General features: G+C 41.2%; 5 protein-coding genes across 12 annotated transcripts in view; 2 read left to right on the forward strand and 3 right to left on the reverse strand.

The window, feature by feature from the left end:
- The window catches only part of macir (macrophage immunometabolism regulator), a 5,926-nt gene extending 560 nt beyond the window's left edge, over positions 1–5,366 (forward strand). For both annotated transcript variants that reach the window (XM_085926962.1, XM_085926963.1), the window contains one exon: positions 1,151–5,366. In XM_085926962.1, coding sequence (XP_085783088.1) covers positions 1,161–1,802 — 642 coding nt within the window. In that variant the 5' untranslated portion in view covers positions 1,151–1,160 and the 3' untranslated portion in view covers positions 1,803–5,366. The remainder of the gene's footprint in view (positions 1–1,150) is intronic.
- An 8,232-nt stretch (positions 5,367–13,598) lies between these two features.
- On the reverse strand, positions 13,599–25,356 carry LOC147047804 (excitatory amino acid transporter 1-like). 2 transcript variants are annotated; one of them, XM_085926395.1, is made up of 10 exons: positions 25,337–25,356; positions 21,091–21,233; positions 20,872–21,009; positions 18,493–18,697; positions 18,381–18,423; positions 15,813–16,093; positions 15,500–15,733; positions 15,199–15,393; positions 14,989–15,123; positions 13,599–14,416 (listed from the first exon to the last, which is right to left on the reverse strand). In XM_085926395.1, the coding sequence occupies exons 2-10, from the start codon at positions 21,227–21,229 to the stop codon at positions 14,206–14,208; spliced, it is 1,581 nt and encodes a 526-aa protein (XP_085782521.1). In that variant the 5' UTR covers positions 21,230–21,233; positions 25,337–25,356; the 3' UTR covers positions 13,599–14,205. The 2 variants fall into 2 exon arrangements, with proteins under 2 accessions (XP_085782521.1, XP_085782520.1); XM_085926394.1 differs by lacking the exon at positions 25,337–25,356 and adding an exon at positions 23,050–23,113.
- A 1,687-nt stretch (positions 25,357–27,043) lies between these two features.
- nadk2 (NAD kinase 2, mitochondrial) lies at positions 27,044–37,898 on the forward strand. 6 transcript variants are annotated; one of them, XM_085926610.1, is made up of 14 exons: positions 27,044–27,307; positions 27,594–27,660; positions 27,743–27,828; positions 27,912–28,000; positions 28,458–28,546; positions 29,118–29,199; positions 29,373–29,456; positions 33,461–33,600; positions 33,689–33,782; positions 33,879–33,974; positions 34,363–34,418; positions 36,526–36,579; positions 36,646–36,769; positions 36,839–37,898. In XM_085926610.1, the coding sequence occupies exons 4-14, from the start codon at positions 27,918–27,920 to the stop codon at positions 36,975–36,977; spliced, it is 1,041 nt and encodes a 346-aa protein (XP_085782736.1). In that variant the 5' UTR covers positions 27,044–27,307; positions 27,594–27,660; positions 27,743–27,828; positions 27,912–27,917; the 3' UTR covers positions 36,978–37,898. The 6 variants fall into 6 exon arrangements, with proteins under 6 accessions (XP_085782736.1, XP_085782733.1, XP_085782732.1 ...); XM_085926609.1 differs by having other exon boundaries at positions 27,072–27,120; XM_085926607.1 differs by having other exon boundaries at positions 27,044–27,828.
- A 2,476-nt stretch (positions 37,899–40,374) lies between these two features.
- skp2 (S-phase kinase-associated protein 2, E3 ubiquitin protein ligase) lies at positions 40,375–53,749 on the reverse strand. The gene is made up of 10 exons (XM_085926939.1): positions 53,581–53,749; positions 52,770–53,020; positions 51,168–51,279; positions 49,390–49,533; positions 47,303–47,437; positions 43,216–43,314; positions 43,001–43,128; positions 42,309–42,360; positions 40,933–41,040; positions 40,375–40,859 (listed from the first exon to the last, which is right to left on the reverse strand). Exons 1-10 carry the CDS (start codon positions 53,592–53,594, stop codon positions 40,643–40,645), a joined length of 1,260 nt encoding a protein of 419 aa, XP_085783065.1. The 5' UTR covers positions 53,595–53,749; the 3' UTR covers positions 40,375–40,642.
- Positions 53,750–60,187: 6,438 nt separating this feature from the next.
- fpgs (folylpolyglutamate synthase) overlaps positions 60,188–71,795 on the reverse strand; it is a 24,193-nt gene continuing 12,585 nt past the window's right edge. The window contains exons 8-15 of the mRNA XM_085926461.1: positions 69,516–69,618; positions 68,201–68,278; positions 64,822–64,969; positions 64,181–64,264; positions 63,565–63,715; positions 63,098–63,173; positions 61,236–61,302; positions 60,188–61,068 (exon numbers count right to left, since the gene is read on the reverse strand). Coding sequence (XP_085782587.1) covers positions 60,692–61,068; positions 61,236–61,302; positions 63,098–63,173; positions 63,565–63,715; positions 64,181–64,264; positions 64,822–64,969; positions 68,201–68,278; positions 69,516–69,618 — 1,084 coding nt within the window. The 3' untranslated portion in view covers positions 60,188–60,691. The remainder of the gene's footprint in view (positions 61,069–61,235; positions 61,303–63,097; positions 63,174–63,564; positions 63,716–64,180; positions 64,265–64,821; positions 64,970–68,200; positions 68,279–69,515; positions 69,619–71,795) is intronic.

Here is a 71,795-nt window from a genome sequence, read left to right on the forward strand (position 1 = left end):
TACAAACCCATCACTGGGTAGCGGTTATTGATAATTCGCCAGGTTTGGTAGGATTTTTATATTCTGCGGCTTCACCGATTCGTTCACCAGGCCTTAAATTTGTCCGACAGTACGTATAACAATCAACGTGTTGTGTCGCCCTGCAATCGGATCTAATGGTGCTGTGTTATGGTGTAATTTACACAATGATTATTATTGAAATCTTGACATTTATCTATTTTGACGAGTTTACCCCTGTCCAATTGCCGACGTCGCCGCGCCATTGCATGCCTCTGCAGTTAGTAGCCCTTCTCTCACTCCCCCCTTCTGGTTTAGGCTGGTTTTCAACAATGTAACCGTGGCAGTGCAGCAATGCCAACAGCCCACCGGGTTCTGACTGCTTTTACATCAAGTTCTTGAACTTAACAGATCACTATTTTTGTTTATGGTCAATACAACTGCATTTCTTAGCGTTATATTTCAAGGCTAAACCAGAAGAAAAGAAGTGAGGGTGAGCTGGTTAATATATGTTTTACACACAACAATGCAGCCTAGTCTATATGCAATTTGGGGACATCTGTTGTCTAAACAGTTTGCAAGCACATATATTGAAGAACTCTCACAACACTAACCAAAAATGTCATCTGTGGATACACGTTAAAAAAGGGGCAGTTTGATTTTTCAATCTTCAGTCATTTATTTCAAAAACCTACAATCAATTTCAGTAATATGCAAAAACATGTTTATACACATTTTTATATATTATGTAATTGTAGGTCTAGTAAAATCTCATTATGTGACATGGGGGATTGAGTTTTATGTGCGCACGCACTTGCTGCTAATTCTTCTTCATTGGTGACCAGCAGTCGGCATTGAAATTGAGAACCAAAAATTTTAAACGTTATCAATTCTGGAGAAACGTATTGTTGGTGCCAGTTCCAATATTGTAATGATATTTATGTATGGTATCTAAATTCCAATATTAAACACCAATCCCTTACTCCACTACAACTACTACACTTTGACAAAGCTACAGGAATGTTCCATTTTTTCATTGACAAAGCTACAGGAATGTTCCATTTTTTTCATTGGCATTCTCATGTAAAATTACTTATAGTCTAGTTTCCTAAATGTCGCATTTTTTTTGTCTCTCTTTCATCCAACATTACAGGTCTCTAACGATGGAAGTGGATCTCAATGGAGTGTCGAGGGGTCATGTTTCCATTCTACCTTCAGCTGAAATCAAAGCTACGTTGAAAGCGGAAGCAGAAAGACCTCGTTGCGCCAGCACGCCATGCTCCCCCATCAGAGGTACTGTAGCAGGATACCAGATCCTCCACATGGACTCAAACTATCTAGTGGGCTTCACAACTGGTGAGGAGCTGCTCAAACTGGCCCACAAATGGTCAGAAAACTCCCCTGAGAAGAGTTTGTTATCAGAGGCTGTGACCAGTCCCATCCAGACGAGTGTCTCTAAATCTTTAGATATGGGAATCCACCGCTCGTCAAGGATCTTTAAGGCCAAAAATCGCTACTACCAGCCTTACGACATTCCTGCTGCTAATGGTCGGAGAAGGCGGCGCATGCCCAGCTCGAGTGACACCTTCCTCAGGTCCATGACTACAGCAGAACATGGCAGGGGTGTGCACGCACCGCTGCCCCTGTGTCGGCTTAAAGGGAAGAGGACCCAGTCCAAGTCTTTGGACTACCTTAACCTTGACAAAATCACTATCAAAGAGTCATCAGACACAGAGGTGTTACAGTACCAACTGCAGCACCTCACCCTGCGGGGAGAGCGCATGTTCACTAGAAATAAAACTTAAAGGCACAGAAGATGACATCATTTAGGTGTTTTTCACACTGGTAGTGGGATACGGGTGCTATTTCCAGCTCAGTTTTTTTGCGCTCAGATTAGAAGCAGTTCTTTAACAAGACGGCCTGATTATCGTGCTCTCTTATTAACTGGGATTACTGAAAAAGTAACGTTGAAGAGAACCCTTTTAGTACTCACACTGTATTGAAATAGTGGAGGTCAAAATGTGAATGATATCTTAGCAATAACTGGTTTACTTACTGTATTTATTACAGCTGATACATGCACATATCACATTGTATCAGCTTTAAATTACAATCATGCCAGTTTTACTGCCTAATGTGATCTCTAAAACTTGTTAAATGTGTGATTTGTTTTGATATGATTCCTGGGACTACTGTCAAATTAACATGACAAACCACATGTGTTCTCTTTGTTTTAGATACTTTGTCTATTTAATCGTGTCATTTAATAATTGTGTTTTAAATTGATTCCCCCGAAGATGTACGTTTAAAGTGTGCTACACTACACAGAATTCAACTAACCACTGCTTGAATGCTGTGTGTTTAAAAAAAAAAAAGCCTGTTCATCCTCAAACAGATAATAATCAAAATAAATGAATTTGTAATAAAACTAGATGGTATAAATCATTACTGACATAATTGAGCATTTAACACTTTACTGGTGATAAACCAGAGGTGGGCGCATCAGTAAATTTTGCCGGTGCCTCGTTATCATCAGTCCATCATTTCAAGCCAAGGAAATTTGTTATCATCAGTCACTATTTAGGGCTGTCAGACCTTTTTGTTTGCCAGCATCACATTGGCAACACCCAATACTTGTTACTTGTGACTATTTGGACGCATTAACAGCATAAGCAGTGTATACAGTAATGAACCACGCCTTGTAGTGTGTATCACTGTATATATATTGGCTGCAATCCATCCGTCCATCCATTTTCAACATCGCTCCTAAAAAATGAACAATTTAAATCAGTTTGCTGAATCCTCACTTGAGCCTCAGCTGAGCTTTAAACTCGTTGCACTTATCAAATATTGTGATAAACCCCCGTCGTTCTATACAGTAAAGACAGATGTGACAGTGAAATTTCATCGTTCGACTTGAACAAGCCATATTGGACCAATTTTACATGCTGGCATATTTATGTGGAAAACCACTTTAAACGCTTACATCTGTTTAGTACTTGACGCTTTGCTTGCATATATTGTATGTGCATTATTTGACACTGGCCCAGCACAGTATAAATTGTGTGTTTTTTTATGAGTGTGTTTGTTTGTTTAAAACTTACTTGTTTTCTGTCCCTAATGGCATCGCACTCAAAAACAGTCGCAAATCTTTTTGTTTCAGCACCAGATCACACACTTTGCTGCTTTATTTAGCTTTTGCAAGCCATGGGGAAACATACAGTCCTGGAGAAATGTTTTGTACACCTTTTGAGGCTTTGTTTTTCGGCACATTTTATTGTTTTGCTTTGAAGTGAAACAATTATTTTGCCCCACTACAGATCATCTCCAGTGTGGGATGTGATATGCAATATAATTCATAAAATATTTCTTTGATTAAAATAACTCATGAACATTAGATTAATTAACAAACCACAACACATTCAAAGGGTGTACAAACCAAACGGTACTGTGTACTGTATATAAACTCACCTCTTGCATCGCTCTCTTTCCACTCACCAATCACACATGTACTGTTCACCTGATGCTAACCAATGACTGTTACAGTACTGATTAAAGCTTATTGCAATCTAAGATGACAGGGAAGCTTGTAGTCTTGGGTTTTTCCTCGATAGTAATTATTGACCAAGAAGATTTTAAAGGATTCCTTTAACAGCCTGCTAATCAGCAGTTGACAGTTGTTAATACATAGGTGGTGTCGCTACTTCAAAAGAAGTGAAATAAAAATACTGACTGCATCAGGACTATCAACAGGCTTGTTTTGGCGGTTCACGCCCACAATGGTGCAAAACACCCATTTTAAACTACGCCAAGCTGTGTAAAATACCAAAACAAAGTCTCGCCCATGCTAGACACTCAAAATCAGAGCCCATGGTCAGAATACAAGAATTACAAATTCAGCAAATGAACTTCAAACTCTTTAAACTCAACAACAACCTCCTTTGAAACACAGTTTAAAAAAAAACCATTTGCTGTAAATATTATTGAGTATTTAAGAAAATTAACAAGAATAATGTCGAGACAGAGAACATGCTTGCATGTTGCATGAGAGGGATCCAAGTGGAATGGTGAGGCTACAGGGAGAAGCAATCCAAAAGGTAGAGGATTTTAAGTACTTTGGGTCAACGGAGAGTGTGGGAAAGACGTGAAGAAGCAGGGTGGAACGGGTGGAGAAAAGTGTCAGGCGTGATGTGTGATAAGAGTATCAGCAAAAATGAAGGAAAAAGTGTACAAGACCAGCGATGCTGTATGGTTTAGAGATAGTGGCACTGGGGATAAGACAGAAGGCAGAGATGGAGGTGGCAGAGATGAAGATGCTGACCCTGAGCCGAAAGGAAAAGAAGAAGAGAACATGCTTCATGCACATAAATCAGACCAGTTAACCACTCAGTAAGTACGCACGCACGCACACACGCGCGTCTTTTTGTACAGGTTATCAGGAAATCATACCTTACAGTATGCAATTCTTCTTCTTACCGTATTGGCACAAAAGCTAAACAATGTTAATACTAGTTAACGGTTTTGCAGGAAAAAAATAAAATCAAGTTGATGTAATCGACAATGCTCCTTTCCAACCTCTGAATGTCAAAAAACTGTTATATTGTATCAAGATGAATAGAACTTTATTGTCATCGTTAAAGCAACTATTGAAATCAGTTTGGTTGCTCCTCATAATTAGCAGCATTAAATATAGAAAATAAAAGGAATACATCAAAATCACAGTTATTCACAAGAAGGGTGTAAAGCATGTCGATTAAACAGTAATCTTTCAAATAATCTAGTCATCTTTGCTGTTAGTCATGTAGGCTACCTTTGGATATTGCACTTACTGATTATATTGCACTTGTGTAAGTGTTAAAGCTGACATCATGGTCATAAATCCTTCCTTTTTACATTTTACTCATTCAGATGTGGTCAATATAAAGTGGAAAAGCAAATCTTTTGTCTGAATTCCTCGTCATCACAGCATCACAGGCCCCTTGTATACCCCTGTTTTGAGGAGCGGCTCTCTTTAAATGCAAATTAGATTACCGTATTTTTCAGACTATAAATCGCATTTTTTTCATAGTGTGGGTGGGGGGTCGACTTATACTCAGGAGCGACTCATATGTAAATTTTTTCACAAATTTTCAAAATTCAAAAATGCACGATGTAGTGAAACCACAATAAACGAACCGCGATGTAGCAAGGGATTACTGTCATTTGAACTGCAAGTGACGTCATCGGCGCGGCGGTTGTTTACATAAAGGACAAAGGATTCGATCACGGGATGACGAAGGGTCCCACGTTTGAAGGATTTAATGATTTGGAGTGACACAAGGGTTGAAAAACGTATTTATGTTATAGTTATTTGATATATCTTATTTTGTGTACCAACTTGTATATGTTTTTATCGTTACAGTTCAGTAGTTGTTGGCTCGTTGAACTCTTGTTTTGTTAAATAAAGAGCCGTTTACCAAACCCACGTCTTTGCTTGTACTTTGTGAACGCTACAGTTATATACTAGATCTGTGGAATAACAAAGAGGCTGACGTCAAGGCGCACGCACGGCGTTGTTGACAAAGGACGAGGAATTTGATCGATGGATTTAATGATTTGGAGTGACACAGATGGTTTGATAATATTGTTGTAATATGATAGTTATTTGAAATATACTTTATATATCGTCATATGGGTCTGTGGAATACTTAGAAATGCAATTTACGAGTCCGACGTCAGCGGCGTGGCGCATATGCGGCGCATACGCGGCATTTTTACATAAAGGACGATTGATGGATTTAATGGAGTGACACACATGGTTTTATAAACGTGTTATTTATGTAATAGTTATTAGAATAATTCTGAATGTTACGTCAGGCCCGTTCTCAGCTCTTCGTTTGTGTTTGTCACGTTAGCGTACCTATCATTTAGCCTGTTGTTGCTCGTTCATATATACCGTAATATGGGTCTGTGGAATAATTAGAAATCCAATTTACGAGTCCAACGTCAGAGGCGCATATGCAGCGCATACGCGGCATTGTTTACATAAAGGATGATTGATGGGTTTAATGAATTGGAGTGACACAGATGGTTTTATAAACGTGTTATTTCTGTGATAGTTATCAGAATGACTGAATGTAACATCAGACCTGTTCTCAGCTCTTCGATTGTGTTTATGTCATATATATATATATATATATATATATATATATATATATATATGTATATATATATGACAAGAAGATGGATGACACAACACTTTTCACACCAGAATTATTATTAGTACCTTGTCAAATAGGACGAACACATTTTTTCCCTTAAGTGTAGTGCTGCAGTGAGCGATGCAATTTAACAGACCACAAAACAACAAGATTGCATTTTGGGGGTTTGTTTTTAAACTGGTATCCTAGGAAAGTTATACTGGTAAGTACTACAGAGTGACAAATGTAATGATGGTAACGGACTTCTAATGGCAAATATTGATAAAAATGTTTTGTTTGAATAATTGCAGTTCATTCACACTGGCCATGTTGACTGTGTGGTTGCAGACTGCTCCACTTCTTATTGTTACTATTCTCACACGTAAAGCAGCTTACTATGTCTAATCTTCAGTGATACCGCAGCCAGCATTGCTGGTGTGAAAAATATTAATTCAGCGCTCATTGTTTCATGCTTGCCAATATGAAATGATCTAGCCTCAAAAAAGTTATTTATGTGTCATGACTTTTGAAACATTTTAGGATGCTCATATGATGAATTTTTTTTATAATTGTTCAAATTTCAATATCTTGTTATTTATTTATATATTGATGCATACATCTAAAATAAACATGCTCAAATTATCACTATTATTAATACCTTTTCAGATTAATCTATGTGAAAACACAATCATGTTCATGATTTTAGACAATGATTAACAATGATTTGAAAACGTAAAGGACACATAATTTCAAGAGAAATGTTTACAAATAATGATGTGGATTAAACTGGGAGCGACCTACTGCCAGCATTTATCATGTTGGTGACACTATCTAAAGAATATTCAACACTTATTTTTTGGTATATAGTCATCCCTTGCTATATCACGGTTCAACTTTCATGACCTCGCTGCTTCACGGATTTTTTTCACAGTGCATTGTGTTATGGCTTCAGATGAAAAAGACACTACAGAGCGGAGTCAGGCCGCAGAGGCGCACTATATAGTACGTACTTTGTATTGATTATTAAAATTATTACTTTACTGTAGTTATCTGGAAGAAAGTGTTTACTTCTCTTTGTCAAACAAAAGCTTGGGCCTGAAAACAGGTTTTGTCCTTTGGTTTCAATGTTATGCCTGTATAATAATGGTAAAATAATAAAGGTTTCTACTTCACGGATTTCACCTGTCACGGGTTCTTTTCGGAACGTAACCCCAGCAAAAAACGATGGATTACTGTATGCCATTCAGTTTTGCCACATGAGTTTTCCTGAACCTTTACACCATGTACGGATTACTTGTTCAAAATAAAGTGGAGCCTCGGTTCTCGAACAATTCGGTATTCGAACAAAAAAGAGATTATTTTGCTTCGGATGTCGGACGAAATTCGGTTGTTGAACCTCGGGAGATGAGCCGAGAGGACCCCCATGCCAACTGACTCCGTTCGTTATTACATTCTCATTACTCTGAAGATTGCATCAACTCTAATCATGGCACCAAATGAAGCAAGTGGGAGCAGTAAAGCCATCCTAAAACACAAAGACGCTCCTAAAGCAATGCACAGTGAGCGCCCGCTTGGCGCGCTGCGGTAGCGCGATCGTACCAAATTAAGCTCCCTGGGCACTGAAGTCCACTGAAATTTTGGAAAGTCCATTTTGACTTTCAAAATATTTTCTAAATTTTAGCGGCCGCTCTGTCACAATAATGCGACCAGCGCGGTGTAGTTGCACGGTCGGCGACCCGCTACGGTTGCGCGTTCGGCGGTGCGTTGCAGTTGCTGCGATCGGACAAAAATGCGTAAATGAAAAAATGCTTTAAAAAGGCGGGGTTTTTTTTGTCTTGGGACGGATTAATTTTTTTTCATTATTTGTATTGGGAAATATTTTTTTTCGCTTGGAACGGACTAAAAAAAATCCATTATTTGTAATTTATTTTATTTAGCAAATGCAAAGTCCCTAAGCCATGCAGTTGCCTCCTGGTCTGCTGTATGGAGGGTAACTAACCCTCCTTTAAGTCTGTGGAGAGGACAAACTTCTCTGATGTGTTCCATCGTTTGCTCCTCTCCGCAAGCACACAGTGGGGTGGGGCTACCGCCCCATTTGTGAAGGCTGGCCAAGCAGGGGCCATGTCCAGTCCTGAAACTATTGAGTGTGGACCACTGTCTTCTTGAGAGGTTGGTGCCAAGGACCTGATGGTTGTGATCTGGCACCAAGTGTTTGTTTCGCACCTTCTTGGACTCCCATTCCATTTTCCAGTCCTGGAACGATTGAGTGTGGACCATTATTTGTAATGGGAAAACATGATTCCGAATTCGTACGATTCACTTCTCGAACAGCCTTCTGGAACAGATTGTGTTCGAAAACCGAGGCTCCACTGTATAAAAGCACCCCAACTGTCAATATTTCTCTTCCGTGCTGTGGGCATGTTGAAATTACAGTCTAATAGTCCCTGGTCGACATTTCAGAAAACGTGATTAACTCGGCGAGAAAAGACGATTTCTGCAATAAAAATTAAAACGCGTGTAAAAAATAAAAAAAAATAAAAAACGTTGCAGGTGGTCATTTCTTCATGTGGAATGATCAACTTGATACTCTCGAGCCTCCAACAGCACTTTTTATGATACCAAATGAACCAGAGTGACGGGAGAGCGACATTTCAGAAAACGCGCTTAACTCGGCGAGAAAATGCGATTTCGGCAATAAAAATTAAAACGCGTGTAAAACATAAAGAAAACGTTGAAGGTGGTCATTTCTTCATGTAGAATGATCAACTTGATACTCTCGAGCCCCCAACAGCACTTTTTATTAGGCCAAATTAACCAGAGTGACGGGAGAGGGACAATTCAGAAAACGTGCTTAACTCGTGTGTTGTTTTGGGTTCTTTTACAAATAGACCGCTGCTTTGAGTTCACAGGGAGCCAGCCTCTTTATTCACTGTGCATAGTCTGACCTCTAGCGGTAAAAGACACGAAGTACAACGCAATGGTTAACACAATGTAGGTTTGAAACTTGGGTTATAGTTTCAATGTCGGAGTTAAAACTAGGCTTGCAGTTTCCGAATGCCATACATGATGGGTGATGTCAAAATTTGCTTTAACAATTGAAGTGCAAAAAAAAAACTCATTGCACCTGGTATCCCTAGGCGGTTTCTCATCCAAGTACTGTCTAGGTCTGACCTTGCTTAGCTTGCGAGATTCGAACGTTCTCAGCGTAGTATGGCCGTAAGCCGTTGTATTTGTCATGATTTTGCATTTTATACTTACAATCGCCCCTGAAAACCCTTTCCAAGGGGGTTTCATGGAAACATTGCTATCATGAAATGTTATTGGCAGCTTTTTATGTGGTAGCACGAATTTGCCATCGCGACCTGCATTTTGCTGTATCAAAGTAAGTGTCATGAAAAGGGGAAAAACCCTACATAATGTAATGCGCAATGTGTTGTTTTGGGTTCTTTTACAAATAGACTGCTGCTTTGAGTTCACAGGCAGCCAGCCTCTTTATTCACTGTACATAGTCTGTTCTCTAGCGGTCAAAGACGTGAACTACAACGCTATGGATGACACCACTCAATATAGGTTTGAAACTCGGGTTATACCCGTTTCAATGTCGGAGTTAAAACTAGGCTTGCAGTTTCCGAAGCCATACGTGATGGGTGTTGTCAAAATTTGCTTTAACAATTGAAGTGCAAATAAAAAAATTAAAAAAAGTACAGCACCTGGTATTCGCAGGCGGCCTCCTATCCAAGTACATACGTAGTAGGTTTTAAATAACGTGTATGCATATATATGCCTAAATATTGTTATCCAATATATCGACTGCAGTTTCATTTTAGATTGCTGGTTTGAGATGTACTTTTATTATTATTATTATTAAACATTTATGTTATAACTTGTCTGGTGTGTTATTCCATGTTTTTATATTCGCCAATCAAAACATAAAAATCTGACATTTGGTTAACTGCTTTATATGACAATATGTATGTTTTACATTGTTATGAGTTGGTGACCCCCAAAATAAAAAGATGTCGGCATCACGGTTTTTTTCAACCTTTTATTCAAACACATTTGGTATATTAACACCATCAACTACAAGCCAACAAATACAAAATTAAAACATCAATGTCGGCATAACGTTGAACAATTCCTTTGAACAAATCTTTTGAGTGAAGTGATTCTAAAGATTCACTTCACCTAAAAGAACTGGAATTTACATCACTATTCTGAGGAGAAAGAGGATGACCAAGCTACCAGGTAACCAGCAATGACATTCTTGAAGCGATACTTGTGTTGGGAAGACGTGTGGCTGGGCTTGAGTTGCTAATTAATAGACTATATAAGAGAACAAAATAGGCAGAACGCCGCCTGATTGCCAACTTAAGTCAACTCAGAAGAAAATAGATGGACTAAAGAAGAGAGTGGTGGAGCTCAAGAATGAGAATACTAGTGTGCTCAGCGAAAATAAATAATTGAACATACTGTTTGAACAACAACAACATGAGGCCATGCCTTCGAGTGAGAGGTACTAAGGAAACGGGGGATGAAAATCTCCAGGAGACTGTGGTTCAAATACTGAACAAGAGTGTTCCAGAGCATGCAGTGAAAATGGACCTCGCAGTATATGTTGTTCGCTCCTGTCCTGACTACTCGCCTGCCTTTGACAACGCGCTGCGCTCTTCTGCTCAGCCAGACCGGCAGTCCAGGGTTCCACTTCCATTTTCCCCAATTCAATAAAGGTTCGTGGTGCATTTGTTCCTGACAATAATAATAATAATAATGATAATAATAATATTAATATTAATAATAATAATAATAATAATAATAATAATAATAATACATTTTATTTATAAGGCGCCTTTCAAGGCACTCAAGGTCGCCGTACAAACATGAAATAGCATACACAATTCAAAGAAAAAGAAAAACGTTAAAAAAATGACCGGAGAGCAGCGGCAGCAAGTCGCGCCAGCGTTCACTCACATCCGGTAGACAGGTCAATCGCTACAACAGTTGGACAAGTTCAACTTTAACATTCGTTGCAAAACAATTTGAATACATACAATCAGCGTTAATTATGAAACCTACAAATAAAGGTGCATGGGAATAACTTAAAATGACCACAATACTACAGTGTTAGCTGTTTACGGTTAGCATAGCCTAGTGGTTTTCGCTACAAGACGCATTTTCGTGCCGTTCGAATTATGTTCAATAAAACTAAATGCTGCTTCAACAGTTCCCTCGATGTACGAGTACGCCTTGTTCTAGTGGTCAATTATAGCGGGTACGGCATTGCTGGCACGAGGCCCGGCGATGCCGCGGGTCCGGCGACGCTGGGGTGGGGCCCGATGGCGGTCCCAAGTCTGATGTCGCTGAGACGAGCTCCGACGGCGGCCGCAGGTCCAGCACCGCTATGACTAGATCCGAGGGCGGCCACGGGTCCGGCGCCGCTGGGACGGGGTCTGGCGACGGCCGCGGGTCCGGTGACGCCAATTGCACCGTGTGTTTCCTTGACCAGTCGTAACCAAACATTAACTTTCTTCGTCGATCGTGTAATCTCCACTCTTCCTGTCTCGCTCGCTTGGTAAGAATACCAAGATGAAGACGAGCGAGCCAGCGCGTGACTGGTTGAGTTTGTCAAGTAGCAAGTTGTGACAATACCTCAATGACGCTCAAAATCAGGAAATGATGAGCAGTTTATCAAAGGTGAACTTAAAAGTCGTTATCCAAGTGATAAAGTCATATGCGGGGAAGACTGAAACATTACTCCGGACAAATGGCTTGATAGGTGGCCCGAGATAACTGGGAAATCCCAATATAATTCGATAATTAAGTTTATGATGAATAATAATCTTAGGGATATATATAGAGAGAAAAGAACTTGGGAATAAGAGAATTTTCGTGGTTTCAACCGAATGGAAGCTGTAGCAATTGATTACTGGTTGGGCACTGGCGATATAACGTCGCAAACCACAAAGGTTTCAATGTCTAAAGCACCTTTATCAGACATCCACGGCTATGGGGCTCACTCAGTGGGGGTCCTCAGATGCTCTGGTGCCCGTCGCCCGGTCAAAGTTTTAGGCGTCCGGATGTTCTTCCCAAAATTTGAGTGGACCTCCATGCGCAGCGGGCTAATTTTTTCATCATTTCGGTCCGATCGCACAACTGCAGCGTGCCGGACGTACTATTGTCACGGGGCCGCTGACAGAAAATATTCCAAAATTTGAGTTGACCTCCAGGCTGGAGAGGCTGATTTTTCATCATTTCTGTTCAACCGGGGAACCGCAGCGCACCGGACACATTATTGTGCACACTTCCAGACCTAGTGATAGAGGTTCGGGTGGCTTCCAGTGCCCCTGACGCTCACTAGCAATGCCCGAGTGCACCTCCACGCATTAGCTTTTTTCGGCTTCATCCGTCGGGCTACGTGCATTTTCAATGAGGGAATTAAGGGGAGGTTTTCAGCAGATGCAGCTGGGGGGGGGGGGCTGTGCACGGACAACAAGGTCAGACTCCAGAAGGTTTTATACTGTCCACAAGCAGAAATACAGAAGGGAAAAGGGAGGGGAAAAGAAGGAAAAACATGTCCTCTACACGCTAATCGTTACTTCATCCATTTATGAAGGAAAAAGCCTTCTTACCTTCTAAAGGTAGGGCCCCGGGCCTCCAGACCGCAGAAGAAGCTCTCCCCCTCGGAAGTCTTAAAACCGCTCAACTGGACATCGTGTCGGGGTCACCAATTGTGGTTTTCACCTGCTGAAGTACACTGTCTACTGACTGCCGTAAAGCAACCCAAGATCTTGCAAATAAAGAACCAACTATTACTCCACATCTTTGTTTTCTTTGCTTAACGACGGACATCTTGAACAAAACGCAACAGTAACCAAACACAATTGGCTGTGAAGCAATTTTTTTGTACCACGTTAAAAAAAGATGACTGACCAAAGACTCGAAATTCATCGATGATTCTTACTGAACTAGCTGGCCAGCAACTTTCTGGACAGATTAGCTATCCACGAGCAATTTTCATTTGTGACAGCAGGAAAACAAGACTGGAGAAGGAACAAAAAGAAGGACATGTCTTTTTTTAACCAAAGAACTTAATCATTTTATGCCTTGTGCCCTCCACTCCCAGACTCACCACACAGTAGTCCGGCAAGACAAAAACAACATACTAAGGAAAGGGATCAGACAACTCCAGTAGGAATAGTAAAATAGTCTTGGATCTTGAGAACATCACAATCGCTGACTTCCTGAAAGCAGTCGTTGCATTGATGGGGCGCTTTTGAGCTGAACTTGTCGCAAAATACACAAATCATCAGTGAGGTATCTGACCAGCTGAAAGGAATTGTACTGTCCTGCCAGAGAAGCCTTAAAAACACAGGGACCATGCCAGATAATGAATACGATGCAAACAACTTTATTTTCCTGATAAACTTTAATAGTTTAGTTTATTTTTGCCTCCCATATAATGTTTATTTGTGTCATGGTAACTTAAAGGAGTCCAATTGATAAAAAATGTCCACACATGCAATAGTAATACATAGTAGGCAATAGCGGCCTAATAAACAGGCTTTAGGAACGTTATGTCCAACAATATTTTTAACCAATAATAACAATTGGTGAAAATAAGATAATTATGATAATAGACATTAGACATTGTTCTAGCCCGCAGCATGCTTTTTTAAGTGTTTTTGGCTTTATTTTTAAAAAATACAACACTGCACTTCACTTCCATTTCCATTAACTAAATGCGCATAAAGCACTTGCACACATACACAATCCTTGGATGAAGATAATGTGATATTACATTAATGAGCATTCATTCATGAACTAAATATATGGTACAAAAAATCATAGACTTATGTAATTAAAGCAAACTGTCTTTGTTATTTTGGAATTAAGAGGAATGTATTAAGTTCATCTCTTGTTAAACAAGATAAAACCCAAATGTTAGTGTGAAATCAAAGAGGACAGCAACAGCTCAAAACAAAACAGCGTCAGTTGCATGTATTCAAAACCTGAAGCGCATACTTTGGAAGAACTACATGATTGATTCATTGTGACCACGTTTGTCATTTTCCAAATCACTATCCTGTGAGATGAGTTTGTAAGGTTTCTTCCTCTCTTTCTCTTCCAGCACAGAGTTTCCCATCTCCACATCTTTGCTACGAAGCTCATTCCGAGAGAGGAACTCTATGATGCCTGCTCCGATTGAATCCCCCAAAACATTGGTGGTGGTACGCAGACGGTCGCTATCACACAAAAAAAGAGGACGTCACTATAGATATCACAAATTTAGCTTGATTATATCATTTTAAAAATTGAAATAAAACAATGTGACTCTTTCATTTTGGTGGTGATACCGTGGTAATGTGGCTTATTCATTTTTACCCAGTTACCCAGTTTTAAATCTAATTTGCAAACAAACTGCCCCATGTCGTTTCATAACAACAATAATATTTTACACTATTTTGTTCTGCTATCCTCAATAAAAAGCACAGATTTTCATATTTGGATCATCCTAGTTGAGGAGGCAGGGATTTTTCCACATTGCCCTAGTTAACAGAGTAATTTCTGAGAAGGGTTTTCTAATTGGAATTATTAATTTAGAAAACCTAATTATGTTTCTATGTTAAAACTCACTCCAGAAAATATTCAACACAAAGGAAAAGATGTAGAGCAGGACTTCAGGGAGAATCAAAAAGTGTGTCACTAGGTGATGAGATGGGGATATTATTGGCCTATAAAATGACAAAGATGTGAATCCTGTCTTTGCTCTTCATTGTGTCACATGCTTATATTATTGAAGGCATGGGATACTCACAGGAACCAATCAACTGCAATGATCAAAGTGATGTCATCAGTAGGAAGTCCAACAGAAGTCAATACAATTACCATAGTGACCAGGCCTGCTTGTGGGATCCCGGCAGCTCCAATACTAGCTGCAGTTGCTGTAATACTTGATTAAAGGGCACACCTTTAATTTGTATATGTTTGTTCATATTTACTCGCGTCATTATTTGTTCATTCTTACCTAATGGTAATGATCTGACCAAAGTTCATCTCCATGTTGTTGACTTGGGCAATAAAAATGGCCGCCAGCGCCTCATAAAGTGCAGTGCCGTCCATATTAATGGTGGCACCCACAGGCAATACAAAGCGAGTAATTCGCTTGTCTATTTTGTTGTTCTCCTCCAGACATTTGAACGTGACAGGAAGGGTGGCTGAGCTGGGAGATAACAACACAAAAATAAGACACGTTTGCACCACAGTTTACCCGAAAATTAGAGATCGTTACAATAAATCTGATGCTAACTGTTAGATTCAGGCCGCACCTGGAAGAGGTGCCCAATGCAGTGATCAAAGCTTGCAAAAGCCCAGCAATAAAAATGAAAGGGTTCTGCCGAGTGATGACAAAATACAGGGTGGGAAGTATAAGAATGGCATGGATCATTAGACCAATGATCACTGTGATCGTATACATGCCCAACTGGCCACCCATTTGTGTAAGGTCATCCATTTCCACTATTTTTCCCGCAATGAGGAACAGGATACCAATAGGAGCATACCTGACAGAAGGAGGAGGTAAGGTTAAGACAAATGTGAGTGAAATGCAAATTTAACAGGAAGTCAAAAGGTAAGTCCTACCACATGATGATAGCAACTAGCTTCATGATTGCTTCGTTGAGGCTGTCAAAGAAATCCCTCAGGAGTTGGCCTTGCTCCTTCATATTACCAATGATCAGCCCGAAGCACATGGAGAAGACCACCAAACCTAGTGCGTTGACTCCGTTCACCTGACCAGGCACTGGTATCACTTCCTCTTGGGTGATCTTCATAACTTCCTGGGTTCCATTGGTTGTATTAAAGAGGGTGTCGTTCACAGTCATGGTCACATGAATGACTCGTTTTCCATATTTGGTTTTGAACTGGACAAAGAAATTATGAAGGGGCTTTATTAGATCCCAACAGTTTCCACATTTGCGCACATTACATTGTCATGATCAAATAAATCCATTAACGCTGGGATCACCAATTATACTTGTCAGAGGGCCAACATTTTACCAGACAGTCACCTCGATGGCCAAACGCTTGAATAAAAATCAAATTTAGACATAACATTGTTATTAGATGTTCATTGTGTAGAAATTCATTCCAAAATTAAAGGCATTCTTAGCCTTAAATGAGTGAAGCTTTTCTTTAGACAGATATTTTCTCTTTGTTTCTAATAATTATGGAATCTAGACGCGGGTCGGATTGGATGGTTAGTTATTAAAATCGGCTAATCCAGTACGAGTTGAAACAATTATGTAAAGACAAGTGGGCCAAGAATTCTCTACAGCAATGCAAAAGACTGATCACCAGTTATCGCAAATGCCTGTTTTCATTTATTATTGCCAAGGGTGGAACAACCATTTATTAGGCTCGGGGAGATAAGGTTTGGAAGATTATACTTACTTGGGTTGTCTTTGTGAGATGTTAGTAAATTGGCTTGGTGATCTGAAACTGTGTGAAATATGTGATATGCTATATGGCCTCAAAATAAATAACACATACGTACGTACGTACGTACGTACGTACGTACGTACGTACATACATACATACATACATACATACCGTAATTTTCGGACTATAAATCGCTCCGGAGTGTAAGTCGCACCAGCCATAAAATGCACAATAAAGTGAAAAAAACATATATAAGTCGCACCGGAATATAAGTCGCACTTTTGGGGCAAATTTATTTGTCAAAATCCAACACCAAGAACAGACATGAACCAGCAACAACAGGCTAAACGATATGGTATGCTAACGTGACATACACAAACTAGGAGCTGAGAACTGGCCTGATGTAACATTCAGAGTTATCCAAATAAGTATTACATAAATAACACGTCTATAAAAACCATCTGTGTCACTCCAATTCATTAAATCCATCGATCGTCCTTTATGTAACCAATGCCGTGTATGCGCCGCATATGCGCCGTGCCACTGAAGTCGGACTCGTTGTAAGTTGCATTTCAAATTATTCCACAGACCCATATAACGATGTATAAAGTATATTTCAAATAACTATCATATAACGACAATATTATCAAACCATCTGTGTCACTCCTAATCATTAAATCCATCGATCAAATTCCTCGTCCTTTATGTCAACGCCGCGCGCGCGCCCCGCAAAGATCTACTACATAATATATTGTAGCGTTAACAAAGTACCAGGAAAGACGTGGGTATGGTAAACGGCTCTTTATTTAACAAAACAAGAGCTCAACAAGCCAACAACTACTGAACTGTAACGATAAAAACATATACAAGTTGCTACATGAAATAAAATATATTAAATAACTATAACATAAATACGTTATTCAAACCTTGTGTCACTCCAAATCATTAAATCCTTCAAATGTGGGGCCCTTCGTCGTCTTTGTCATTCCGTGATCGAATCCTTTGCCCTTTATGTAAACAACCGCTGCGCGGCGCCGGTGACGTCACTTGCAGTTCAAATGACAGTAATCCCTTGCTACATCGCGGTTCGTTTATTGTGGTTTCACTACATCGCGGATTTTTGAATTTTGAAAATTTGTGAAAAAAGTCACATATAAGTCGCTCCAGAGTATAAGTCGCCCCCCTACGCAAACTATGAAAAAAAACGCGACTTATAGTCCGAAAATTACAGTACATACATACATACATACATACATACATACATACATACATACATACATACATACATACATACATACACACATACATAAAGTGGCAAATACTTTAACTTACTGTATTTACTGTATTATTTTAGCATTTCCTCGATTCATAATTTCTTTAGTTTTTGCTGTCACATTTTATGACTTCACTGCAACCTAGGAATGATATCATATCTTCACACGGGATATGATCTCCAGACAATGATGTTGACGCATTTTTCACAACATTGCTTTTGTGTTTGTGTTCAATTGTATAAATGTATAGAAATATTCAAACAATATTTTGGTTCTGAGAAATAGCTCAAATTGTATTGTTTTTTTTTAGCAATCTAATTTGTTAGAAGTGATGGCGCTACTTTTGATAGGTACACAACAGTGAGAGTGAATATTTGAAAGCCGATCTCTTGTCAAATGCAAAACATTGTCAGCTATAAACGATTTAAATACACTAAAGCATACTGAATGAATACTGCTTCCTAAAATGGTAGAGATTAGTAATTTAATGGCTCACCTGTTGTGTGCAGGCTTGGACCAAATTTGGCGGAAACATATTTCTGAAAATGCAGTCAGTCAGAGATGGTTGAACGGATTAAGAATGCTGACATACTTAACCCCCAAGCTACCTGATCAGATCCAAAAAGGCATCTGCAGGACTGACTTGCTCTATCAGCTGTTGCTTTCCAAATTCATCTTTAGATCCTTTTCCTGGGTGGATGATCAGGACAATGAGGATGCCAATGAAGACTGCAATAAAGGTAGTGGTCATGTAGTAAATCACAGCTCTCATGCCCATCTTGCCTGAGGCTTTGCTGTCCAATGCTGCCATTCCTAATGCACACAAGGGTGGGGGAACAACACAGGATTTAGAAATATGGAGGATGAAAGTTCCACATAACCCTTACAAACACTAAGAGAATACAGTACCACACAGAAACAAAGGCTCAAGCTGTCACAGATTTAATTAAACCTTCCAGGTACATCTATTTTTTCGTAAACCTAACCTAACTTCAGGAATCTGTCGTTGAACACTAATACGCTCGTTGTAACCTCTAACCTCAGCCCCACTTTAAAATGAAATCAGTGGCAAAAGAATTAGAGGTAAGTATGACTGCAGGAAGGAAACCTGAAATGTTGATTACTGCACTGCACTCTACTGGCATGGATGTATGCAGCTGTTGTTTAAAAATATTTCAAACATTTGGAGAACCGCAGTCAGGTAGCCTAAAGCATAATGTGCAAAATATAACAATGGTGCAACTCAGTGAGAGTTCTAATGTCCTTATTTGCAATTTAGCTGTGAGGGCCTGAAGGACAAAGCTATTTTGGATAAAAGTTAAAGTCCCAATGATGATCACACACACATCTCGGTGTGGTGAAATTTGTCCTCTGCATTTAACCCATCCCCATGTGATTTTGATCCATCCCCTGGGGGAGAGGGGAGCAGTGAGCAGCAGCGGTGCCGCGCTCGGGAATCATTTGGTGATATAGTGCCCCAATTCCAACCCTTAATGCTGAGTGCCAAGCAGGGAGGCAATGGATCCTGCTAGTCCTCCACCAAATGCTGTGGAACCTCTTTCCAGAGGCCAGAAAGGAGAACAGACAATACTGAAAGGTCAATGCTAAAATTCTCGGCTCGGAATGCTGTGAATGTGTGATCAAATATTGCGTCATTTCCAAGGAGTTTTCACTCAATAGTTTTTTTTTTTTTAAACCAAATCACCAGCAGGGAAATATTCAATTAAGAATAAACTGTTGTTACATAATGGGCAACTGTAAAGTGAGAACTGTTTCTGTGCCATGTTCGAGATGGAAGGAGAAGTCCCAACCATCTTTCCACTGTCCTTATGACTCGTCACAATTTTCCTGCAGCCCCCAGACCACAAAACTATCTGGGCCTGTTCAATCTCAAGTTGACAATGATCTTCTTTAGCTTTTTCCACATTTCGTGTCGGGCTTCCGAGTCCACCAGCTACTCCACCTTCTCTTTGTACTTCAGGTCGTTCAACATCCCTAATGAGGCCCACCACTATTGTGTTGTTTACAAACTTCACAATGTGGTTGGTGACACAGCTGGCCACACAGTCGTTTATCATCACAGTAAACAGCAGTGGGCCGAGGACGCATCTTGGCCTGTGCTTTGATCTGTCAATTAGGAGGTCTATCATAAGAAGGGTGCTGAAACCCAGGGGTCCCATCTTTGATTGGCAAGTATGTTCAAATGTACTTGCTAGTACTTTTGATCATAGTTGCGTATACGTTCAAACGTATTTGCTAGAAGATATTTGCAAGTACGTTCAAATGTATTTGAATGTCCATTCGCAGCATCAAGTGCGTTTGAATGTACTGAATGACTGAATGTTTACATTTTCCCATAATGCCACAGACTGTTGCTTTGCGCATGAAAATACTTTTGAACATCCATCCATCCATCCATCCATTCTCTGAACCGCTTTGTCCCCACGGGGGTCGCGGGCGTGCTGGAGCCTATCCCAGCCGTCATCGGGCAGCAGGCGGGGGACACCCTGAACTGGTTGCCAACCAATCGCAGGGCACACAGAGATGAACAACCATTCGCACTCGCACTCACACCTAGGGACAATTTGGAGTGCACAATCGGCCTATCAAGCATGTTTTTGGGATGTGGGAGGAAACCGGAGTGCCCGGAGAAAACCCACGCGGACACGGGGAGAACATGCAAACTCCACACAGGGTGGAATCGAACCCGCAACCTCCTAACTGTGAGGCGGACGTGGTACCCACTGCGGCACCAAGCCGCCCACTTTTGAACATATTATGTATTTATTTCCAAGTATGTTCAAATGTATTTACACTTGGGGTAAGCGTGCAATTAGATGCTGAAACTGTTCCGAAATCGATACACTCAACATATACTTTACCACTTTCACTAATCTACAAATTCCACAGATCCATTAAAACTAAATAAATTGTAGTTTGTTTGTTTTTCATTTACAAATTTATGTCCAAGACTGTGATTTTTGTACCTGTTATTAAACTGGAGACCAGTAAGGGTAAAACAAGCATCTGCAGCATTCTCATCAGTAGTTCTCCAGGGAATGAAAAGTACTTCACCTCTCGATAGGACATCTTGTAGGGACGCAAAGCAAATCCCACAATAATTCCTATAAAGACAATGAAGATGTAGGACAGTTGTCTGTTGGTTAAATGCTTCATTGTGCTAGCTTTGTACAAGGCACACATACCTACAATAACTGCACCAACTGTAAAGAGAACAAAGGCGTTCTTTTTTAGGAAAGTCTGGATGTCCTCTTTGGAGATCTCTTCCACTTTCCTCTTGGCCTTCATGGTGCGTATGTGAATGCCTTCTCTGAAACGCTGCATCCTGCTGCAGTGAAACAGTCGGTTATGTTGGCATTTGGATCTGCATAGGGCATTCATTGATTATTTATTTGAATTTGATTGGCACATATTAGTAGATTTTCCAAGGTACAGTATACTTTCACAAAATGATGATGGTAGCTGACATGCATAGCTGCTGTGAGTGAGAGGTGGGAAGTGATGAGGATTTGATAGGCAAATGACTAAAAAGAGCCTGAGAAAATATTTCAAATTTGCAGCATTGATGTGACCACAGCGGCTCAATGGCGGTACCCCTGCTGACATGTACGTACCAACGAACAGGAGATACACTAACTGCTAAGTGCTGGCATTCAACGATTCACTTGCAGCTGTGGCAACTTGAAATAATTTTGATTGGCCAAAGCCATGACATCATGCTGATTAAAATGCGCACCACAATGCATAATGCCTGCCTTTGCAATTGTGGGTTTTACACCCACATTCTAAAAACGTACATGTTAGGTCAGGGGTTGGCAACCCGCGGCTCCAGAGCCGCATGCGGCTCTTTAGCACCCCCTTAGCGGCTCCCTGGAGTTTTTTCAAAATGCGTGAAAATGGACAAATATAATTAAATTAAAATAATATATAATTTTTGTTGTTGTTGGTGGTGATTTTTTTTTAAATACGGTTTTTAGATGGTAATCATGACACAATCATTCCTATGCTGTAAAAATGTATGTAGTAGTAAATATATTAAAAATACCGAATTTAAGAATGACGTCAAACAGCAAAATTGCGTCATAGCCTGCAACACAGCACAGGTGAGTGGGAAACAAACAGGTGTGTGAGTGATGGGCCATGGATTCAAAAGGCGAAAAGAGAAAGCTTGCTGATGAGAACAGAGGTATGGATTGAACTATTTGCTTTCATTGTCAATGCTGAAGCATTGCCTGCACGTTTGATTTGCAGTGAGAAGTTGTCAAATAACAAGAGGAATTTGGAGCGACATTTTCAGATAAAGCATGCTAAATTTGCTGCCGATCACCCAGTTGCAACTGAGAGGAAACGTGCAATTGCGGTGCTGGTGGAGAAATTTGAGGACCGAAATTTGTTTTTAATAGTAGACACACAACTTACGTATTGACAGTCTATGTTGGCTTTTAGATTTTGCGGCTCCAGCCAGATATGTTTTTTTTTTGGGGGGGGGGGCAATATGGCTCTTTGAACATTTTGGGTTGCCGAACCCTGTGTCAATGGTTAATGTGAGTATTTAAGATTCTTTGGATGTTCAGGGTCATGAGTGAGTTGGGGAGTTGACTATGGGCGAGAACCGGGATACATCATGGACTAATAGGTGCTTAGTCCCAAGAAAACTGATTGGACTCACACTCCAAATCACTATCTATCTATCTATCTATCTATCTATCTATCTATCTATCTATCTATCTATCTATCTATCTATCTATCTATCTATCTATCTATCTATCTATCTATCTATCTATCTATCTATCTATCTATCTATCTATCTATCTATCTATCTATCTATCTATCTATCTATCTATCTATCTATCTATCTATCTATCTATCTATCTATCTATCTATCTATCTATCTATCTATCTATCTATCTATCTATCTATCTATCTATCTATCTATCTATCTATCTATCTATCTATCTATCTATCTATCTATCTATCTATCTATCTATCTATCTATCTATCTATCTATCTATCTATCTATCTATCTATCTATCTATCTATCTATTTTTTTTTCCACAGAGACACACTACAATACTTGCGATTCTTAAGTACCTGATGCAATTCATCAATCCATAACATGTAAGATAGTCATTTGGGTCACATACCTCTGAAAATGTGCTGTTTGTTTCTTCTCTGCTGATGGTTACCTTGCGGCTGTGATGAAAGAAGCAGTTTGCGTTCTTTTAGGACAGAGTGGTGAACTGCAGAACACAGAATGTGAGGAGAGATGGTGCTTTCCTATTAATAGTATAATTGGGAAGAGAGAGAGAGCAAATGAGAGGGTGGGTGACCAACAAGGACAAATTAGAAAATGATCCTCCTATTGGTTGCTTATCTTGGTGAGAAATTTTTAGGCAAACTTACAGTTATCTTAACTCATCATCCACATCAGTCTTTTCCTCCTTCTTTTGTGATTTGCATCGGTGTCTCAGCCTAGCGCGAACATTGAAATTTTTCTATTTGCTGAGATTGTTACAATAAAATTGTTGTCAGATTAGGCCTCTTTGGCACACATGTTTAGCTAGGTATCTTGAGCTTTGCAGTTATCTTGCTGTGACCCTTCTCTTGCTTTCACCGGCTTTTCCCTTCAGTTAAGATTGAAAGCTCACACATTATCACACACGCTAGGCAGAGTTGGCCTGTTGCAGGTGGGCGGCCAAGGGTAGGAATCCTTCAGATGGGGGTTAGACCTTCTTTTGCAATCTCGCAGAGAAGGCTCCACAGCTCTGTCTCGATCTTTCTGGCATACATTAAATGGTTAAACTGAGAAGGCAGCCTCCTGGTGATTCCTATGAGCATAGCGAGCATTAAAGAAAGAACTGGAAAACTATAACAAGACAAAATATTTTTCCTTCTCCCTCAACCTATACTAAACATATAAACATGTAAATTTCCCTGATGTGTAGGGCAGTTACTCTTAACACTAGTTACTTGAATATAGTGATACACGTCGGTTCCAATGATTCTAGGATGAGACAATCAGAGATTACAAAGAAAAACATAATGAGGACTTGTGATCTCGCCAGAAAGATGAGTCGACATCGAGTAATTGTCTCTGGCCCCTTGTCTGCGAGGGGTAATGGTGAGAGGTTTAGTAGATAATTATCGCTTAATCGGTGGATAACTGGTTTCTGCAAGAATCAGGGACTTCAGTTTATAGATAACTGGTCCACCTTCTGGGGGCGCCCCAACCTGCCGAGGAAGGACGGCCTTCATCCTAACTGTGAAGGCGCCATCACTCTTTCTAGTGACATAGATTACTGTTTGAGCTGTTCATGACAACCCACTTTAGAGCAGGCCGGGTCTGTTAAGATAAAGGTAACTAGCACGAGGCTGGACTCCCATCATGCACATAGCTCCTTTTGTAGACTAGAGTGTCACAGTTTGAATAGTGCTACAGCATACATTTACACACTTTCTACTGAAGTAGTAGACAAGTCCAATTACTCTGCCCTGACCTGTCTCACTGACAGCACGTTGGCTGTTCCAAATAACAGTACGTCTGCCAAATATTAACTATCAAATTTCTATGGTCGTCCCTTCGTGCCGCACTAATAAACTTTTTAAAGGTAATGCTGGGCCTAGACAACACAATCTTACTCGTATTTCGTCCAAAAATCCTCAGATAAATACGAACTCTGATCAACCAATTAGACTTAAACTCGGTTTTGTGATTGGATCACTTCACACAAAAGCGCTATTCGTTAATGACCTCATCACAGATCATAATATAAACATTTTTGGTTAAAACCTAATGAATTGCTGCCGCTTAATGAGGCCTTGCCTCCAGATTTTGTGAGCTTGCATGTTGCCCATCCTCGTAGCTAAGTCCAGTAATAAAAGTCTACAGTTAATACAAAAGGCTGTGGCGAGAATGCTCACACAGACGAGAACATTTGATCACATTACCCTAATATTAGCCAACTTACATTGGCTCCCGCTCCATTTAATATGTAACTTCAAAGTTCTTCTATTAACCTATAAATCACTGCATGCCTTCGTATCACGTCGACCTAGTTGTTCCTTACGTTCCATCCTGTAACCTCTGCATGCAAAATGCTAGTCTTTTAGTGACCCCCGAGGGTAAAAAAAAGTCTGCAGGGTCTAGACTCTAGAGCAGGGGTGCTCACACTTTTTCAGCATGCGAGCTACTTATAAAACAACCAAGTTAAAATGATCTACCTACACACCACAAAAATGCAAAACATATCACTATTTTCAAATTTATTAAGGATTCTTTGTATGTACAACGTATGTTGATGTACCTTGCATAACTGAATAGGCCGATATTGCATAACACACATAATAAATATTTAATTTTTTTGTAATTATGTGATGATAGGCTGACAATTTTTTTTTTTTTAACGTCACGCTGCGATCGATCAGTACTGCCTTCGCGATCGACCAGTCGATCGCGATCGACGTAATGAGCACCCCTGCTCTAGAGCATTTTCTATTCGGGCTCCACAGCTTTGGAATGTCCTACCGATTGATATCAGAACTGCTAACACAGTAGAAACATTTAAAACACGATTAAAGACATTTTTATGCCATGACCTTTAATTAACCTGTGGTGGCCGATTCGGCTGGAGTTTGTGTTTTCGCCTCCCCTGACTGGGGAGGGCGTTAGGTGACACCCAAACTGATAACGGCTGTCTGGATTTCTTGTTAACCAATCGGGATGAGGGAACTGCGGCGGATTACCACCCTCGAAGACACTGCCAGGACAATTGAGGGTACCTCCTGCAGCTCTTCACTTTGAATTGGACATCCACTTTTTCTTTGCATTGTTTCCATAGATCCTCCCACCTGTGATCTCTTCTCAAGGTTTCTCATTTTTCCCTCAGTAGGAGTTTTTTGAGCTTTTCCTTGCCCTCCTGGGAGTTTAAGATTAGGGCATGTTTGAGAATAATTGTCAATTCTTGTACATGTGAAGCCCTTTGAGACTTGCTTGTAATTTAGGGCGATATAAATAAACTTGACTTGTCAGTAAATTCATATTTTATTGAAAGTAAAAAAAGAACAATTCTATTGTTTCGTATTTTTCTATTGTCAACACCATAAGCACACGCACACACGTTTTATATCTATATCTATATTTAGATATATATAGATATATATAGATATATATAGATATATATAACGTCATCGGGCTGCAGGCGGGGGGACACCCTGAACCGGTTGCCAGCCAATCGCAGGGCACACAGAGACGAACAACCATCATACATATAGATAGATAGATACCACTATCACTCTCACTACAAACCTCCACAAACATCGAATTTAAAATAGTTTGTATGTGATAGGAGGCGGCTGGGTAGCACGTCCGCATCACAGTTAGGAGGGTGCGGGTTCGATTCCACCTCCGGCCCTCCCTGTGTGGAGTTTGCATGTTCTCCCCGTGTCCGCGTGGGTTTTCTCCGGGCACTCCGGTTTCCTCCCACATCCCAAAAACATGCTTGATAGGCCGATTGAGCACTCCAAATTGTCCCTAGGTGTGAGTGTGAGTGCGAATGGTTGTTCGTCTCTGTGTGCCCTGCGATTGGTTGGCAACCAGTTCAGGCTGTCCCCTGCCTACTGCCCGATGACGGCTGGGATAGGCTCCAGCACGCCCGCAACCCCCGTGGGGACTAAGTGGTTCAGAAAATGGATGGATGGATTGTATGGAATAAGACATGGTGGTTATGATAGGGTTATTTTTAACCATGACGAATAAATAATATGCAATGTCTCCTCTTAAGGATTCAAGAAATTCGATCACTTATGGCATGAGTGACTTTCATAGTTATGTACAGAGGTCATGATCGTTTTTATGTATCTAGTATTTTACAAACCCTTCATTTTAATAGACATTACCTGTAAAAACACAAGTGACATGATGAACAAATTAATCTAAAATAGATTTTATTTGTAAACTACAGAGGTTTTGACGAATTATTTGAAAATCAAAAATACAAGTTGAACAGTAATGACCAACTGTAATTTCACACTTCCAATTATCCTATTTCACTTGAACGCACCACAAGTTCAACAACTTTACGAACAGAACACGCCCACAAATCTGACCTCACCTTCTTAGTAGCCAATAGGAGTGCCTTGACGCCATTACATTCGATAAATACGTGCTTGGTTGTCATGGACTGGAAAGAAGCCCCATGATTGTATCAAGTGATCAGGTTTCCACTTGTTTGGGAATTTAACCTTTTCCGTCGTGTGTTAAATGCCTGTTGGAGTGTGTGTGTGTGTGTGTGGGACTGGTGGGGATTGAATCGTTGGTAATCATGGGACTTCTTGTTTACAATATTCAGGCAACGTGCTAAGCTTTGTTCACGTTGAGGTTAGCTTGTACACAGTAACATTCTGGTGGGTACGAGAACCATCTTGTTTATTAAATTGGACTGTTACATACACCTTAGCAAAGCGACTTGAGAACTATTAAAAATGGTTCTTTTGACAAATGATCTAAACCTGTAGACTCGATGGTGACCTTCCAGACTTACTGTCTAGTCTCACTTCTTGAATGGATACTCGACACTGCTAACGTATTAATAGCTTGATATGACATGTTCTGTTGAAAGTAACACCGAACGGGAGCGTCATTCGGCACATCCTCCAGAATTTGTAGTTTTGTGTTTTTGCACTTCTGAAGCATGCCTTGCTGTTCTGTGAAGAAGTTGATGTGTGTTGGAAATCACGTGGCGAGTCTAACCTTACGCGTAAGCCCACTTCGCCAAATTCACACTTCAACATGCAACTCTTCAACCAAACCAAAATATGGATTCAAACCTGGAAATGTAGCGGTGGTTACCAAGACGACCCGATATGAGTTTGAACAGCAACGTTATCGCTATGCAGGACTCTCCGAGGAGGATCTGAAGCATCTGGTGAAACTTTATTCCGTGAGGCTAAAAGCCACTGAAATATTTCGATTTGGAATTTTTACATGACTTTGAATGTGTGTTTGCAGCTTGCTATGAAGGGTTCCAGCTACAGTGGCCTGCTGGAAAGACACAACATCCACATAAACAACGTGGAACATATTGTGAAAAGTCTACAGTAAGATGCTTGCAACACAAAGAGATAACCATAGCTATCCTACACTTGTCTCCCAAAATCACAGGTGTCAAACTCAAGGCCCGAGGGTCAGATCTGGCACACCAGATCCTTTTAAGTGGCCTGTGAATTATGTTTATCGATTTAATGATGGATGGCTGTTTCTTGTGGATATAACAAAATTGCACTTCACTTTGATTAGTTTTTGCATTTGATTGCGATATTGCAACTGTTACCCACCTTTAAAATCATTGCATTAATATTTGAGTTTTTTTTTTCCTGGCCTCTGGTTTTGAAATGTTTTTTGTGCATATGTAATATTTGGGTTCACAGTCATAACGGCCCGCTGAAGAAAACCGTTATGTGACATAAATGAGTTTGACACCCTTGAGCTAGATGTTATTTTTGCTTTGTGGTGCTACAGTAAATTTGTGAGATGTATTTGAACATGTGTTTTTAGGAAAGAAGGAATTGAAGTTAAAGTAGTGAAAAGGGGGCGATATGATTCCGAAGTAGTGAAATGGGCAGATGCCATTATATCTGCTGGAGGTAAGAATGGTTTGGTTGTGGTGTAAATGTTGGTAATCGACAGAAATATTGATTGAACAATGCTGAGCAATTAATCAAATTCAAATTGACATTACAATGTAGAAGACAGCAATCTTCACTCTGCAAAGGCTGCAATTTTGGGAGAAAAAAAATTGTTTAATTTGATTTGATTGTGAGCTTTTTCTTTTAACTATCTATAGGGGTGGAACAGTAGATATACCACTCTCTGATTGGTGAAACTTATTTGATTTACTTTTATTTTAGTGTAAGACTAACTTATAGAATGAAAAACAACTTTGGTTGTTTATTGTAATACAGGTTCATATATTGGTTGTATTTGTTAAATGTATACATGCACAAGAATACCTTGAAAAAAATAATCACATTGAGGGTGTGGGGGTGAAATATCGCAATTAGACTATTTTTCAAAATTTTTCAACCCTAATTTAAACTTTCCCTTAAGTTATCCTGGTCGAGTAAACAGAAAGGCCAAAAACAGTCAAATATACTAAGGTTTCAATCGACCATTAACTATAATACCGTGTTATGTAACTGCAGTTTGTTTTATTAGGTGATGGGACAATGCTACTTGTTGCCAGTAAGGTGTTGAGCAAGGACAAACCAGTTGTTGGAGTAAACACAGACCCTGAGAGGTACAATACAGCTCATCACAACACAGCCGTGTTTTACTTTAATTTTTCAACACCTACTATCAAAGTTAAAGACAATTACAACAATGTCTCATCTTGATAATCTCTTATGTTGTCTTACCCCTGGCTCCGTAATTTCTTTTTATAAATTCTTTGTATTTTGTTCTTTAATAAAGGTCAGAGGGTCATCTGTGCTTGCCTGTAAAGTACACTCGCAAATTCCCAGAGGCACTGGGGAAACTCTGCCGTGGTGAGTTCAGGTGCGTACTTACTCGCGTATATTTAGAGGCTTTGTGCATAATTTATTGTGAGATACAATCTTTTCACAACTATTTAAAGTTGATCCTTTGAATCATCTTTTACGTTGTGTGTAGAAAGGCTCTAGTCATCTTGAAATGTTGTTTCATTTTAGTTTTAACATTGTTACTGCACTTCACTACATTTCTTGTCACGGCCGCATTGTAGTCATAGTTAGCCTGTGGAGGGCCAATATGACTATGAACCCAAATTAATCCATAAACAGAGGGGTGTCAAACTCATTTTTTTCACGGGCCGCATTGTAGTCATAGCTTCTTTCAGACGGCCATTATGATTGTCATCCCAAATAAATGTATGAGCACCTCATTATATACAGTAAAAAGTACAAAACAAACTGGCAAATAACTCATTTTCAAATCAGACGAGTAAAAGCTGGTCAAATATATAAAAAAAGAGAATATTAAAAGTGAGGACAGTTTGCAATTCTAGTAATGACACATTAATTTGATGCCCAATTTGTCTTCGCGGGCCACATAAAATGATGTGGTGGGCCTTATCTGCCCCCCGGGCCTTGAGTTTGACACCTGTGCCTTATACAATATAGACTACACAACAAATTGATGAATAACTAGTTTTGAAAGCAGAGAATTGTAAATACTGTTCAAATATTTGAAAAAAGATAAACGGCATCAAAAATTACTAGCAATATCTCTATTTTTTAAAATGTTTTGGGGTGGTGGTCAAATATCAGGGTGAAACGAGATCTCCATTAGTTCAGAGTGCCTCAGTTAAAGTAAAATGCTTAAAAGTTTTTTTTTGTTTTTTTTTTTTACCTTGAGTATTTTGTGTGCAGTGTCAAGAAAAAGTCAAGCCAACCGCAGCAACAATTGTTCATCATATCCATGACTATAAAAGAGCCACCAACACAATGAGAAGGCCAACTTCAAAATAAACTTTACCTTACCAAATAATATATATACAGGGGGTCCTTGGTTTACGACGTTGATCCGTTCATACGCAGCGATGTAAACCGAATTTTGCTGTAAGTCAGAATCACAGTATAGTAATAAAAAGAGAAAACCATTCTTTACCTCTATTCCCATGGTTGGCTTGCACACTGGAAGGGGCGTTACAAGAGAGAGAGAGAGATGACGCAACAGTCCAAGTATACCGTACTAATGATGGGCAAATGAAGTTTCAAGATGATTCATGAACCTGTTGTGTTTATTTAGACCTCTAGATGGCACTCTTTGTTCACCAAAGAGCTGAAAGCCCACTGACTAGCCATTTCTTAAAACCCTCACTTTAAACCAACATTGCCATCTGGAGGAACCAAAGAATACAACAACTGGTTCATGAAGCTTCATTTTCCCATCACTATCGTATACCATGTGAGAGGGTAACGCTGTCTTCCGCGGTCCACAGCCTCTCTCGCAGTGTATTCTTCTGCCGCACGCACCAACTAGTTCCCACGAGTGTTGCGAATCTTAGGACGCCTTTACGACGCAAAACCGCTTAGGTCAAAAAAGGGCTTTAAATATATGAGATGAAATACAAAAAAAATATATAAAAAGTAATAAATGAGACGTGTGTCGTAAACACAAAACAGAGTAAATTGAGGACGTCGTAAACCGAGGACCCCCTGTATACATTAATCCCTTGGCACACTTTTATTTTGAAGATGTTTGAGGCAGCCTATTGTAGTGTAATGGCTGACTTTTTGTCAAGACTCTTTTTCTTTCTTTTTTTTTCCTATTATTTATGTTTTATTCATCCATCATTATCTGTACCGCTTGTCCGGGGGTGCGGCGTAGGCGTGTTGGAGCCCATCCTAGCCATCATTGGGCAGTAAGCGGGGGGGACACCCTGAATTTGTTGCCAGCAGGGCACACAGAAACGAACAACTATCCGCACTTGCATTCACACCTATGGGCAATTTGGAGTGCTCAATCAAGTTTTTGGGATATGGGAGGACCCGGAGTAAACTTGCGCAGGCACGAGGATAACATGAAAACTCCACATTGGGAATCAAACCCCCACCCTCTAAACTGTGAGGCGGACGTGCTAACCAGTGCCCCACTGTGCCGCCTATTATTATTACAATGTGTGCACAATTATTGGGTAAGTGACCATTTTGACCATATCATTTTCATGCGTATTTTCCAACTTTAGTTTGTTTAAACTTGAAGGCTTATTGGTTTTAAACATATCAAGTGAAGTGTATTTGAGTAATGAGGGAGGGTGCGGCCTAAGGTCAACACCCTATATCAAGGTGTGCATAATTATCAGGCAGCATCTTTTCTTTAGGGAACATGGGCCAAAAAGAGATTTAACTGATTCTGAAAAGTCAAAAATTGTGAAAAGTCTTTGAAAGGGATGCAGCACTGTTGAAATTGCCAAGATGTTGCGGCATGATCACCAAACCATCAAACGTTTTGCAGGGATGAGAATCCGCGGATTTCCGTGTTTTTTTTCCATCAAAAGTATTTTCATGAGTCGTGTAAATCCGTTGAGAATTTTTTTAATTTTTTTATATATATATATGGGGGAGCAACGTTAGCCTTGGCGACTCGCGAGCATCCCCCCGCCCGCCTCGGAAATCGGTATTCGAACAAAAAATTCGAGAGATTTTTTTGCTTCGGATGTCTGACAAACTTCGGTTGTTGAACCTCGCGAGATGAGCTGAGAGGACCCACATCCCAACTGACTCCGTTCGTGATTGCGTTCTCGTGACTCAGAGGATTGCATCAACTCTAATCATGCCTCCAAAGGAAGCAAGTGGGAGTAGTAAAGCCATCCTGAAACACAAAGACGCTCCTAAAGCAATGCGACAGTCAGCGCCTAGCGTGCTTCGGTTGCGCAATCAAACCATATTAAGCTCCCTGCGCACTGAGGTCCACTTAAATTTTGGAAAGTCCATTAGGACTTTAAAAATATTTTCTAAATTATAGCGACCGCTCTGTCACAATAATGCGACCAGCGCAGTGCAGTTGAGCGGTCGGCGGCGCGCTACGGTTGTGCGTTCGGCGGTGCGCTGCAGTTGCACGATTGGACAAAATTAAGCTCCCTGCGCACTGAGGTCCACTTAAATTTTGGTAAGTACATCAGGACTTTAAAAATATTTTCTAAATTTCAGCGACGGCTGTCACAATAATGCGACCAGCGTGGTGCAGTTGCGTGGTCGGCGACGCGCCACGGTTGCGCGTTCGGCGGTGCACTGCAGTTGCACGATCAGACAAAAATGTGCAAATGAAAAAAGGCGTCCTTTTTTTTGTTTGTTTGCTTGGAACGGAGTAATTTTTTTCCCATTATCTGTAAAGGGAAAACATAATTCAGAATTCGAACGATTCACTTCTCACTGGAACAGATTATGGTCGAAAACCGAGGCGATCACTCTCTCCCTATCAATCTCTCTCGCTCTCTCTCTCTGTTGCATAACACTTCTGCACAGTAACAGTTGCCTAATAATTGTGCACACAGCCAAAAGCCAAAACCTCAGTTTTACTTTATGAAATAATCAGATTGAAGTTTATTAACATTTTGGATTGACTGTGGTCACTTTAGTTGTTCAATCATAAAATTAGTCCTCAAAAAATACAAATTCCGAATAATTGTGCACACGGAGTTGTATTTAGTAGTACTCGTAGGGAGGGCCAGAGGTGGAATAGAACCAACACGCTCCAAACTATGAGGCAGATGTGCTAACCAGTGTGCCACAATGCCGCCCTATTTTGCTCAGGTTTTATTTCTTTTTCTTCTAGACTTGTTGGGGTGTATACATTGGCGTCACAGACTGTTGCCACCAATGTCAACAGCTCAACGTTGACCCGAAATAACCTTCAATTGCTAATTAAATGCTTTAATAAAATTAAAACAATTAGAAAAACAACTATACTGACATTATTTTTTCTAATAATCACCCAGCCCTAAAATGCTTCATTAAAAATTCAATAGATATTTATACAAGGGAAGAAATGTGTGCTCACCTTCTCTGTACCACTTTCAGGTGGCAGTGGCGACAAAGGATTCGACTTCACCTTGAAGGCACTGGAATAAATCCCACTCCGCTAGACCTGCATGAACAGCAGCTGAGCCTGGAGCAACACAGCCAGGCCCATCGCATCACCACCATGGACCACCAGCAGAGTAGGTCTTTGTCTGCATTCTGTGCCCCAAACTAACTACTTGGTCTTAGAATAAATGTGTCCCCTTGTCAATTTGGGTTGGCTCACAGGGACCGGAGTACTGAATGAAAGCGTCTCCAAGCCCAGTCTTCTTCCCGTCCGGAGCCTGAATGAAATCTTCATCGGAGAATCTCTGTCCTCCAGGTACTGCTGGCATTGAAATGCGACCCACTAGCGTTTCTGCTGCATTGATCATCTTGGCTACCTGCATGGTCTTTGAATTACTTGCTGGTTCTTCAGGGCGTCATACTATGAGATCTCAGTCGATGATGGTCCATGGGAAAAGCAGAAGAGTTCAGGGCTCAGCATTTGCACAGGAACAGGATCCAAAGCCTGGTAAATCACAAACTTGTGTGCGTGTGTATGTTTTTTTGTGTTAAAAAAAACTCATCAGAAGTCGTTTTCTATGGCCTTGTTGAACTTGTCCTGTGCCTGAGAATTTGTGGCAGCAAGTCTGATGACACAACCACAATATCCATCGTCAAACTGCGTGCACATATGGACACCATTTGTTTAATCATGGTATTTATGTGACAACCAAAAGAACACTGCATGTAGGCACAGGCTGTCTTGAATTTGAATGTGCTGTGAAATGTAATACCTGTCGAGGCATTCTGTGAAATATAATTTGACAGGGTTCACAATTTTATCAACAGTTCAGCTTACAGAATTGGAGTTTTTATTCCTTTTTGAAGATGTATTTTTCTCCCATTTCTGTCTACAGGTCATATAACATCAACAAACTTGCTGAACAAGCGGTGAATGAGATCCTAACAATAGGTACCTTATCACTTTGTTAAGGGAAGTGAACACAAACATTTTCTTTACAATATTGATATATAGGGCGGCTTGGTGGCGCACTGGGTAGCACATCCGCCTCACAGTTAGGAGGGTGCGGGTTCTATTCCACCTCTGACCCTCCCTGTGTGGAGTTTGCATGTTCTCCCCGTGTCCGCTTGGGTTTTATCCGGGCACTCCGGTTTCCTCCCACATCCCAAAAACATGCTTGGTAGGCCGATTGAAGACTCTAAATTGTCCCTAGGTATGAGAGCGAGTGCAGATGGTTGTTCGTCTCTGTGTGCCCTGCGATTAGCTGGCAACCGTTTCAGGGTGTCCCCCGCCTACTGCCCGATGACGGCTGGGCTAGGCTCCAGCATGCCCGCGACCCCCGTGGGGACAAAGCGGTTCAGAAAATGGATGGATGGATATTGATATATATCCGATCTAGGACCACATAAGTACACAGACTTTTTCGGACTAAAAGTCGCTCCGGAATATAGGTCGCATCAGCCATAAAATGCACAATAACGTGAAAAAAAAACACAAGTCGCTCCGGAGTATAGGTCGCATTTTAGGGGAAATGTATTCAACAAAATCCAACTCCAAGAACAGATACGAACAAGCAACAACAGGCTAAACGATAGGTATACTAATGTGACATAAACACAAACGAAGAGCTGAGAACAGGCCTAATGTAACATTCAGAGTTATTCTAATGACTATTAGATAAATAACACGTTTATAAAACCATCTGTGTCACTCCAAATCATTAAATCCATCGATCAAATTCCTCGTCGCGTGTGCGCGGCTGACGTCAGTCTCGTCGGTATTCCACAGATCTAGTACCGTAATTTTCGTAAAGTCGTGGTTTTTGTCATAGTTTGGGTGGGGGTATATATATAAGTATAAGTCGCCATACTTAGGAGCGACTTACAAATTTTCAAAATTCAAAAATCCGCGATGTAGTGAAACCGCGATGTAGCAAGGGATTACTGTAATTTGAATTGCAAGTGATGTCACCCGGCGGTTGTTTACATAAAGGCCAAAGGATTCAATCACGAGATGACAAAGGGCCCCACGTACTACCGGCATCATTAGCGGCTTTGTTTGTAAGTGACACAGAGGACGAAGAGTTTGAAGGTGTTAATGATTTGGAGTGACACAGAAGATTTGAAAGACTATTATGGCTTTTACGCACGCCCGGTCCGACTCGACGGAGCTCTCTTTCACCTCCGTGTATACCGTAATTTTCGGACTATAAATCGCTCCGGAGTATAAGTCACACCAGCCATAAAATGCACAATAAAGTGAAAATAAAACATATATGTCGCACCGGAGTATAAATCGCACTTTTGGGGCAAATTTATTTGTCAAAATCCAACACCAAAAACAGACATGAACCAGCAACAACAGGCTAAATGATACGGTATGCTACCGTGACATATACACAAACGAGGAGCTGAGAACGGGCCTGACGTAACATTCAGTTATTCAAGTAAGTATTACATAAATAAGACGTTTATCAAACCATCTGTGTCACTCCAATTCATTAAATCCAGGTGGAAAAAAGCTCCGTCGAGTCGGATCGGGCGTGCATAAAAGCCATAATAGTTTTTCAAACCTTCTGTGTCACTCCAGATCATTAAATCCTTCAAACTCTTCGTCCTCTGTGTCACTTACAAACAAAGCCGCTAATGATGCCGGTAGTACATGGGGACCTTCGTCATCCCGTGATCGAATCTTTGTCCTTTATGTAAACAACCGCCGCGCCGCTGACGTCACTTGAAATTCAAATTACAGCAATCCCTTCCTACATAGTGGTTGGTTTATCGTGTTTTTTATTTTTTTTATTTTGAAACTTCGTGAAAAAATTCACATATAAATCGCTCCTCAGTATAAGTCGAAAACTAAGAAAAATAACGCGATTTATAGTCCGAAAATTACAGCAGATGCGGGTTGCATACCGGCAAAATAATCTGATCTGATTTTGATTTGCTGTAGTGTGATACTTGCCTATTATTGTCAAGAACATACATGTATCTGAGTTGACTTCCCCTTTCAGTAAACCACCAGCATCTTAGCTGATTAGTAACATCTCTTTTTTTAGGAAAATGTCAAACGGGCCTTGCTATTCCACTAAACCCTGAATTTATTGACAAAGGTAAGTTCATAAAACACCATCATTGGTTTTTGTTTTGGTTTTTAACACTGTTATATTTGTGATCAGTTACTGACAGGTACAATGAGTCATTGGTGTTCAGTCCAGAGGACAGACGCTTATTCTTCAGCATCCGAGAGCCAATCGTAAACAGAGTGTTTTCAAGCAGCCGGCAGAGAGGCTTCGCCAGCAAGTCTGTCCCTGACACTTGTCTGCTTCCTCAGTCCAAGTGCTCTCTCTCTGAACTTTGCTCTCCCCTTAGGGTGTGCGTTCGCTCTCGGTGCTGGGACGCCTGCATGGTGGTGGACGGAGGTAGCTCATTTGAGTTCAATGACGGTGCCATTGCAACAATTAGCATGAGTGAGGACGATCAACTCCGCACAGTTGTTCTGGATAACTGAGGGAAGTCCAAAGCACATAAGACTGGCTTCTCCTAAGATGTGTAAAGCATTACAGAACCATGTGACTGGTAGATGATAAAGGGCTTCTTTTTTTTTTTTTTTTTTACAGGTATTAAAAAAAAAAAAGGGGCGAGGCAATTTCTACCTCTTGCCCTGTTAATTTTTGTCTTTATCCAACTTATAATTAGGTGATGCAATACTTGACTGAATCAACACCAAAATAATTAAAGCGAATGTGACATTCAGCCACTTGCAGGTCTCATCTGCACATGTGAGAATCAAGTGTATAAAAGGAGGCTACCACACAAATGGCTTTGAATGATAGTATAAAGCGTGCAGGTGTTGATGGAAAAAAATATAAGCCTTAAATAACTGCACTCTGTCCCATGCTTAAGAATCATATTTTCGAAGAATTGGAGACCCCTGTTCAATCAATCAAGCAAACAGATAAAAGATGGACCAAAATGACAATTCTTTTGACCATATTTAGAAATAGACAGGCAATATGACAAGCAAACGAACAGCGAGTGAAACCCAATGCAATCAATCTGACAGAAATAATTTACTGCCAGTATTTGAACCATATTTTTCATGTTTTATTTAAAATATCAGCTTTTTACATTGACCCCATTCAAGGTTGGTTGCTGAAGAAATTTCCTCACTCATAATGCACCGCAGGATCCAGAGATCTGCAAGTGGCCTATTGTGTTTGTGATGTTCCTATTTCCTCTATTCAAGTTTTTATTGGGCAAGGGAAAACAGATTTGTTTGAAGATATTTTTGTAGTTGTACTAGTATCAAATAAGATTCAAAACCAAACATTGCACGAAAGGGAGCCTTTAAAACCAAGAGAGACCTTTTGCTCCTTGTCTTAGGTCAACTGCTAAGTATAAAAAGCAATAAAATGTGAATTGATTCCAAGATTGAGTGTTGATATATTGAAGATGCATTTAAATATGAGGGCTTGTACAGAAGTATTATGTCATTATACTGTGATATGCAATGTGCCATGGAGACTTTCTACCGTAATTTTCCGACTATAAGTCGCTCCGGAATATAAGTATGCAGACGACACGACTTTCATCGGACTGAACCGGGACGGTGATGAGACTGCGTACAGACAGGAGGTGGAGCGGCTGGTCCACTGGTGCAGCCAAAATCACCTGGAGCTGAACCCGCTCAAGACCGTGGAGATGACAGTGGATTTCTGGCGAGATCCTTCACCACTTTCACCCCTTACTATCTGCAGTAATACCATACTCTCCTCAGACACCTTCAAGTTCCTAGGTACCACAATCTCACGGGACCTGAAATGAACCGGCCACATAGACTCTGTCCGGAAGAAGGCCCAGCAGAGGCTGTACTTCCTGAGACTGCTCAAGAAGTTAAACCTGCCGCGGGAGCTGCTGAAGACTTTCTACACTGCCATCATCCAGTCTGTCCTCTGCACCTCCATCACTGTCTGGTTTGGATCAGCCTCCAAAGACAAGCACAGACTGCAACGGACAATCAGGACTGCAGAAAAGATCATTGGAATCAACCTCCCATCTATCCAAGACTTGTACCTGTCCAGGACCAGGAAGTGCGCAAGCAACATCTCTATGGACCCTTCTCACCCAAGTTACAGTCTGTTTGAACTACTCCCCTCCGGACGGCGTTCTAGAGCTCTCTACGCCAAAACCAGCAGACACAGAGACAGCTTCTTCCCCCAGGCTGTTGCTCTGATGAACTCACACCACTCTTAGAGTCTCAGAGTCATTGCTGTGCAATAACATCCTGCTCTCCACACCCTTTTGGATTGTCTACACTGCCTGCACTGTGTCTTCTCTGCATCCATTGCAGCCTGGTCATCCTGGAAGAGGGACCCTCCCATCTGTGGTCTCTTCTCAAGGTTTCTCACTTCCCCTAGTCGGAGATTTGAGTTTTTCCTTGCCCTCATGGGAGTTTAAGACCAGGGGATGGCTGAGAATATTGTCATTGTATTGTCATTTTCACATGTCCTGAGTGTTGTTAGTCACCTAAATGTTGAACAGAGACTGTGATGTAACGAAGTCAAATTCCTTGTTTGGCACGCTCAAACATGGCAAATAAATTCTTCTTGAATCTTGAAGTCGCACCAGTCATAAAATGCACAATAAGGTGAAAAAAAAAAAAGTCGCATCGGAGTATAAGTCGCACTTTTGGGGCAAAGGTATTTGTCAAAATCCAACACCAAAACCAGACATGAACCAGCAACAACAGGCTAAATGATACAGTATGCTAACGTGACATATACACAAACGAGGAGCTGAGAACGGGCCCGAGTAACATTCAGAGTTATTCAAATAAGTATTACATAAATAACACGTTTATCAAACCATTTGTGTCTCTCCAATTTATTAAATCCATCGATTGTCCTATATGTAAACAATGCTGCGTATGCGTTGCATATTCTGACGTGGGACTCATAAGTAGCATTTCTAGTTATTCCAAATAACTATCATATTACAACATTATCAAACCATCTGTGTCACTCCAAATCATTAAATCCATCAATCAAATTCCTCGTCCTTTGTCAACGCTGCGCGTGCGCCGCACAGATCTAGTATAAAACTATATTGTAGCGTTGACAAAGTACCAGGAAAGACGTGGGTTTATGTAACAACATTATCATGCCATCTGTGTCACTTCTAATCATTCAATCCATTTTTCAAATTCCTCGTCCTTTATGTCAACAACGCCGCGCCACACAGATCTAGTATATAACTATATTGTAGTGTTAACAAAGTACCAGGAAAGACGTGGGTTTGGGAAACGGCTCTTTATTTAACAAAACAAGAGTTCAACGAGCCAACAACTACTGAACTGTAACGATAAAAACACATACAAGTTGCTACACGAAATAAAATATATCAAATAACTATAACATCAATAAATTTTTCAAACCTTGCGTCACTCCAAATCATTAAATCCTTCAAACGTGGGGCCCTTCGTCATCTTTGTCATCTCGTGATCAAATCCTTTGTCCTTATGTAAACAACCGCCGCGCTGCTGTCACTTGCAGTTCAAATGACAGCAATCCCTTGCTACATCGCGGTTTCACTACATCGCGGATTTTTGAATTTTGAAAATTTGTGAAAAAAATTCACATACAAGTCGCCCCCGCCACCCAAACTATGAAAAAAAAACGCGACTTATAGTCAGAAAATTACGGTATGTTAATGCGTTCTTCATTGTCAAATGGTTCTGTAACACAGGCCCTGTTTCATTCAACGAACAGCATTCTGCTGTATTACTATATCTGATACAATAAAGGTAAGATTGGTGCTTAATCTTAAACTGCTGGACAACCTTTCTTCTTAGTGCATATACAGAAAAACAAGCACTCGCCAATGGCAGACTTGTTTGAAATGAAGAGCAATTTAAGGTTTTTGGCACTATTTTTTAATCAACATATGGAAGACATGTTTGCTTCAAGTCGATTTTAATACTACAAACAGGAAATGTACATAGAAAAATACAATTAGGTCTAACCTGATGGCCTTGTGGAAAATACCTACTGTAGAAACGTGGCTCAACTATGAACATCTGAAACACTTTAGGTGTTTAGAATATATTGACTTGGACCATGGATACCAACAAACTCATTTCCTACATGTCTTTTGGGGTCAAATAGAAAAAAAAAACTATAACTTGAACCTCAGTCGAGTTTTCCTGTTCCACATGCTGTAGCCGCCAACGGTCTCCAGGACGCTGGCAGGCGTGGGTCGGGCGACAGCAGAGAAAGGCAACGAGTTAATACAAATGCCGGGGTTTTCCTTCCTCAATGAGGACAAGTGGCTGTCATTTACTAGGCCAAAAACCTCCAGGTATTGCAGTTTGGGGAATGTCTTCCTGAGGTCACTGCAAACACAACTCAAGTTATTTGGACTGCCTGTTTAAAACCAGAGCTATGTGTACGGCAGCTGGAACACACGTGAGTGAGGCAATGTGAATGTTGTAGCAGCGGCTCAAAGACAGATGGTGCAGATGTTTGAGCTCAGACAGCACAGGGAAGCAGTTAGCCATCAGCTGAGTGCTGTCACTGGAAAGGAAAAACATGAGGCAACACAAAGAACGAGCCCTGTACCCCTACAACTTAAGGGACTATGCTACACCGTCACCAAATATACTTTTCCAAGGACAAGATGAAAGTTGCGACAACAAAAGCTGAAATGTTAACTTCCTGTTATATACCGTATTTTCCGGACTAAAAGGCGCACCTTCAAAGAATGGCTCATTTTAAAACTTTGACCATATATAAGGCGCACTGGATTATAAGGCGCATAAAATAGAAGCTATATTGCAACAAACTGCGGTTGACTAGGGTTGCGATATGCATCCACTAGCCAATAACCAATGGGCCCTCTGTAAACAATCGCGTTTCTCAAACTATCCTATAAAATGATCAGAACTGACTAAATTTCGATCTAACACCTTGGTACTGCTTACCTATGTTTTCCTTCCATATAGATGCGTAAATTTACTCGAAACATTAACAGAGCAGCCGATTTTGACATGAAATAGCCTCGTGTGTATAGCAGTTATCACTATAGCATTAGCCACCCTCAAACTCTCATGAGCCTCAGCAAAGTGTAAACAATCGCATTTCTCAAACGAGGGCTTAAAAAATGATCAGAACTGACTAAAGTTCGATCTAGCACCTTGGTACTGCTTACCTATGTTTCACTTCCGTATCGATCCGTAAATGTACTCGAAACATTAACAGAGCAGCCTATTTTGACATGAAATAGCCTCGTGCGTATAGTAGCTATCACTATAGCATTAGCCACCCGCAAACTCCCATGAGCCTCAGCTCGCAGACTCCCATGAGCCTCAGCAAAGTGTAAACATTTTTGACATAAAATAGCCCCACGGGTACAACAGTGACGCGCCCTGACCACGGTTGCCGTAATGCTGGTAAGCGATGCGACCTTGTAATTTACTAGTTGTACTTAAAACATACTGAAAATTTTGGCAGAGCACTGTGTACAACCAGTATGGATCAACAAATTCATAAATTGATGCATATATAAGGCGCACCGGACTATAAGGCGCACTGTCGGCTTTTGAGAAAATTTTAGGTTTTTTGGTGGACCTTATAGTCTGGAAAATACGGTACTTTTATTGCCAAGTATTTTTGAAGGGGACTGCATTTCAAGTCTCATCTGAAAGGTTCCAAATGAAAATAGAAAATGATTATTTTGCAATTATTGTCAAGAACAGGCCACACTTGAGTGTTTGATGTTCTTGACAAGTGCACATAGAGGAATACTGCAAATATTTGGTGTGAAGGCATGAATACAAACATACCTCAAATCTAGTGTATGAATATCAGGACATCTTGTAACCAAGGCTTTCACATCTAGAAAGAGAGAAAACAGTCATTTCAGTGAAAGCTACTATCACCTACTTGCTGTAATACTGTATTCGCAGAGTTCAAGTGCAAATTTGTCATTGCTCATAAATGCTCACATTTAATACTTTACATCACCACACTGCTCCCCAGTCCAAAGCGTGCACAACAAGAACACCCAGTACTTTTTAGCGGAGGGAAACCTCTAAAACAGACAGGACAAGCCATTCTCTAAGAACAGTGTGGCCTAACCCTAGCCTTAAAGGTCCCAAGTCTTGTGAAAATAAAAAGAAAACAAAATAAGAAAAGAAATTCAATAAGGATGCAAAGATGATGCTTATTCTCAGTTTGAACGCATACAAAGCTAAAATTCTGTAAAGGTTCAGGTAAATGCCGCAGAATAAAAACCAAGAGGCTTGAATTTTATTTACTACAAGGTCATTTTGTGCTTGACAAAAAGAATAGAATGTTCAAGATAAATTGTTGGTAGTTTTGAGTCTTGGTAATAGAAATGCTAAGTTTTAAATTCAATTAATTGTTCATATTGTGTGTATATTTCTTAATATTTGATCTCCCTTGTAAACGTGACAAAAAGCATAAAATATCAAATTACATAACAGTTTAAAATTTAAAGATCTCCCCTACTCACCATCTAGTGTGAGGCCATCTCTGTATCCGCTGAGGTTGAGGTGTGTAATGTTGGAGCTGACATGATTTACCACACTCTTCACATGATTGTTATTGAAGTGGCACCACGATATGTTCAACTGTTCTATTCTGTCAAAAGGAGTCGACAAATGGAAATGAAGATAGTCCGTTCTAAGGGGTGTGAGTGAAGAAAAAAAAAAAGTTGCAAGAATGGACCTGGTGCAGGATTGTAGCATGTGGCCGAGGGGCTCAGCAGAGAAGTCGGAGCAGCCGCTGAGGTTGAGCTCCCGTAAACGCCAATTCTGGGCCAGACTACTGCAAGAGGAATTCAAGTGTTAATGTGACAATATCACCAGCATATGAATGACTATGGACCTACATAGACATTTCAAGTGTCAGATGTGCTTTTTAGGGAACGATCAATAATCAGTCGGGCCAATTATCGCTGTTGAATTTTAACGAGTATTGGCATCTTATTTAATTTGAAGGCCAATAAGGCAGGTGTCTCAAGCTCGCTGGCCCGCAGGACGATAATTTGCGGCCCCCAACTCAATATGAAAGTTTAATGTTCGTGCGGCCCGTGAGTTTGATACAAATCGCATTTTTCATTGATGTGTGCAGAGCTGAACAAACCAACCAATCACGGCGGGGTATATTGCTCTCGGGGGCGAGACATCGACGGGCTTATTGCGAATCGTTGTCATTAGCCCGGACCGCGGAAATTGCTGCTCAGCGGGAGAGAAAAAGAAGCGGAAAAGACGCATCAGCAAAACACTGAAACTGAAACGCAACAGTGACATCGTGTGGACTTATATGTTACACAGCCCCAAACATGTATTTTTCAAAGAGAAAGGCTGGTGATGAGCGTAGACAATTTCAGGAAAAGTGGGAAGAGCAATATTTCTTTGTTTAGCACAGGGGCATCCCAACATGTCTTATTTGCACAGAGAAAGTTGCAGTGCACAAAGAATACAATTTGAAAAACATTACACAACTAGACATGCTGAGGAACATGCAAAATACCAGGAAGATGAGCGAGCCAAGTACGTACAAGGTACGTTGGCTGAGCAGGGGAAACATATTGAAGAGATTTTTTTGAGTTGAGAGCGGAAGTGAAAGCCTTCATGGAGAAAGATGGGGTTGCTGTTCCTGTGCTAAGTGATCCTAAATGGCTCATGAACTTAGCTTTTTTGGTTGATATCACACAGGAGCTTAATGTACTGAACAAGAAATTACAAGGCCAGGGGCAACTTGTCAGTGCTGCCTATGACGTGAGAGCATTCTCTGCAAAACTGATGTTATGGAAAGCCCAGCTTTCTCAGACAAACCTTTGCCATTTCCCAGCATGCAAGGCACTCGTGGATGCAGGCACACCATTCAGTGGATGTCATTTTGAAGCTACAGGAGGAATTTGATCACAGATTTGTAGACTTTAAGACGCACAGAGACACATTTCAAATTTTTGCAGACCCCTTCTCCTTTGATGTGCAAGATGCCCCCCTGTGCTTCAAATGGAGCTCATTGACCTGCAGTGCAACTCTGAACTAAAAGCCAAGTTCAGGGAGGTGAGTGGAAAAGCAGACAAGCTCGGGCAATTTTTGAGAGAATTGCCCCCCAGCTTCCCTGAGCTTTCCCAAATGTTCAAGCGGACCATGTGTCTTTTCGGGAGCACATACTTGTGCGAAAACCTCTTCTCTAGCTTGAACTTCAATAAGTCCAAGTACAGGTCCAGACTTACTGATGAGCATCTTCAAGCCCTACTGAGGGTCTCAACTGCTTCCTCCCTTAAGCCAAATGTGGCTCAGTTATGCGAGAGGTTGCGCTGCCAGATCTCTAGCAGCAAGAAGTAGGCAGAAGAAGCCATGTTCACAACAGTTTATGTTCAATATTCCATTCATGTTCAGACAGTTAAATGTTAAAGAACTGTTAATACAGACATTTGAATCTGAATAATAATCATTAATTTCTCTAGTCAGCAACTATGTGTGCTTTCTTCAGTCTTCTATATCTGCTGTATTATTAATTTATTATTTCCATTTTATTTATTTCAGATTGATTTTTTTCTTATGAATTTGTTAACATTTTTCATCCTATTTTGTGTTAAAAAATAAAAATAAAGACATTTGATAACATTGCAATGTTTTCATAAGAGCTTTTCTTGTGGAAAACATGATGCGGCCTCGCCTCACCCAGACTCAACCTCCAGCGCCCCCCGGTAAATTGACTTTGAGACCCCTGCAATAAGGCATCTATTTAAAAGTGGATTAATGTCAGGGAATTATTAATTTTTTTAAAGTTTCACTTAATTTTATCCAAGATGTTGCAGACCACTGAAACTCAGCACAATTTTGTTTAAAAATTAAAACAAAACTTCGTCACACACACATCTAGGTGTGGTGAAATTTGTCCTCTGCATTTAACCCATCCCCACTTGATTTTGATCCATCCCCTGGGGGAGAGGGGAGCAGTGAGCAGCAGCGGTGCCGTGGTCGGGAATCATTTGGTGATCTAACCCCCCAATTTCAACCCTTAATGCTGAGTGCTGAGCAGGGAGGCAATGGGTTCCATTTTTATAGTCTTTGGTATGACCCGGCCGGGGTTTGAAACCACAACCTTCCAGTCTCAGGGCGGACACTCTACTACTAGGCCACTGAGCTGTCCCCAAAAATGTGATTTATACTACAATTGTCGGACTACAAGTCGCCTTTTTTTTTTTTTTTTTTTTAGTTTGGGTGGGTTTTAGTTAGTTGGGGGATTTATAATGAGGAGCGACTTATGTGAATTTTTTTCACAAATTTTCAAAAAAAAAAAAAAAAGAAAAAGGGACCCCCCGAGAAAATTGCAAAAGCAAGGAATTGCTGTAATTTGAATTTCGAGTGATGTCAGTGACGAAGCAGTTGTTTACATAAAGGACAAAGATTCGATCACGGGTTGACGAAGATGACGAAGGGCCCCACGTACTACCGGCATCATGAGCGGCTTTGTTTGTAAGTGACACGGAGGATGAAGAGTTTGAAGGATTTAATGATTTGGAGTGACACAGAAGGTTTGAAAAACTATTATGGCTTTTACGCACGCCCGGTCCCTCTCGACGGGAGCTCTCTTTCACCTCCGTGGACGGAAGCGGGGGCCGGCGCTCGGCCGGGTGGCTGTCCAGGGACGGTAGATGGGGCTCGGACATGGCTTTTACGCGCGCCCGGTCATACTCTACGGAGCTTTCTTTCACCTCCGTGGATGGAAGTTGGGGGCTGGCGCTCGGCCTAGTGGCTGTCCGGGGACGGTGGATGGGGCTCAGACATGGCTTTTACGCACGCTCGGTCCTATTCTATGGAGCTCTCTTCCTCCGTGGCTGGATGTTCAGTAGTTGTTGCCTCGTTGAACTCTTGTTTTGTTAAATAAAGAGCCGTTTACCAGACCCACGTCTTTGCTTGTACTTTGTTAACGCTACAATATAGTTATATACTAGATCTGTGGAATAACGACGAGGCTGACGTCAGGGCGCACGCGCGGCTTTGTTGACAAAGGACGAGGGATTTGATCGATGGATTTAATGATTTGGAGTGACACATGGTTTGATAATATTGTTGTAATATGATAGTCATTTGAAATATACTTTATATATTGTTATATGGGTCTGTGGAATAATTTGAAATGCAAATCATGATGAGTCCGACTGCGCGCGTACGCGACATTATTTACATAAAGGACGATCTATTAATTTAACGAATTGGAGTGACACAGATGGCTTTGTAAACATGTTATTTATGTAATAGTTATTAGAATAACTCTGAATGTTACGTCAGGCCAGTTCTCAGCTCTTCGTTTGTGTTTATGTCACGTTAGCATACCTAACGTTTAGCCTGTTGTTGCTCGTTCATGTCTGTTCTTGGTGTTGGATTTTGGCAATTATTGTGCATTTTATGGCTGGTGCGACTTATAGTCCGAAAATTACGGTACTCCGGCGTGACCTCTTTATTATGCATATTATGGCTGATGAGACGTATACTCCGGAGCGACTTATAGTCCGGAAAATACAGTATTTACATAACAGGATGTCACTTTCATTTTTGTACTGGCAAATCTTTGTTGATTCCAAAAGTTTGGGATGTGTACACATTTTGGGTTGTTTTTGGTTTTCACCTGATGTAAGCAGCATGATATAGGTCACTTGAAATAATCACCTTGAGCAAATTTTACTTTCATCCATTTTATGGTTACAGTATCCTTTAAAGTTTTGTTTTTTTACAACTTTAGGCTATTGTTACCTGCAAACACAGAAGAGTGCAGTGAGGAGAGAACTAACCTGATAATGTTGTCAGAGAGCTGCAGGCCTTCCAGACTAAGACACTCTATCAGATTACAGCTACAGATGATGCTCTCAAGGATGGGCGTGGTGATGATTGAGCTAGAAAGGTCCATTTCAGCAACCTGCAGTGTGCTAACGTGGCAAAAATGCGGCAACGCTTTTACAAATATAAACAACTATAGGACAATAACAGCAGACATATACACACACACACGCGTACGGTATCTCACAGAAGTGACTTACATTTACATTACACATCTATGTGAGGCGGCTCTTTAGCACCCCCTCCTAGCGGCTTCCTGGAGCTTTTGCAAAAATGTGTGAAAATGGAAAAAGATGGGCGATATATATATATATATATATATATATATATATATATATATATATATATATATATATATATATTTTTTTTTTTTTAGATGGCAAACATGACACAAACATTCTTATGCTGTAAAAATGCCTGGGATGAGTCGTGTGACGTGACCAATATTGAACAGACAGCTCTGCTATGCAGGTACATGAACTCTAATGGGCCGCAGGAAGAAATGATTGTATTGATACCATTGAAGGGCCAAACACGGGGGGAGGACGTCTGTGAGGCTGTGCTGTTGTGTTTAAATGACAGAGCTACACACTGGCCACCTGATTTCAGTCGCTACAGACGGCGCACCGAGTAGGAGAGGGTCGCAGAAGGGGTTTGTGACTTCACTCCAGAAAGACATTTATTCATGAATGTTCATTTTGTATTTGTAACCTACTTAGTTAGTAGGCATACAGCTTATGTATTGACAGTCTATGTTGCCTTATAAAAGGCTTTTAGATTTTGACCGCTCCAGACAGGTATGGTTTTTGGTTATTTTGGCCCAATATGGCTCTTTGGACATTTTGGGTTGCCGACCCCTTGTATCGGGGAAGGAAAAAAAATCTCTACATAAAGACTACCCAGATAACATTACCACACCCTGAAACTGAACTTCAGAAAAATGGCCAAGATGATCCAGTGGTTCAACAGATGATAAGTACCCTTAACACACATCCAGGCCCTACTAAACAAGCTGAGGGTAAAAGTGAAGGACTGGTCAAGAATGTCTCCAGACCATAATACAATTGGGCAACCTCAAAAAGACTCTAACTTAAGCAGCCTTGAGCTGTAAAGGAGGAGAATCTACCAAGTGGCAACATAAGAATCTTGGGTGAAGTCAGTGCACAAAAAGTATCAAGGCAGAGCTGAAAATATTTGTCCATTCATTCATTCATTTTTTGTACCGCTTGTACCCATGGGGGTTGTGGGCATGCTGGAGCCTATTCCAGCAGTCATCGAGCAGCAGGTGGGGGAAATCGGTTGCCAGTCAATTGCAGGGTACACAGAGATGAACAACCACCCGCACTCACACCTACTGGCAATTTGGAATGCCCAATCAGTCTACCATGCACGTTTTTGGGATGTGAGGGAAAACCGGACTTCTCGGAGAAAACCCACGCAGGCACAGGGAGAACCTGCAAACTCCACGCAGGGAGGGCCACAGATGGAATCGAACCCGCAGCCTCCGAACTGTGAGGTGGATATGCTAACCAGTGCGTCACCGTGCCGCTGGAAAATATTTGTGACGACACAAAATCTTGACACTTTAGGCCCTATTTGGACATTTTCATTTAATTGTGTACCGTTCTCACGTTCGTTGCCAGTAACGGATACAAATCGCTATACATTTAATTATTTTGAGAGCAATAAATTTACAGTTATGCAAGCTGTGAGTGATTTAATTTAGTCAATTATTTTTTTCCAAACCAGAATCTTATCTAAATACTACTCAACTCCTGTATTTATGGGGGTATGTGTGTATACATGTTTTTTTTTTTGGCTGATAGTTCAGATACGACAAAAATTCTGGTCACCAATTAATTAAAAATTACACAATGAATAAATGTTTTAATTTTTGGGGCTCATAACGGTTTCAACAAGAGATGATATTCAGACAATATTTTTTCTCTCGCTTTCTCTGTTTTATGACTGATTGACTTTCTAGCAAATCTGGCAACTCACTAAACACTGACAGACAAGTCACATTAATGTCTAAACTCACCATGTGCCCTTTAGGTGAAGGTTGTTTATGAAAGAGCGAGGGCATCGTAACCTGCGCACCCCCGTCTTGAACACCTGCTGCAGTGCTAAACCCATACTGGTCACCCCCTCCAGGTCCACACTTTGCCAAAGTGACTCATCAAACCTGAAAAACACACACACGGAAAAGTGAGACCATCAGCTGCAAGGATGCAAGTTTTTGGTTTTAATCATTAAGTGTCTAGTTAAAATTCATAGAATTATTCTAAGCCACTGCAATATTATTACTGTATTTTCCACACCATAAGGTGCTTCGTGTTAAAAGGTGCAGACTCAATTCTTGGGGCTTTTCTGTATTTAATCTGCACATAGGGTGCATCGCATGCCATGACTTACGAGAAAGAAAAAAAAAACGTCACAGGAGCAAGTGTGTTCGGTTGTACTTTATTCTACTGTTTAACCATGTACTCACGTTATTGTTAAATCGATATTCATACGGAAATCCGTCCAAGTCCTCATCTTCTGTATCCAAATTAAACAATTGGGCAAGTTCACTATTAAAAGTGCCAAGTTCCTTCTCGTCTTTGTCACGTTGCTCTTCTGCAATGATCCTGGCTTTCCAGAAAGCTCAAATTGTGCCTCGTAAGCATGTCTCGTTGTCTAGGATGCCATTCTAGAGGGTTCTAATGCTGTTTTCTTTGCACAAACGATACTATTTACTTATCAATTTATCTGATTGGTTTACCGCCCCGATTTATGTAAAACATAATGTCCTCTGATTGGTTCATCGGGTCTACCTATTACGCCTGTATATCACGTCTGTGTGCCACACAGAACAACTTTACAGATTTGCACGGTAGTATTTATTTATCAATGGCGGCGGAGGTACGTACTCTACGTTTTACGTCCAATCACTACGCTGTCATCATTCTCTTAATGAGATTCTCTCCTCAATTCTCCAATTTTCAACATGTTATTCTTGTTTATTACTGGTAAACCTTTGGTATTTTTTTTTAATATAACAAAAGAGTGCGAGAAAAAGAAACAGGAAGAGGAGGGGCAGAGAGAAGCTTGCAACAGCCATAAAGTAACTGTGTTTTGTTGTAAAGAAACACGAGTTTACACAATCTATATATATATATATATAAATCTTTAAATATCTATATGCGCGCGCGCACACACACACACACACACACACACACACACACACACACACACACACACACACACACACACACACACACACACACACACACACACACACACACACACACACACACACACACACACACACACACACACACACACACACACACACACACACACACACACACACACACACACACACACACACACACACACACACACACACACACACACACACACACACACACACACACACACACACACACACACACACACACACACACACACACACACACACACACACACACACACACACACACACACACACACACACACACACACACACACCGTTTCTACTTACAAACCCGACCGCGGAACCAATTAAGTTCGTAGAGAACAATTAAGTAGAGGTACCACTGTGTGTGCATGTGTATATATATATATATATATATATATATATATAGATATAAGTACCCCAATATATATATATATATATATATAGAGAGAGAGAGAGAGAGATATAGATAGATATATAGATATATAGAGATATATATAGAGAGATATAGAGAGAGATATAGAGAGATAGACAGATATATAGATAGAGAGAGAGAGAGAGATAGAGAGAGTTCCAAGAAACAGTTATCGACTACTTACGCCAAACGATGCCAGCGCCTGCAAATAACAGATGTCTTGAGGAGGTCCTGCAGAGGTAGGAAGAAGAGGATCTGGAGGATCAACTCGTCTGGAAGGTGGTCCCATGAAATGCCTGCAGGATATAAAAGACATGATTAAGACAAAGTATTTTCTTACTTCTTCGCGGGGTTATTTTATTTTACAAAATTTAAAAAAAAATTCAATAACAAAAAATAAAAACTGAACGTATATTTCGCGTAACAAAACTAACTGTACACATAATTTAGCGAACCTGTCCCATGTTTCTGTCTGTCAATTAATGTAATACATTAGCTTGTTAGATTGAATTTAAATGTGGTTATTTCTGTATTATACTTCAAGGTTGTTGGCCGGAAGAAGGCATGTTGAACAGTTGTTAGCACCTGTGGTCCTTGTATACTGTGTGAAAAAATGAAGTCATCTAGCAACAGTCAATAAAATACCGCCACCAAGTGACATTGTTGTGTTTGCGGCAGAATGGCTTTGCTGTTTTTTAATCACCAAAATGTGGGGGTCAAGTTAGGAACGTCGTGACCCTGTTAATCCGTAAAGAGACCAATCCTAACGCCAAAACAGTCCAACCAATTGCGATCTTGTGAGTGGTAAAAAGATAAGGAGAGGGCGCCCAGACCATCGACCATATCCTCCGAGCGTGCCCTTTATCATGCAGCCGGAACAACGCTGACTTGCTGAATCTGAATCAGAACACCCTAGAATGGTTGGCTGTTTGGCGTGACAAGCTATGATGATGAACAAAAGGTTACTCTAGACACTTGGGTTATATCATAGAAAAGATATGTATCAAAAAATATACTACACACCGCATGATGTAATACCACACAACAAGAATTTAAGTTGCAAATCCACTTTTGAAGTTGGCAATGTGGCAAATAAGGAATGGAAAGAGAGACTGTCCTTGCTTTATGCTAGCTTTATTGGTGCCCATTTGACATTCATTCCAACCTGGTCGTTGTGATTAACCCGCCCCCCATCTGCCCCTTCTTAAAGTTTCTTATTTTTTCTTAGATGTTTTTGGGGAGTTTTTCCATGTCCCTCTTTGGGGTTAATATCACGGAATGTCATTAATATTTGTCAACTGAGAACGAATAAAGCCTATTGAGACTCTTTTGTGATTAAGAGGGGATAATTAAAAAAAGTATTCTACTTGATTTTATTCTCTTGGTTAAAGTGATATGCGCCAACACAGTGAGGCACTGTACATGTCCACCTCATAGTTCAGAGGTGCAGGGTTCAATTATGGCTCTAGCCTTACCGTGTGGACTTTGCGTGTTCTCCCCGTGCTTGCATGGATTTCCATCTGCGACTCCGGTTTCCTCCCACATTCCAAAAACATACATGATAGGCTGACTGATCACTCCAAATTGTTCATAGGTGTGACTGTGAATGCTTGTTCTGTCTATATGTGCCCTGCAATAGGCTGGCAACCAGTTCAGGGTGTACGTCTACCGCTCAAAATCTGCTGGGATAGGGTCCAGATGCCCACGACCCTCAGATAAGAAATATGGAAGATGACCGAATTGTGAAAAGTGAACATTCCGATGCTATTATAACCCGGGTTCTTACCAGATATTGATTCTGTCCTCTTCCTTGATCGTTTGGAAATTACAAAAGGGGATCCGTCATTCTCTTTGCCTTTACTAGGAGAATGTTGCCGTTTGTGCCCAGGTGACCACTGTTGAATGAGGTCCGTTGGAGTGCATTCAGTGTCCAGGCCCTCAGTCAAGTCGTCTTGCCACTTGTGCTTGCTGCTACTCTTGGCTCCGGACAACATGGAGCCTTGGACACCGAAGCAAAACACATCCTGCAGAGGCACGCTGGGTGGAAGGCAATTGAAAAAATGAGCACTTTTATGATGTTAATACGATCGAGTTTGACAACATTTCATTCGTTTTTTTTATTACGATCTGTGGGCAATGCTTTGGAAGAGGACATATTCCTGCAAGATAGGTTTGCCCGCCATATTGAGACAAAACTTTGACCGCGCAAATTCGGAAAAACTCGTTTTATGCACGAAGACACGCGTGCATAAACCTTTCTGGTAGAGTTGCAGTCATAACGAAACTATTTGCACTTTTTTCCCACTAACATAAGAGCTACTCTATTAGAGAAACGGTAGATTGAGCGGGAGGCTCACCAAAAACAAAGCGCGGTCCGCTCAAGGCAATGGGTAAATCTGGTTAAATTTGCAATTTTAGAGGGACATATTGCACAAATCATTTTGAATATTGAAAACTTGTAAACCATTCAGTTGCTATGCATTAAAGCAATAGCCATTCGGGAACCAGAATACCACCGAGATAGCAGAGTTTCGTTTCACGAGGGGTGGAATGCCCAAAACCTGTTTAAAATCAAGCACAAATAAATATAATCATACCTGTCTCCTGGCATCACCTCCGTTTCAGGTAGGAAAAGGTGCTAAAACTAGAAAACAGCATGTACTGGAGATCACCACGACAATCTTTTTCTGCAGCCGTCCAACTTGGATGGTTTTAAACTGGCCGCCAACTGCAGGGCGCCTTACGCTATTACGTCACTTACCACGCGCCTATTAAACATCCGTTCTGATACAGGTTAAACGCGCATGCGCGTTTCCATTCTTCTTTTTAAGAGAGAACGCGAACTATTTCTAGGGATTAACGTGAGATTTTCATCATATGATCTGTCCCACACAGGTTTTAAGAGTTATTGCAAGAGAGAAAAATGTTTTCGTTAGTCTGCATACACTCAGATCTTCACATGGATTAATTCACCCAGCACTGCATTTAGAAGTGACATTTCTTTTAAAGGACCAATTTTCATGCAAAATCAATTTGATTGATCGATTTGATTTATTGTCTCCTGGGGAAAATCAGTTGTCAAACACCTAATGACGTTTAAAAAGAGAAAAACAAACAGAAAAACAGAGTTGACAATGCCAAATATAAACACTGCTGGTCCAATAAATAAGCACTGCAAGCTGGAAGTTTGCTAAAGTGAATCATGTGCAAATAAATAATAAAAGTCCCAAGTCAGCCTATCAACTCTAGCTCCAGGTCTCCCCGTGCCTGCAGGGCCTGGTTGTAGAGTCGGAGTGCAGCTGGGATAAACGACTCTCCAAATCTCTGATGAGGGAAGACAAATCTGTTGGTGAATTTGCTCCTCATCCCCGTCAGCTCGATGTACAGTGGATGGGAGGGATTGGCCAACATGGCCGCAAGTTTTTTTCCCCATCCTCTGTTCAGCCACCACCTCTGGGCTGTCCACTACCTCCGAGCTGGACTTATTCACCCACTTGTTCAATTTGGTAGCGTCCCTGGCACAGATGTTGCCTCCCCAGCAGGCCACTGCAAAGAACAGGACACTGGAGACCACTGACTGGTAAAACATTCTCAGTAGCCTATTACAAACATTAAACGACATCAGCGTTCTCAGGAAAAACATCCTGCTCTGCCCCTTCCTGATAAGAGCCTCGGTGTTGTCGATCCAGTCCAGTTTGTTGTTAATGTGTACCCCCAGGTACCCGTAGGAGTCCACTCTTTCAACTTCCACTCCCTTGATGGTGATGGGGACTGAGGCCCCTCTCTTCCTCCTAAAATCCACCACCAGCTCCTTGGTTTTGCTGGTGTTGAGCAGAAGGTGGTTGGTATCGCACCACTAAACAAAGCATGATTTAAAAAGTGAAAAACGTTTTTTTTTCCCTTTGGCTTTTGATTGACAGTGTTCTTCAACTGTATTTTGATGTCAATAGTTTATATTACTGTATTTTTCGGACCATAAATCGTGTTTTTTTTATTTTTTGGGTGGGGGGGGCGACTTACACTGAGGAACAACTTATGTGAATTTTTTCACAAATTTTCACAATTAAAAAATATAATTAAAACCGCGATAAACGAACCGCGATGTAGCAAGGGGTTACTGTAATTTGAATTTCAAGTGACGTCAGCGGCGCGGTGGTTGTTTACATAAAGGACAAAGATTCGATCACGGGATGACGAAGATGACGAAGGGCCCCACGTACTACTGACATCATTAGCGGCTTTGTTTGTAAGTGACACGGAGGACGAAGAGTTTGAAGGATTTAATGACTTTGAGTGACACTGAAGGTTTGAAAATGTTGTAATATGATAGTAATTTGAAATATACTGTGGAATAACTAGAAATGCAACTTACGAGTCCCACGTCAGCATATGCAACGCATACGCGGCATTGTTTACATATAGGACAATCGATGGATTTAATGAATTGGAGTGACACAGATGGAGCTCTCTTTCACCTCCGTGGATGGAAGTCGGGGACCGGCGCTCGGCCGGGTGGCTGTCTGGGGACGGTGGATGGGGCTCGGACATGGCTTTTACGCACGCCCAGTCCTATTCTATGGAGCTCTCTTCCACCTCCGTGGCTGGAAGTGCCACCTCCGGGATGGAAGTCGATGCCGCCACACGCCTGGAAGTCGACGCCGGTGCTTGGGGCCGTGTGGCGGTGAACTATTTATGTCAGCCATGTCCAAAGTCCGGCCCGCGGGCCAATTGCGGCCCGTGGTCAAATTTCATCAGGCCCGCAGCCTCTGTGATAAAATCTTTAGTATGTGGCCCGCCGCCATTGTTGACCAGCGCTTTAATACACACGTACCAAAGCTATTTTATATTTATGCCGCAGAAATGTAATCTCGTGCGACCCGGCGTGATTTCACAGCGAGAACATGACTCCAGCTGTCCTGCTATGCGGAGCATGCGCAAGTCAAATGCGGAAATAAACCCGTTGTAAAAAGGGTACGCGCGAACCGGCTGCGTGAACCCTGTGTGAAATGTTCATGAGGCGAAAATAATTTTAAACTCATGTAAATTTAAGGTATTTCATACAGTTTGTTCAATGTGATCGTATTTTATGTATTACTTATAACTCCTGTTTAAAATGTTCATGAGGCGAAAATAATTTTAAACTCATGTAAATTTAAGGTATTTCATACAGTTTGTTCAATGTTATTGGACTCTTCAGATATGAATGAAAGGCAGAATTTGTGTTTTTAGAGTTGTTCACATCTGCCTGAGTGGCTTATATTTGGTTATTTTGTCATTTAAAAAATAAAGACAATTGGGAGAATGAAATTTGTTTTATAACAGTGTTTATTTGGATGAAATTGTAGTTAAAAAAATGTCCGAAAAAACTACTGGCCCCCGGGCCCCTTCACTTTATCAAATCTGGCCCTCCTTGCAAAAAGCTTGGACACCCCTGATTTATGTTGTAGTTATTTGATATATTTTATTTCGTGTAGCAACTTGTATGTTTTTATCGTTACAGTTCAGTAGTTGTTGGCTCGTTGAACTCTTGTTTTGTAAAATAATGAGCCATTTACCAAATCTACGTCTTTCCTTGTACTTTGTTCACGCTACAATATACTATTTATAATATCCTAGAGCTGTGGAATAACGACGAGGCTGACGTCAGGGCGCACATGCGGCGTTGTTGACAAAGGACGAGGAATTTGATCAATGGATTCAATGATTTGGAGTGACACAGATGGCTTGATAATATTATTGATTATATAATAGTTATTTGGTATATAATTTATATATGGAATATTTTGAAGTGCAATATTCAACCGGCATTGTTGACATGAAGGACGATCGATGGATTTAATGAATTGGAGTGAAACAGATGGTTTTATAAATGTGTTATGTAATAGTTATTTGAATAACTCTGAATGTTAAATCAGGCTCATTCTCAGCTCTTCGTTTGTGTTTATGTCACGTTAGCATACCTATCGTTTGTTGCTCATTCATGTCTGTTCTTGGTGTTGGATTTTGTCGAATAAATTTCCCCCAAAATGAGACTTATACTCCGGAGTGACATATATGTTTTTTTCACGTTATTGTGCATTTTATGGCTAGTGCGACCTATATTCCGGCGCGACTTTTAGTCCAAAAAATGCGGTAATTTGTAATGTAATTGTCTGTTAGCACTATCTTGGTTGTCTCATTGTGGTATGTAAAGTGTTTTGTCACAGTTCCAGCTGCTTTGCAATGTGTTGTATAGTAAATGAAGTCTCAGTGTTTTGTATATACTTGCAGACACTTGTGTTTTTTATTTATAGACAAAAATTAAACAGTATGTAAAAATAAAAGCCAGATTGAGCTTTCTTTAAAAAACAAACAAAATAGGCCTTAAACTGGTCAAGTATTCCAAATTCAGATTTTCTTTCAAAATAGACGTTTTTATTTTAAATACAATTAATAATTATCATTTAGAATAAGTGAACTACAAAAACTGCACAGATGTTGCCTCCCCAGCAGGCCACTGCAAAGAACAGGACACTGGAGACCACTGACTGGTAAAACATTCTCAGTAGCCTATTACAAACATTAAACGACATCAGCGTTCTCAGGAAAAACATCCTGCTCTGCCCCTTCCTGATAAGAGCCTCGGTGTTGTCGATCCAGTCCAGTTTGTTGTTAATGTGTACCCCCAGGTACCCGTAGGAGTCCACTCTTTCAACTTCCACTCCCTTGATGGTGATGGGGACTGAGGCCCCTCTCTTCCTCCTAAAATCCACCACCAGCTCCTTGGTTTTGCTGGTGTTGAGCAGAAGGTGGTTGGTATCGCACCACTAAACAAAGCATGATTTAAAAAGTGAAAAACATGTTTTTTTTTCCCTTTGGCTTTTGATTGACAGTGTTCTTCAACTGTATTTTGATGTCAATAGTTTATATTACTGTATTTTTCGGACCATAAATCGTGTTTTTTTTATTTTTTGGGTGGGGGGGGCGACTTACACTGAGGAACAACTTATGTGAATTTTTTCACAAATTTTCACAATTAAAAAATATAATTAAAACCGCGATAAACGAACCGCGATGTAGCAAGGGGTTACTGTAATTTGAATTTCAAGTGACGTCAGCGGCGCGGTGGTTGTTTACATAAAGGACAAAGATTCGATCACGGGATGACGAAGATGACGAAGGGCCCCACGTACTACTGACATCATTAGCGGCTTTGTTTGTAAGTGACACGGAGGACGAAGAGTTTGAAGGATTTAATGACTTTGAGTGACACTGAAGGTTTGAAAATGTTGTAATATGATAGTAATTTGAAATATACTGTGGAATAACTAGAAATGCAACTTACGAGTCCCACGTCAGCATATGCAACGCATACGCGGCATTGTTTACATATAGGACAATCGATGGATTTAATGAATTGGAGTGACACAGATGGAGCTCTCTTTCACCTCCGTGGATGGAAGTCGGGGACCGGCGCTCGGCCGGGTGGCTGTCTGGGGACGGTGGATGGGGCTCGGACATGGCTTTTACGCACGCCCAGTCCTATTCTATGGAGCTCTCTTCCACCTCCGTGGCTGGAAGTGCCACCTCCGGGATGGAAGTCGATGCCGCCACACGCCTGGAAGTCGACGCCGGTGCTTGGGGCCGTGTGGCGGTGAACTATTTATGTCAGCCATGTCCAAAGTCCGGCCCGCGGGCCAATTGCGGCCCGTGGTCAAATTTCATCAGGCCCGCAGCCTCTGTGATAAAATCTTTAGTATGTGGCCCGCCGCCATTGTTGACCAGCGCTTTAATACACACGTACCAAAGCTATTTTATATTTATGCCGCAGAAATGTAATCTCGTGCGACCCGGCGTGATTTCACAGCGAGAACATGACTCCAGCTGTCCTGCTATGCGGAGCATGCGCAAGTCAAATGCGGAAATAAACCCGTTGTAAAAAGGGTACGCGCGAACCGGCTGCGTGAACCCTGTGTGAAATGTTCATGAGGCGAAAATAATTTTAAACTCATGTAAATTTAAGGTATTTCATACAGTTTGTTCAATGTGATCGTATTTTATGTATTACTTATAACTCCTGTTTAAAATGTTCATGAGGCGAAAATAATTTTAAACTCATGTAAATTTAAGGTATTTCATACAGTTTGTTCAATGTTATTGGACTCTTCAGATATGAATGAAAGGCAGAATTTGTGTTTTTAGAGTTGTTCACATCTGCCTGAGTGGCTTATATTTGGTTATTTTGTCATTTAAAAAATAAAGACAATTGGGAGAATGAAATTTGTTTTATAACAGTGTTTATTTGGATGAAATTGTAGTTAAAAAAATGTCCGAAAAAACTACTGGCCCCCGGGCCCCTTCACTTTATCAAATCTGGCCCTCCTTGCAAAAAGCTTGGACACCCCTGATTTATGTTGTAGTTATTTGATATATTTTATTTCGTGTAGCAACTTGTATGTTTTTATCGTTACAGTTCAGTAGTTGTTGGCTCGTTGAACTCTTGTTTTGTAAAATAATGAGCCATTTACCAAAACTACGTCTTTCCTTGTACTTTGTTCACGCTACAATATACTATTTATAATATCCTAGAGCTGTGGAATAACGACGAGGCTGACGTCAGGGCGCACATGCGGCGTTGTTGACAAAGGACGAGGAATTTGATCAATGGATTCAATGATTTGGAGTGACACAGATGGCTTGATAATATTATTGATTATATAATAGTTATTTGGTATATAATTTATATATGGAATATTTTGAAGTGCAATATTCAACCGGCATTGTTGACATGAAGGACGATCGATGGATTTAATGAATTGGAGTGAAACAGATGGTTTTATAAATGTGTTATGTAATAGTTATTTGAATAACTCTGAATGTTAAATCAGGCTCATTCTCAGCTCTTCGTTTGTGTTTATGTCACGTTAGCATACCTATCGTTTGTTGCTCATTCATGTCTGTTCTTGGTGTTGGATTTTGTCGAATAAATTTCCCCCAAAATGAGACTTATACTCCGGAGTGACATATATGTTTTTTTCACGTTATTGTGCATTTTATGGCTAGTGCGACCTATATTCCGGCGCGACTTTTAGTCCAAAAAATGCGGTAATTTGTAATGTAATTGTCTGTTAGCACTATCTTGGTTGTCTCATTGTGGTATGTAAAGTGTTTTGTCACAGTTCCAGCTGCTTTGCAATGTGTTGTATAGTAAATGAAGTCTCAGTGTTTTGTATATACTTGCAGACACTTGTGTTTTTTATTTATAGACAAAAATTAAACAGTATGTAAAAATAAAAGCCAGATTGAGCTTTCTTTAAAAAACAAACAAAATAGGCCTTAAACTGGTCAAGTATTCCAAATTCAGATTTTCTTTCAAAATAGACGTTTTTATTTTAAATACAATTAATAATTATCATTTAGAATAAGTGAACTACAAAAACTGTCACATTATCTTGTTTTAATGAATGTACCCATTATGTAAACACATTTGACTTCAAGTTGGAATTAAGACTTTAGCTTTGCAATGTTGAATGCAAGGTTTTTTGTGCGTCTGGGGTCATTCTGAGTGTGTTGGGGGGGGGGGCAAACTGCCTGGTTCTAAATGACTGACACTGGGTATCATTAGTCTCACTCTTATTGTTGTGGTACCCCAAATATACATTTTTAAAACAAACATTTATATTCCTGCATTGGATTTCTAATTATAACCGTTTCAAATTCAAGGCCCATTTACTTGGAGGATTCAGGGACAAGATGTTTGAGTGCACCTCCCACCAGGTGGAGGCTTCCAGTGATAAGGACATGGATCTCGGTAGCATCGTACAATGGAGCAGCTTTAGCCATCACGCTGGGTTTCAATGGCATCACTTTTTTGGAAGGGTCCACTAGCACTGGATCCCTACCCTGTGTGATCCATTGAAGGGCGCTGAGGATGCAGGGAAACACGAGCGTGTCCGCTTTCTCCTCAGGGATCAAAGACAAGCTGTCCACAATTAGTTGTGGTGTGCCACTGGTGTTCCCTGTGCTGTTGTGCAGACGCCAGCTTCTTTCGTTATCCAAGCAGCGAGTCAGCATGTGCTCCACTGACACATTAAAGTTCTGTTGGTCTGAGAGGCAAAGGGAGGACAGATGATCTAACTTCAGATACCTCTTGTTTGAAAGTTCTTTTCAATGTCCCATCCAATTGATGGAAATGTGTGGTCTAAGTAAACTACAATGTTCATCATGTTTATTATGGACAAAGAAATATACGACTGTGAACTGTTGATCTCACCTGCATTGCAGGCAGTGATGGTCTCTGTGATGTTCGGACAAAACACAGCAAAATCAAAATGGCATGGCTGAAAGGAAACAGAAAAACAAATGTGACAGAAGTTCGCATTTTGAAGCTGTAAATACAGTCACTACTTTTTGTCAGCTAAAGAAAATATTAAACTTATATTGCGCACACTGTGCTGTTGACAAAGTTTTATCTATTGGTTCAGAAACCCCACCAGTATGTCAAACAAATAAAAATACAAACATCACAGGACCCTATACCCCTTATACCTTTAGGAGAAAGACACACATGGCTGTGTGACTGTATGGGGTCCACAAATTTAATCATTACACTTATAAACAAGATCGATTATAAATAACTGTTGCCATCACAATATTAACAGTGGGAAGTAGAGTGTTTATGTTAAGTGGAATTCACAAAATGGAATTTTTTGATAGAGAAATATTACTAACTCGAAAAAGGCTGTCAGGATTTTATTTTAAAAAAAATTAAATAGCACTGTTAAAAATGCACTTTCAATTAATAGTGGCAAAATATAAGCGGTGGTATCACCATCTGTTTACTGATCAAGTATCATGAAATCTAACTTAGCTTAGTTTATTGATTAAGTAATCAAACTAAGCTACTTTTTCCATCCATCCATCCATCCATCCATCCATCCATCCATCCATCCATCCATCCATCCATCCATCCATCCATCCATCCATCCATCCATCCATCCATCATCTCTTCACGGGTGTCACAGGCGGGCTGGAGCCTATACCAGCAGTCATGGGGCAATAGGCAGGGGACACCCTGAACCAGTTGGCAGCCAATCCCAGGGTACACAGAGACGAATAAGCATTCGCTCTCGCACTCCCACCTATGGGCAATTTGGAGTGCTCAATCGGCCTACCAAGAGTGTTATAGGGGTATGGGGGGGAAAACCGGAGTTCCCATGAAAAACCCATGCAGGCACGGGAAGAACATGCAAACTCCACACAGGGAGGACATCAATTACTCAAAAAAGTAGCTAAGTTACATTTTCAACATAAATGAGGGGCATCAGCGTCCACACTGCGCACCTCGGCACTGGCCCTTGCATACTCTGCAGCCGAATATTGTGCCCCTGTCTGGTCAAGGTCCCCCCACACTCACTATGTGGACACCCAGCTCAACACAACCATGAGGATCATAACCGGGACTGTCTGCTCAACACCACTCCCTTGGCTTCCTGTCCTATCAAAAATCCCCCCCCCCCACACACACACACATATCCGGCGAGAAGCAGCCGCCCATGAAATGCTTCGAAAGATCAATGAGTCTCCCAATTTACTGATCCATACAGACATCTACAACCCACCCACTGCTCGACTCCCGTCCAGACGACCAATCTGGAAGAACACCCCACCAACCGACTTCACCATCCAATTGGCTTGGAAAATGGAATGGGAGTCCAAGAAGGTGCCAAACAAACACTTGGTGCCAGACCACAACCATCAGGTCCTTGGCACCAACCTCTCAAGAAGACAGTGGTCCACACTCAATCGTTTCAGGACTGGACATGGCCCCTGCTTGGCCAGCCTTCACAAATGGGGCGGTAGCCCCATCCCACTGTGTGCTTGTGGAGAGGAGCAAACCATGGAACACATCATAGAAGTTTGTCCTCTCTACAGACTTAAAGGAGGGTTAGTCACCCTCCATACAGCAGACCAGGAGGCAACTGCATGGCTTAGGGACTTTGCATTCGCTAAATAAAATAAATTCAACATAAATGATGCAATACTTATATATATATGTGTGTGTGTACTTTATATATAAGGATGTCAAATTAACATGTGTTAATCATTATCAAAGAGGCGCTACAGATTACTCACCATAAGAAGTTTAAGCATGGCTGCAGAGTCCCTTTCCCCTGTGGCATTAAACAGCAAAATCCTTGCAACAGGTCCACTGCAACACAGATGTCAAGGTTTTGCGTGGAAAAAATGCCCTTCGAACACGTCATGATAATGGGGGCAAAGGAATAACCAGATGAAAAAAGATCCCAGATGGGTCTGACAAAACCTGAAGATGGGATCCGAATTGTGCTGAAATGACCTAACATCTATACGTTTCACAATTTATGTTTATTTTTCTTACGGATCAATGCTCAATTTGTAAAATTCTGCTCAGTAAGAGATATTGATAAACCAGTTAAAATTGTTTTAGCTCATGGTAAAAGATTACACAGGTTATTATCAAACAAAGACAACTTTTTAAAGAAAAGTATATATTTTACTGCATCAATTTGGGTTGTAAATATTATCCCCCATGAATGTTGACTTCTGAGACTGATGGTCACCTTGCTATCATTTCATGCTGGGCTGCGATCTCTTTGAACCAGTTTACACAAGCTTGTATACTACGCATGGTGTGAGCACCATCCAAGAAGTACGTTATTGCACCATGTTTTATCATTTGATTTCTTCCGGGCCACTTGGTGTCTGCCAGTCCTGAGATCACAGAAAAATGACAATTAAAATAAAACAGAAATCAGTGGACGCTGTCACATTCAAGGTATATCATCGTTAGGAAGATCTGCACCAAAAAAATTACCAATGCCTGCCTAAATTGTGGTTTGGAATACTGCTAGACGATTTTGAAAAACAATCTAATACTGATTTTTTTCCCCTCTTTCTTTACTTTGATTTGATTTTCCTTCTATACATTTTCAACAAACGAACAATAAATACATGTCTGACAATAAACAATATCAGATTTATTATACAAATGTCTTGGTCTTAATATTCAATACCTGGCCAAATTCTCAAGTCTAATTACAACAATAACAGAAAGAAATGTGATGTTATCACTTAAATGTTTCATGAAACAATAATATGTAAACAGGTGGACTGAACTTATCTGAACTCAATGTTATCAACAAGATCAATAATGATATAACTTTTTGAAAGTTGTACCTTTCTTCATGATGAGGGAGGGTGTGAAGGAAGTTGCCTCAGGTATACTAGAGGTCTCAAAACCGGTTGATAAAAACTTTTCCTCTGTAAAAAACAAACAAACAGCCTTGAAGAGAGCTATAGTGTTAATATTATCTACTTTATTACAATAGCTTTTAAATGTCTTTTTTGAGAGAAGTTTTTCAGTAAAGGGAATATTGTCTGATGACAGTTTTGGCTGTCACTTCAGCCATTGTCAAACCTGTGACCGCTTCCTTGTGTGATATGAGCTGATTGCGAGATCTTCAATAAAATAACTTGACCCCCACTATTGTTGAAGGATAGTATCTCAGTTGTGTGGGAGCATTTAAGCCCTCTATTCTCATTTTGAAGGCCTACCAAACCGATCAGCTGTTTTTACACGTCACACATGAAAGAGGTGTCAGCTCTGATGAAGGCTGACAGACAGCCAAAACTGTCAGGAGGGTATAAGAATTTTCTCTAAACTGGAAACAATTTTCTGTCCGGGGGGAAAAAAACCCCAACAACAGCATTTAATTAGGCTTGAATCCTTAAGATTGCTTAAATGTTTTCATCTCTACTGAATGTCTGAATATTTAAACTGATACCTAAAAATTGAGAGGCAGTTTTCCCTGCATTACCTGGTTGACATCTCCTTTGCAACCAAGTGTGACTCAGTTGCAGGGCCAGTGAGGCATTGGACCGCTGGTGCTGTCCCGCCAAGCCCAGTTTTAATGGTCCACAGTTTGCCTGGTAGTCCTCAAAGTCAGGACACATCCACAGTGGGCACTAAAACAACAGTTCAGGTGATTATGTGTTTGAAATTGAAACAACATTAATTTAACATGTTTGGAACAGTATTTATTGACCATGTTTAAAAAAAAAAAAAAAAAAAAAAAAAACAGAACCACCAAATAAGCATTTGTCTTTGATTATAAGAATACTAAGATCCTTTGAAGCCAAATTTGTAATCATGATTAAAATTTTATTAATTGAGTAACCCTAGGGCAGAGACCTTTGGCCAAAAAAAAAAAAAAAAACCTTTGCCAAAAACATATTTATAGATGGGTGGAGGGAGGACCGTAAAGGGTGTGTGTTAACTTAAAACTTGGATGCTAGACTAATTTAGTACCATCTAAGGTTAATGTTAGCGCACGGTCACTGATAGCAAATGAACACTACACATTAATCAGCAATGCCACTATTCTCTAATGGACGCCCACAAAAATCACCCCGCTCACTCTTTGTTTGATCTTCTGCCTTCTGGGAAGAGGTACAGGAGCCTGCGCTCCCGCACCACCAGACTCACCAACAGCTTTATACTCCGAGCTGTCAGGATCCTGAACTCTCCCCCCTCCACCCTCAGCTGCATAACGTCCTGTACTTTTGTGCTATGTTCTGGCTGTCTGCTGTATGCATGCTTGCTCCTCTATTTATTTATTTATTGTTTATTTAGTTAGCTTATTTGCTTCTTACTTATTCATCGCTCTTATCCATTGTTTTTACTCTTTGTGCTATTTGTAATACTTACATACTTGTGTCTAGTCACCGTGGGACGGTGGGAAACGTAATTTCGGTCTCTTTGTGTGTCTTAACGTGAAGAAATTGACAATAAAGCAGACTTTGAATTTGACTTTTGACAAAAGAGAAAAAAAAGCGTCCCCCTTCGATGAGTCGTAACTCTTAACCACACCCTACTCTTGCCCTTACTGTTCGACTACAAAGAAACCCTAGAGAGCAATTCTGAATTATTTTGACCTTATCTCGAACACATTGATTTTGTTCCTAAAAAGTCTGAAATCTATTATTTTACTGGTTCTTTTATCACCCCTCCGTGAGTCATCACCTTATCGTGGTGGAGGGGTTTGCGTGCCCCTATGTTCCTTGGAGCCATGTTGTCTGGGGCTTCATGCCCCTGGTAGGGTCAACCATGGCAAAAGGGTCCTAGATGAGGGGCCAGACAAAGCACAGCTCAGAAGCCTTCTCATGATGTAAAAGACGAATGGACCTAGTTTTCCCTCGCCCGGACGCGGGTCACTGGGGGCCCCCTTCTGGAGCCAGGCCTGGAGGTGGGGCTCGAAGGCGAGCGCCTGGTGGCCGGGCCTTCGCCCATGGGGCCCGGCCGGGCATAGCCTGAATAGAAAACGTGGGTCCCCCGTCCCATGGGCTCACCACCTGTAGGAGGGGCCTAAGGGGTCGGGTGCAAAGTGAGCTGGGCGGCGGCCAAAGGCGGGGAGAACGTTGGCGGTCCGATCCCCGGCTGCAGAGGCTGGTTCTAGGGACATGGAATGTCACCTCTCTGGCTGGAAAGGTGCCTGAGCTGGTGTGTGAGGCAGAAAAGATACGACTAGACATAGTCTGACTTGCCTCCACACATAGTTTGGGCTCTGGTACAAGCCCTCTCGAGAAGTTGCCCACGGTGAGAGGCATCGAGCAGGTGTGGGCATACTTATTGCTAGGCGCCTGACATTGGGGTTCACCCCGGTGAACGAGAGGGTAGCCTCCCTCCGGCTTCGGATGGGGGGACGAGTCCTGACTGTTGTTTGTCTCTACGCACCAAATGGCAGCTCAGAGTACCCACCCTTCTTGGAGTCCCTGGAGGAGGTGCTGGAGAGCACTCCTTCTGGGGACTCCATCGTTCTACTGGGTGACTTCAATGCTCACGTGGGCAATGACAGTGAGAGTTGAAGGGCGTGATTGGGAGGAACGGCCCCCCTATCTGAACCCGAGCGGTGTTCTATTGTTGGACTTCTGTGCTCGACACGGATTTTCTATAATGAACACCATGTTCAAGCATAAGGGTGTCTATGTGTGCACTTGACACCAGGACACCCTAGGCCGCGGTTCGATGATCGACTTTGTAGTTGTGTCATCGGATTTGCGGCCACGTTTTGGACACTCTGGTGAAGAGAGGGGCGGAGCTGTCAACTGATCACCACCTGGTGGTGGGTTGGCTCGGATGGTGGGGGAAGATGCTGGTCCGACCTGGCAGACCCAAACGCTCTGTGAGGGTCTGCTGGGAACGTCTGGCAGAATCCCCTGTCAGGAAGAGCTTCAACTCACACCTCCGGCAGAGCTTTTCCCACGTCCAGGGGGAGGCGGGGGACATTGAGTCCGAGTGGCCCATGTTCCGCGCCTCTATTGTTGAGGCAGCCGACCGGAGCTATGGCCGTAAGGTCATTGGGGCCTATCGTGGCGGCAATCCCTGAACCCGCTGGTGGACACCGGCGGTAAGGGATGCCGGCAAGCTGAAGAAGGAGTCCTATCGGGCCGTTTTGGCCTGCGGGACTCCGGAGGCAGCTGACAGGTACCGGATGGCCAAGCGGAACGCGGCTTCGGCGGTTGCTGAGGCTAAAACCCGGGCGTGGGAGGAGTTTGGTGAGGCCAAGAGAATGACTTCTGGAAAGCTTCGAGGAGATTCTGGTCCACCATCCGGCGTCTCAGGAGGGGGAAGCAGTGCAGTCCGGGCTATCCCTTAGAGATAGGGTGAGGAGACTCTGAGTAGAGCCGCTGCTCCTCCACGTGGAGAGGAGCCAGATGAGGTGGCTCGGGCATCTCATCAGGATGCCTCCTAGATGCCTCCCTGGGGAGGTGTTCCGGGCATGTCCCACCGGTAGGAGACCCCGGGGACGACCCAGGATGCGCTAGAGAGACTATGTCTCTCGGCTGGCCTGAGAACGCCTTGGGATCCCCCGGGATGAGCTGGATGAAGTGGCTGGGGAGACAGAAGTCTGGGAGTCTCTCCAATAGCTGCTGCCCCTGTGACCTGATCCTGAACATAGTACAACTAAGTCTGAAATCTGTCGATCAGTGGTGAAGTCTCATTTGTATTCATAAAATAGTGGGACCAAAACAAAGAATGACTCGTTCAATTATTTCAGAAAGAGGTAGCTAACAAAATATGTAATTGATTTAATTAAAAAAATGAATTGATGGACTTGTGGTCTAGAGACCCATCGGTATGTCAACAATTAAAATTTAGATATCAGTAAAAGGTACATCAAATGAATGTTTGCTTACACTGATCTCTTTGGCCTTGTTCCTCAGTACATCCATTGCCTCTCCTGACTGTTTGACTGTGAAAGCAGGTACTCCTGGCTAAAAAACAAAACAAAAAAAGGACAGATGTAAACATGCAGACGAGGAAGTCAGAGGAGATACGGCAAAAACATTGCTGCATGATCGGAAACTGGTTCAATTTGTAATTTTTAAAACCAATGCAGACAAACATTATTTCCGTGAGTCATTTCATTGTCCGTGAAACATTTTATTGTCAAAATAGGGCCAATAACCAGTCGCTTCTGAAACTTGCGATCAATATTCAGGCAAGTTTACAATCTACATAAATTGTATATGCCCAAGTAATTTTATCCAGTAAAACTGATAGAGGCATTCCCAACCCTTCATACTTTGTAAGCACTTATGAAGAGAAATGGAGTTCCTTAAGTAAAAGTGTGTAAAAGCTACTCAAATACAAATTAAAACATGCCATTCAATCTGTTGTTGATGTACTAAATCAGGATTCTGTCTGAGATGTATAAGCCACTTTTATGTTACCAGCATTTTTGCTGTTATTAAATTCTGTGTTTTTGTCCATGGCAAATATAATCTGTCTTTAAAATATCAAGTTAAGTGACAATCAGACATGTGCATGCGTGTGAGATTATAACGTCAAACAGAAGATAGAGAAACCTCAAATCAATGCTACAATATCGCCCCCAGAATAAGTAAAAAAAAAAAAAAAAAATCATTCGCTAACTAGGCTGTTTATTGGGGAATCTTTGGCGTAAGTCAGTACACGAACGGGAACTTTAAATCATAGATCAAAAGGTGAAGTTGTCGCTGAACGCCAAAATGGCTGGTTTATGACTTGGGTTGGTGTCCAGCAGCCTCGGGTTCGAGACTTGCTCTTTAACCAGCTCAGTGGCCTAGTGGTAGAGTGTCCGCCCTGAGACTGGAAGGTTGTGAGTTCAAACCCTGGCTGGGTCACACCAAATACTATAAAAAAGGGACCCACCCATTGCCTCCACGCTTGGCACTCAGCATTAAGGGTTTGAATTGGGGTGTTAGATCACCGAATGATTCCCGAGCGCGGCACCCCTGCTGCTCACTGCTCCCCTCTCCCCCGAAATCAAAATCAAATGGGAATGGGTTAAATGCAGAGGACAAATTTCACCACACCCAGATGTGTGTGTGACGATGACCACTGGGACTTTAACTTGGGACTTTACTCTTAGGTGAATCCAAGCAAGCCCATTTCTGTGGATCTGATGAGGAGTAGTAATAAGCACAAACAGTAACATATAGTAGTTGTGCCTGTAATGGCAACACTAACCTTAAAGATGCCCCCTTTTTGCCAGGCAATCTTCTCTATAGTGTCTCCGAGAATCTGCGTGTGGTCTATTCCCAAAGAAGAGATCCCACAAACCCACGGTCTCCTGTGAAGTGGCAAAGTCAAGTAAAAAGGTAAAAACAATAACTACAAGTGGTGATTATGCCACAATGTGAATGTGTACGGAACACTACAGTCATCAATGCAGTCCAAAACTGTGATCTGCCATGTCAAAATGAGCCCGAACATCTCAGGTTGATTCTGAGACACTGTACGTGGCAACAGGGGTTCTGTAGGGCCAAACTTCTACACCTGTCACAAGTTTCATTTTCATGAAATAAACACTGTGAAATGTTAAACAATGACACAAACAATGTGTAAAGAGTACTCTAGCCTTGGAGTCAAGACCACACCAAATGAGACCAAGAAACTATCAAGATAATATTGAGACAATGACAAGACTTCTGGAAGTCGAGAATGGGACAAGGCCAAGACTGTAAAAAAACGATACTACTCAACATAGCTGAAGTTCAAAACGAGCCATGTCTATTCATATTGAATGACTATTACAATGACAGTAGCAACACAATCCAGTGTCAAAGAAGCACTTGACAAAGAAGCACTTATTTTTTTGTTGATTATAGCGACATATGGACAAAAACGGGAGTGTTTTTCCTGAAGTAATACAAAATTTTCCATGAATGCCAGAACATAGCATTGTGAATTCTTGTTTTCAGTAGCTGAGTGAAGGATGAGTAGCAGTAAGTATTTTCGGACTATAAGTCACGGTTTTTGTCATAGTTTGGGTGGAGGGGCGACTCATACTCAGGAGCGACTTATGTGATTTTTTTCACAAATTTTCAAAATTCAAAAATTTGCAATGTAGTGAAACAGCGATAAACGAACCGCGATGTAGCAAGGGATTACTGTCATTTGAACTGCAAGTAACGCGGCGGTTGTTTACATAAAGGGCAAAAGATTCAATAACGGGATGACGAAGGGCCCCACGTACTACCGGCATCATTAGCGGCTTTGTTTGTAAGTGACACGGAGGACGAAGAGTTTGAAGGATTTAATGATTTGGAGTGACACAGAAGGTTTGAAAAACTATTATGGCTTTTACGCCCGCCCGGTCCTTCTCAACGGGAGCTCTCTTTCACCTTTGTGGATGGAAGTCGGGGGCCGGTGCTCGGCCGGGTGGCTGTCCGGGGACGGTGGATGGGGCTTGGACATGGCTTTTATGCACGCACGCTCCTATTCTATGGAGCTCTCTTCCACCTCCGTGGATGGAAGTCGGGGGCCGGCGCTCGGCCGGGTGGCTGTCCGGGGATGGTGGATGGGACTCGGACATGTCTTTTACGCACGCCCGGTGCTATTCTATGGAGCTCCCTTCCACCTCCTTGGCTGGAAGTTCAGTAGTTGTTGGCTCATTGAATTCTTGTTTTGTTAAATAAAGAGCCGTTTACCAAACCCACGTCTTTCCTGGTACTTTGTTAACGCTACAATATAGTTATATGCTAGATCTCTGCAGCGCACGCGCGGCATTGTTGACATACAGAACGAGGAATTTGATCGATAGATTTAATGATTTGGAGTGGTTTGATAATATTGTTGTAATATGATAGTTATTTGAAATATACTTTATATATTGTTATATGGGTCTGTGGAATAATTAGAAATGCAACTTACAACGGGTCCGACGTCAGCATATGCGGCGCATACGCGACATTGTTTACATAAAGCAAGATCGATGGATTTAATGAATTGGAGTGACACAGATGGTTTTATAAACGTGTTATTTATGTAATACTTACTTGAATAACTGAATGTTACGTCAGGCCCATTCTCAGCTCCTCGTTTGTGTATATGTCACGCTAGCATACCGTATCGTTTAGCCTGTTGTTGCTGGTTCATGTTTGTTTTTGGTGTTGGATTTTGACAAATAAATTTGCCCCAAAAGTGCGACTTATACTCCGGTGCGACTTATATATGTTTTTTTTTTTCATTTTATTGTGCATTTTATGGCTGGTGCGACTTATACTCCGGAGCGACTTATAGTCCAAAAATTACGGTAATTGTGTTTAAAGAATATCATAGAATGATGTTGAAAAGAAACCTTTAGCTTTGGTTCTGTACTATGTTCTGCGACTGAGACGCTCCCCCCTCACCTTACTTGTCATCAATTAACGCGCTGACATTCCAATAGCAAACATCTAGACATTACTGACACCTACAGGTAGAAACAGCTAGACTGTAGGGTCAAATCCGAAATTCTTAATTTGA

The sequence above is a fragment of the Syngnathus leptorhynchus genome, chromosome 12 (assembly GCF_054491065.1).
Source record: "Syngnathus leptorhynchus isolate UIUO chromosome 12, UIUO_Slep, whole genome shotgun sequence".
In the NCBI taxonomy this organism is placed as follows: Eukaryota; Metazoa; Chordata; class Actinopteri; order Syngnathiformes; family Syngnathidae; genus Syngnathus; species Syngnathus leptorhynchus.

Excerpts from the sequence above, each read along its gene's own strand:
- LOC147047804 (XM_085926395.1), bottom strand. The coding sequence starts at position 21,229 with ATGCAGCGTTTCAGAGAAGGCATTCACATACGCACCATGAAGGCCAAG. Across the intron at positions 18,698-20,871 it reads GGTCTCCAGTTTAATAACAG|GAATGGCAGCATTGGACAGC; the intron begins GTACAAAAATCA and ends TGTGTGCATTAG. Across the intron at positions 14,417-14,988 it reads ATTGCAGTTGATTGGTTCCT|CGACCGTCTGCGTACCACCA; the intron begins GTGAGTATCCCA and ends TTTGTGTGATAG.
- nadk2 (XM_085926605.1), top strand. The coding sequence starts at position 27,595 with ATGCCTTGCTGTTCTGTGAAGAAGTTGATGTGTGTTGGAAATCACGTG. Across the intron at positions 27,829-27,911 it reads AGGAGGATCTGAAGCATCTG|CTTGCTATGAAGGGTTCCAG; the intron begins GTGAAACTTTAT and ends GTGTGTTTGCAG. Across the intron at positions 29,200-29,372 it reads GTAAACACAGACCCTGAGAG|GTCAGAGGGTCATCTGTGCT; the intron begins GTACAATACAGC and ends TCTTTAATAAAG.
- skp2 (XM_085926939.1), bottom strand. Across the intron at positions 42,361-43,000 it reads AGATGGCCTCACACTAGATG|ATGTGAAAGCCTTGGTTACA; the intron begins GTGAGTAGGGGA and ends CTCTCTTTCTAG. Across the intron at positions 40,860-40,932 it reads ATTCACATTGCCTCACTCAC|TGACCTCAGGAAGACATTCC; the intron begins GTGTGTTCCAGC and ends TTGTGTTTGCAG.